This window comes from Sorex araneus, chromosome X (assembly GCF_027595985.1).
Source record: "Sorex araneus isolate mSorAra2 chromosome X, mSorAra2.pri, whole genome shotgun sequence".
NCBI lineage: Eukaryota > Metazoa > Chordata > Mammalia > Eulipotyphla > Soricidae > Sorex > Sorex araneus.
In genome coordinates, this window is record NC_073313.1 from 155210739 (window position 1) to 155282827 (window position 72089).

General features: G+C 44.8%; 2 gene segments (V, D, J or C); both read right to left on the bottom strand.

Moving 5' to 3' along the window:
• Window positions 1-5616: 5616 nt before the first annotated feature.
• LOC101551985 (immunoglobulin heavy variable 1-69-like) lies at window positions 5617-6057 on the bottom strand. The segment is given in 2 exon segments: window positions 5617-5933; window positions 6012-6057. Coding segments are annotated over 2 exon segments (363 nt in total).
• A 32584-nt stretch (window positions 6058-38641) lies between these two features.
• LOC101537353 (immunoglobulin heavy variable 1-69-like) lies at window positions 38642-39082 on the bottom strand. The segment is given in 2 exon segments: window positions 38642-38958; window positions 39037-39082. Coding segments are annotated over 2 exon segments (363 nt in total).
• Between the last annotated feature and the right edge of the window lie 33007 nt (window positions 39083-72089).

The window sequence follows — 72089 nt, forward strand, 5'->3', positions numbered from 1 at the left end:
TACCCTTTTGGGGGAGAAATGAAAATCTCACATATCAAAGGGAATCACATAGGTCACTTAATTTGCATATCTAAACATTTGTTGACAAATGAAAATCTCACATATCAAAGGGAATCACATCTATATATCGAAGGGGATCACACATATTGGGGGAAAATTACATGTATTGAATCAAAGGAGAATCATACATATCAAAGAAAATCACAGATATTGGATCAATAGGAAAACCATACAAAAGGGAAAACCACACCTATTTCACTTAATATGCTAATTTCAACATTTGTTGACCATTCCGAGCAAATGTTTGTTTACAGTTCCTCGGGGCAGTTTGTTGGCCCATTTGGCGACAGAGTCCTGCCCAGCGGAAGGTCCTGAAGACATCTTTCAAAGCAGTCAAGTAGTTACAAAGGGCAACTTCAGCGGTTAACCCTTAACCTGCCCTTCAGTTCTTGACTCTTAACTTGCCCTCCTCTTCAGTTTATGTAAAGAAGCAAATCAACGGGGCAGACAGAGGGTAGGTCACTTGTCTTGCTCGTGGCTGACCCGGGTTGAATCCGCAGCACCACAAATGGTTCCCTGAGTCTTCCTGGAGTGATCTCTGAGCCTAGAGAGCAGGAGGAAACCTTGAGCACTGTTGTCTGTGGCCCTGAAACCAAAACACATAAATATAAAATTAAATAATGAAAGAAACAAATGAAGATAATGAAAACTATCAATTGATTCTGTATCTTCATAAGGAGATACTGGCCTGAGAGTGCAAGTTTGGGGTGAGGGGAGCAAAGAGGCCGACTGGAAGTGACTCAGGGATGAGTACAGAGGATCTGGAGCACAGGGGCGGTGTTAAGGGAGGAGAGAGTGTGCATGTAAACTGTAGCTGCCAAGAATGAGGGGGTGGAGGGAGGGAAGAAAGTGCAGATCGCAGTGAAATAGGGTAGGGTTTGCAGGGTACAGGCTCTTGGAAACCATGGTGTGCAGTACCTGTACACTGGTCCCTTAAACTGACACTTCTTAAAGTTCTATCACCTATGTTATAACTAACTTAAAAATTTTTGTCAGAAATGCCACAAAGCCTACACATAGATCTTGTTTACAGCACTGGCACTGTGCAACCATTACCACAGAACAGTGTACTGATCACTCACCCCAGATGCTTTCTGTTGTCCCAGTAATTCCTCTTTCCCCCTACCCAGCCTCCCACACGCTGCCAGATCATGCATGCAGGTTAGGTGGGTCAGACAGACACTGATTCATTGCTGATGAGTGATCCGTTGTACCAACATGTTGAGTTTGTTTCTCCACACAGGATGTGTGTATTTGGAATTTTCTCATTGCCTGGCTGTTATAAAGATACCCAGTCTCACTCTGTAGATTTGGAGAGGAGAAGACAAGTTGATAGAATTAAGGGGGGGAAAACATTATAAAAGAAACTTTTGAAGCAGCTAAAGAACAAGTTTCTCTCCCTTCTCAGAGAATTGAAGTCATGATTCCAAACTCAAAGTAGATATGTGAAAACTCAGATGCTGTCTTAGTTTACCACTATAAAGCCAAAGACTATGAGGCCTTTGTCCTCTGTCCCTCGGGGTCAGTCTCAAAAGGTAAGACAGATGCTTTGGCATGTCCTGTTTGCAAGTTAGCCTCAACAGCCTTGATCAAGTTTATAGCCTGTAAAGTTTTACAATGGATTTTTTTTTAGATATGGGGGAGGGCGTGGACCACATCTGGTGGCTCTCAGGGCTTATTCCTCACTCTGTGCTCAGAGAATCACTGTTGTGAGGCTCTGGGTTTGTGTGTGTGCATATGCATATGGGAGGGCACAGGGATTGACATAAATCGTCTCATGGTTGATCAAACAAATGCAAAATACACGTGAACCATAGTTTCCTTTAACATGTGTAAGAGTTAGATAACTTATGAGCTGGACTGGGCTAACACACAGCTTTGTCCATAGGGTGATCACACAACCAGCAATCACATTAAAGCATGACACAGTGCTGGTGATATCCTCTTATATTCTTGCCTGGAGCGCAGCCCTGAGAGTTTTCTAATCTTGCCTGCTTTAGAATCCCTTTACATAATCCCAGGATACTCAGGGGACCACCCAAACATTGAACTCATTATTAAGGGGACAGTGTCCCACTGGATGGGAGGTGTTGAGAGTTGTAGAGGTGTTGGAGTTCTCCCTGGCACAGCCCCTTGACCACCAGAGGTCATTGGACCTGTAGAGAGTTCCCCAGTCTCCAACTTCTCTGACATTTCTAAGAATAATGTAGATTAATTGGCCTTCATTTGCTGCTGTCCAATGGCTTGAGACTTGGGAAAGAGACATCTTTGGTGTCAGCAATACTTCACCTTGCCTCTGCCTTAGAGTGTCAAGGCCAGTGCTCCACAGCTTCTCCCGGTCATAACAATCCCCTGCATCCTCTGCCACCTGCTCCTCAGTACACACAGGCATTCCCCTTCAGCCTCTATGGACCCATTGCTCTCCTAATAACTGTGTCATATGATAAAGGATTTATGGCTTTGAGGGCTGCTGTAGGACAACATTGGGTATGAGACATACCCAATGTTATCCTACAGACTGCTATGTCTCAGTATACTCCACTCATAAATCTTTGAGCATCTACTGCCCAAGACAGAGGGACCATCTCTTTGTTCCCAGAGTCCCCGTGGTTACAAGATTACTACATGCAGAGACACGGGGGTCCAAACATTTGATCAATGACCACTGCAAGGGGGACATTTCCCCAGTCCCATGGAGATGCTCCTCACTTCATGCTGAAACTTCATCAGGGAAGACAGGGCATGGATGAAACTATCTGGGATTTTTTTTTTAACTCAACACCTTTGAGAGGAAAAGATTTTTCTGAGAACTTAGAAAAGGCATAAAAGATGCCCCCAGTGTCAGTCAAAACATTTCCTATTGGTGTAAAACATCTCACAATCTCAGGCCTAGCTATTCCTTGATGTAAACATTGTTTTTCTGTTACTGTTACTTTAACTGACAATACTTCCAGTTATGTAACTGACTTTGATACTGTTTCCATTGACTAAGTTAATTTGCATATTTTGCCTATGTGGCTGAATATCTTGGTTAAAACAACGAGCTAGTTAATAAAAGGGGGCTTAACAGGCTGCTCTCCGCCACATAAAGCATTTCTTTCCCGTGCATATCTTAATTCCTCAGACTGTCTAACCAAACCTTACTGCAACAATTTCCTTTATTCCTGTTATTTCAAATGTGACCTAAGAGTCCCTTGTGGAAATGTTGAACACAGGAGCCTGTGTAGCCTGGACCTCCCCAGAACAGGAAATGAAAGTCTCCTCCAGGGACTGAGTGAGGGGAACTGAGGTTCCTGTCTGTCCCAGGACACAGGTGTGTGGTTAGACCTGGGTCAGGCTAGGAGACTCACCCACACTTCTGCTCACCAGGGAGCAATTCCTGCCCCAGTGCCCTGTCTGTGTGCAGCTGGGACAATCATTCTGTGTCCCTGGCACTTGTTGTGGGGCCTGGGAGATTGAAACAGGTTCAAGTCTTGAGGTTCATGGAATAGGATTCTGTGAGGATTCAGGGATTGAAGTCAGGGCAAAGCCCCTTCCCCGCAGACACTCAACTGTGTGGATCAGTTCTCCTATCGTGCTGCTCTTAGCCCTTGTTGCTACCTCGCTGTGTATCCTTTAAGCCCCCTATTATGAGACAGATCATCTGTATCTCTCCCTCTCTGCTGACTGATTCACTCAGCATGATATCCTCTGTTTTTTTTTTTCTATATTGCAGAATTTGGGTGATTTTCAACTCAGCAAGCACGGTAAAGCCCACAGAGGGTAGACAGGATTAGGACTCTTTACATGTGTTCCTCATATAAGTGAAATTTATGAGTAAAATATCTTCAGGCCAATGGCCTAGACTTTCTGGATTCAATTGCAAGTGTGTAGCACTAGGAGAGTGGTTGGTGATTTGAGAACGTGGCATTTCCAGTGTCACTTGGAGTTGTCACTATACACAGAGGACAGTAGGGAGATTGAGAACAGTCTGACACTCCAGAACTGTAGGTAGCAGTTCAGCCACCAAGGACCCCCGTCTAGGCGCCTGCTTTGTGCAAAGGCAGGAAGGGTACATTGAGAACAATTATCAAGGTTTGATTTCTGGACTGCCCTGTCCAAGAATCTGTCTGCTCCTTTCTGCTTTGCTCACACTGGCAGTCCAGGCTGGTCTCAGGTCGGGCCCCTGCTTCTGTGCTCTGCATTGACCTTACTTGGACGTTTCGCCCACAAGTGCCTATTGTGACTTCAAGAATTGAAGGGTTGTTCTGTTCTATATATGTTAAATTTTCATCTACGTTAGGGAATGAAAGCATTCTCACATCAGATATGAGCATTTTACCGGTCATAGGGAAGGGTTTTTTTTTCGTAAATTGATAATCTTGATAAATTTGGTAATGGTTTTCAAAGTGTTGGTATGAATCTTTGCTTCAGATTAAGAGGTAAAACTCATAGTCCAACTACGGAAGCACAAATAGTCCAGTAATACTGTGATCTGCATGACTGATAACCCATCATTTAGTCATTCTGTCTGAGGCTTCCCAGTGGACACTAATAGGAGACATATATATGTTTATATACATATATACATATATGTATATATCACTTTTTTCCACTCATCTAGTCTATACGTTTGTGCATGAATATATGTCCATGTATATATGTCTTCAAAATCAATTTAGATAAAGTGATAAATTATGATCCTTTATTCCCAGATTATAAGGCATGCACAAAATTTATGTCTCACTCAATACCATACATTTCCCCAGGAGTATTGGTCAATTGGTGAGATCAGACCCCAGGTAAACTCAGCTTGGCTGCATGACCCTGGGGTGGAGGGAGCAGCACCTGAGGCCTCGCTCTAGATCCTGTCTGCTGGTCCATTCTACTGCCAGCCCTCCTGGGCACATACCAGACAGTGTGTCTGTGCTTGGGTAATGACCTTCCCCATAGCTGGGCTGAGATGCCCCAACATCAGGACGTCACAACCCCTGACCCTGACCGTTTCTTACAATTTTGTGATAGGAGAAATGTGGTCATGGTCCCTTTCATAGAGGGTCATCTCCTCCACTGTCCCTTGTCTAGTGGCAGGATTTGACCTCAGCAATATAGAGATACAAAGATGTACAAAGTTGAAGGGCTCAACAGAAACTCCAGAAGGTGCTCTGGCCAACATCAGGATTTCATCTTAGAGAAAAGGATTTCTTGCAGAGACAGAATTTCTAACAAAATGTGTAACATTGGGAGTCTGAAATGGGTAGAACTTCTGTTCAGGTACCTGCAGTGACACCAGCCCTAACTTCCATGTTCTGGGGGGCTCCACACAAAATCCTAGAAGAGAATAATAATAACACCAGGTGTTCTCAACAGAAGCCATCTTCCTCTTGGCTGTTTTCTAAAGACAAAGAGAGATCCTGAGCCTTTCCCTCAAATCTTGAGCCTGGCCAAGTGAGCCCAATTCTGTGTCTCAGAACCTGACTCTCTGTGAGGGAAGTCAGAAGGATCAGCGTCCCTGTAATCTCCTCACCCAGTAAAGCTGCCTCCCCTTAGTTTCCTGACACATTCAGGATGTGGTTGTCACACTGTGCCTCTCGCACAGTAATACACGGCCGTGTCCTCAGTGCTCAGCCTGCTCAGTTCCATGTAGGCTGTGTCCTTGGACTTGTCTGCAGTGAGTGTGAGTCTGCCTTGGAACTTCTGTGCGTAGTTTGTACTACCATAGTTAGGGTATATGTTTCCCATCCACTCGGGCCCTTGTCCCGGGGCCTGCCGCACCCAGTTCATCCAGTTGTCAGTAAAGGTGTATCCGGACGCCTTGCAGGAGATCTTCACTGATGTACCAGGTTTTCCCACCTCAGCCCCTGACTGCACCAGCTGTACCTGGGAGTTCACACCTGTGGACAGCAGACAGGAGTGGGTGGACTCCACTTGACTGGTCACATTCCCTCAGCCCAAGGAATGGGGACACATACCTGCAGCCACTGCCACCAGGAAGAGAATTCTCCAGGTCCAGTCCATGGTGGGGACCGTGCACTCAGGGGCTTCTGAAGGTGTGGGTGTGCCTGCTGTGTGAGGTTGTCAGGACACAGACACATCTGTATTTAACTCAGTGTCCCTCGTGTGATTTGCATATTCATGAGGAGGTAGAATTCATAGCTGAAGACCTGGTCCAACCTGAGAAGGGGCTGGTGGAAGCCACAGGGTCCATCCTCAACGGGAGTGAAGAGGTCCACGTTCTGATCCTTGTTTGAGGAGATGAGACCTGCCCTGTCCCAGGACTCTGTGCACACAGTGTTCCCACTCTGGAGGGCCAAGCCCTTTCAGGACCTACCCCTTACGGCCCCCCACATTTGTATGGCCCGGAGACAAATGAACACACCTGGGCTCTGAGATTATTTCTGGGATCTTGGAACTCCCCAAGGGATATTACAGGGAGATGACAAAACCATCCTATGCTCCAGTGGTTTCCATTGGAGATATTAAGAAGTACAGAAACAACACCTGCATACAGGATTTGCTGCCTTATCAATATGATAAATGTTCCTCCGAAAAGGATAACTATGCTCATTTAACTTTCTGTTTCCTATACTTTTTTTAATTTTTATTTTCTCAGCAAAGCAAAATTTAGTTTTCTGAGTTTAAAAAATAGTATATTATTATCATCATTATTATTACTTTATTAAATCACTGTGAGATAGACCATTATATAGCTCTTCGTGATTAGAGTTCAGTCATACAGTATTCCTGTCTTTTTGTTTTTTTTAATTTATTTATTTTTAATTAGTGAATCACCGTGAGGGTACAGTTACAGATTTATACGTTTTTGTGCTCATGTTTCCCTCATACAAAGTTTGAGAACCCATCCCTTCACCAGTGCCCATTCTCCACCACCAGTAAACCCAGCATCCCTCCCACCTCCTCAGTCCCATCTCCTCCCACCCCACCCTGCCACTGTGTGTCTCACACTCACTGCAGACAAGCCCTTTTGTTCTCTCTCTCTAATTAGGTGTTGTGGTCTGCAGTAAAGGTGTTGAGCGGCCATTGTGTTTGGTCTCTAGTCTACATTCAGCACCCATCACCCTTCCCTGCATTCATCTCTGCACCCATGTCACAGCTTCCAGCTTCCTGTTCTTAGGATTTGGTGCCCCCTGCAGTCTGGTCCCCACCCTGCAGGGACAGCCTCTGGGCTTGCAGGGGCTTTAACCTCTTGTCATCTCTAACACAGGATTGAATCCTGACACTTTACCTCAGAAGCCTTGTTCATCAGTCATATTCTTTTATGGGTCTTTTGTTTGGTCCCGGTTCTGTGCTCGGGGATTTCCCTGGATGATGCGTCCTTGAAAAATATTGGCAAGTTAAATACTTATGTATATAAAAATTAATAGGTGACTCTGAGTGTTCTCTGCTGAGATTATGTAAAATTGAGACAATAAATGCTTAATTTATTCAATCGAAACAGTGAAAACTGTCAAACTAAAAGAGGATTTAAATATTTAAGTAAAGACTTCAATATAAACAAAGTAATATTAAATTTGCTAATGAGATGAATACATTTTTTAAAATGAGGCATGAGTCTAACATTACTGTCAACAAGTTTATTATACAGAAATCTTTGTCGAACAAATATAAGTAAATAAGAAATTAATTGTATAAAATGAATTAAACTTTATAACACATATAACTTAAGCTCTGACTTTTTCAATGATACACAATAGTATTATTTAAAGAAATTTACCTAGAGTAATGAATGCAAGGGGAGAGAAAGAGAGAGCGATGTTCAAGAGAGCACATGGGCTTCTCCAAATGGGAAAACGCTTGAGTTCTGATTTCCGGTCAGACATGTTAAAATCCGGAAGCATCTTCCCACCCAGCACACATGAGAACCTGAACAGTTGAAAGTCAGAGACACATTTTCTGCCTCTCTGTGAATACTAGGAAAGGGGAGATGGAGAGAAAAGTAAAATAGTCTTTTGTTGGGGACACTGTACAGCAGACAGGAATATTTTCCCCTTTTTGGCTGCCTTCTGGAAATAATTTCAGAGGCAGTTTTGACATGCAGATCTTAGAGGTGCTAGCCAGACCTGACTTGACATTGTAGATTCCAGTCTCTGGCCCTAGCCTAGTCTTTGGGATGTAAATTTCAGGTGCTGCCTAGCTTGTAATTGACATGTAGATTTCCTGTGGCAGCCCAGCCTGGTCTTTGGGATGTAATCCGAGTGCTTTCAGCCCAAGGAAGGTTTCTGTTTTGGTTTTGTATCTTCTTTCCCGAGGCCTAGATCACTGGCCTATAGATACAATAGAATAATGCCTCAATGTTCTCTCTGTAACATCTTTTGGTGCCATTTGATGACGTCAATGTATTGCGCCCTTTGGAGGTACCATGATCAATAAAAGGAGGTCCACGAGGCCCTCTGCCTTTGCTAAGAGCCAGAGCCAGCCTTAATCCTCCAATCAATGCATTTCTTCCGCGTTCCTATCTCAGAGCCTCCGATTGCACCAACGTTCATGCAACAGTCTTTATCTAAAGAAATTTACTTGCAGAAATGCAAGGAGAGAGAGAGGGGGAGAGAGAGGGGGAGAGAGAGATGGCACAGGATTGACAGACTAAGACAACCCATATACAGAATGTTATCCTCATCATATGAGCCATCCTCCTTTATTGATCCCTAGAATCCTATATGTGTTCTCTCTCTCTCTCTCTCTCTCTCTCTCTCTCTCTCTCTCTCTCTCTCTCTCCTCTCCTCTCCTCTTTCTCTCTCACCTGTGGGGGTCTATGGATTGCAATACAGACACTGAAAATTTATCATGTATATCCGTTTTCCTAGTTTCAACACTCAGTTCTTGTCCAGAGTGATCATATCTAACTACTCCTGTCATACTGGTCCTTCGCTGTCCTTTGCCCCACGCACTTGTATGAAGCTTCCAACCATTGACCAGTTCTACTGGCCCCTGTGTTTCCTGGTACAGACTATTAATCTCATACAAAAGTTTAAATCCTACAGAAGTGTGCTATTATTTTATTTCTCTCCCTCTCCTTCTGACTCATTTCACTCAGCCTGATACTCTCCATATTCTTCCATTTATAAGCAAATTTCAGGATTTCACTATTCCTGGTAGCGGCATAGTATTTAATGTGTAGATGTACTATATTTCATCGAATTAACTATTATCAGTCATCCGTATTGCTTCAGATTTGACTATTATTAATACAACATTGTGATGCAGTAAATATGGGCCTGCAAATATATTTCCAAATTAGTGTTTTGGGTTCTTTGGGGTAAATGCCAAGAAGAAATTTCTGGGTCATATGGAAGCTTAATTCATAGTATATTAAGCAGTATCCAAGTTATTTTCAAGGATCAATCCTGTTGCTATTCCCACCAGCAGTGAATGAGGATTGCATTTCCTGAACATCTATGCTAACACAGAATGTTTTGATTCTTTGAGATTTGTGCCGTTCTCCCTGGTATGAGGGGATAACTCATAATTGTTTTAATTTGCATTTTTCTGACAAATCGCTGTAATCACTGTCATCCCGTTTCTCATCAGTTTGTTCGAGCGGGCACCAGTAACGTCTCTCATTGTGAGACTTATTGTTACTGTTTTTGGCATATTCAATACACCCTGGTAGCTTGCCAGGCTCTGCCGGGCGGGCTCAATACTCTTGGTAGCTTGCTGGGCTCTCAGAGACGGGCGGAGGAATCGAACATGGGTCGCCCACGTGAAAGGCGAACGCCCTACCGCTGTGCTATCGCTCCAGCCCTTGCTGACAATAGACAAGGATAATTTATTTACACAGTTCTCTGCATCATCATCTAATGTAAGGATTATTTGTTTAAAATCCTCATCTTAAAATGGATTTTTTTGTTGTTAAGTTCTACAAGTTCCTTATATGAGTTTTAATCCTACATCAGATGAAGTGGGCAAATATTTTCCTCAGTTTTTCTGGTTGCGTTTTGATGCTGGTCATGGTTTCATTTACATTGACTGAGCCATTTAAAACAGATAGACTGAAAGCTAAAAGCATGAAATGGGTGAAAACTTTGGCTTCACATAGATCCCAAAATAATTAGTTTATGGGAGGAAAATTGAAATGAGAAGACAGAGAACCATGTGTTTGGACTCAGTCAAGTGAAAATGCCTGGTTGCAAGACATAACTTTTGTGACGGGCTGACCAAAATCACAAACAAAAAGTCACCTTCAATGTTGGGTGCACAAACAACTGAGAGAGTCGGTGAGTCCTCAGGTGGAATAGTGATCAATGTGGGTGGGCCATTGCAGATTCAGAGTCGGGACACACCTCACATGTCTTCACAGCACAGGGCCTCACTCAGCCTCTGTGCACACAGCAAGGTCCTAGGATGTGGTCCCTCCTTCCACAAGCACAAGGCAAAACAAACTTGACTCTAGCCTCACTCCCCACTGCCTTTTCAGAGAGTCACCAGGGATCAGCACTTCCCCTTCAGACTAAGAAGAGCCCAGGGTACTTTATGTGTCTCCTGGAAACCCAAAAACATTAACTAATGGAGATGATCATATGCTTGTTCATGGCAGCACCAAGTACAGTAGCCAAGATGCACACACAACACACAACCAAAGCGTTCAGTTCTGTCTGTGTTTCCTCATTCAATTGTGGAGTCTGTTCTTTCTCTCATTCAGTTCTGTTTAGGGACAATGATCATTGTTTCCTCCCTTCTCTCACTAAGATTCCTGAGTCTTCCTGTCAGTGTTTTCTTCAGGTCAAAGAGCACTAAGAGGATTGTTGCTCTCCACACACCCACAGATCATCGGATGTTATTTTGTCCTTCCCTGCATTCAGTCCACGTCCATTAAAACAATATAATTATGTTTTCATTATTGAAGGTTATCTGTGGGAGCTAAGGGTGTAAATGCCTGGTGGTCTGTGCATGGACTAGGTCAAGTTCCTCACTCTGTTCAGCTAGGGCTGTGATTCTAGTAACTTCTGGCAGCCACAAAGCCTATGGTGTTTTCTCAGTGGGCCTGGGAGTGCCAGAGGTAGATCAGCAGGAATAACTGTGGGTTCTGGTGCCACAGAGCCTAACTGAGACCTGTGAAATCCCCTGGGGAACAGGATTTAAATAATAAAGTTATTGAAATTAACACGTGATATTCAGAAATAAAAACTCTCAGTACAACTGTATACAATTGAGAGCCCAGAATAAATCCTTAGATGTTTTACGGTGAATCTTTCGGAAAGGATTTTATCCAGTGAAGTGAAGTAAGGGAAATCTCTTCAACAAATGGTGTTGGGAAAACACCAAATAAAAAAAGAACAACAGAATATAGAACTGAATCCATATCTCACACCAGACACAGAATTCATTGTAGATTTATAGTCCAGCTTTGACTGCAGAATCCTTAAAGCACACAGAGGAAAACCTCGTCCAGTCTCTCCATGACACTTGATAAAAAACATAAAATGGTGGGGGAAAGAAACAGATTATTTCCAAGAGCAACATTAATATGGGCTATAGGCATATGAGAAGTCTTTTATGGACACTTCCTATTCGAGAAATGTTAATATAAAGTACAATGAAGACCATCTCTCCCCAATGAGAATAGCTTTTTGGAAAATACTGGAAACAGCCAGTATTGGAAGGTTGCCAAAGAAACACTGTTTCTGTGTTTGTGGGAAACTATCTATGGAAAATACTATGAGATTTCTCTAAAGAGTGAAAATTGAATTTCCAAGTTGTAAGTGATTCTATTTTTGATAACTTCACCCAAGCATGAAAGCAATCATTAGAGAAAATACATGTAAACATATGTCAGTTCTAGCATTTAGAATAGTTTCCAGGTCATGGAAACAATTCTAATGCTTAATGACAATTTTATGGATAAGGAACTGTGGTATATGTACACAATGGGATACTATGCAGTTATAAGAAAAGACAAAATACTAGTCTTTTCTGCACCATAGATGGAACCAGAGAATATCAGATAAAGTGAAGTTTGTCAGAGGGAGAAGGACAAATTCAGACAATCTCATTCATCTGTGGTACACAGAGAACAAAGTGTCAGGATGGACAGGCTGCAATGATAACTGCCCCTGCATCCTAACCACACTCTGGGGTTCCCTAGAGGAGTCAGTGAGGGCTCAGATCACTGGGAAGAAGAGGCCGAGCACAGGGGCCACAGCAGAGTGTGGGGGTCTGTGGGGATTTGGTGCAGGGAGAAGTGCAGGGAGTTTGTGACTCACAAGCATCAACACTCAGACGTATTCCCCCAATGACAATAAAAAAGGTAATGGGGGAAATCTCTCCTTTATGTGAAAAGCAACGATCTTATTCGGAAGGAAAACTGATAACAATTTACCAAATGCGATATAATAGTCTTTAAAGGACTCTGAACAGAAAGTGGAATAATCAGTTTTGTACTAGAAGAGAAAGTAATAATTAAAATCTGTATATTTGGTTTATTAATTTTTTTTTTTAAAAAGTGATTCCAGAAAAAGCAAAAAAAGAGTTGTAAAAGAATGGAGAATATTCAGTATCTGTACTGCAAACCCTAACTCAGAGAGAGAGAGTGTGTGTGAGAGAGAGAGAGAGAGAGAGAGAAACTGAAAGAGAAAGAGAAAGAGAGAAGAAAAGTGCTTCAATAGAGGCAGATGGGCAAAGGGTGGGGGGTCGGGAAGTGATAGGGGGGAAACTGGAAATGTACTCTGGTGGAGGGGTGGGGATTAGAACACTGTATGACTGAAACTTAATTATGAACGTCTTTGGAAAGATTTATCTCACAGTGATCTAATAATAATATCATAAAAATAATTTTTTTAAATCACAACTTATGTTTATTTTATTATTTATTTTTTTATTTATTTTACAATTACAGATTTATACATTTTTGTGCTCATGTTTCCCCCATACAAAGTTCGATAACCCATCCCTTCACCAGTGCCCATTCTCCACCACCAGTAAACCCAACATCCCTCCCACCCTCCCCAGTCCTGTCTCCCCCCACCCCACACTGCCACTATGGCAGGGTCTTCCCTCTTATTCTCTCTCTCTGATTAGGTGTTGTGGTTTGCAATAAAGGTGTTGAGTGGCCATTATGTTCAGTCTCTAGTCTATATTCGGCCCGCATCACCCTTCCCCCACATGACCTCCGACCACATTTTACTTGATGGTCCCTTCCCTGAGTTACCCAGAATGAGAGACCAGCCTCCAAGCCATGAAGTCAACCTCCTAGTACTTATTTCTACTATTCTTGGGTGTTAGACTCCTAGTCTATTATTCTATATTCCACAGATGAGCGCAATCTTTCTATGTCTGTCTCTCTCTTTCTGACTCATTTCACTTAGCATGATACTTTCCATGCTGATCCACTTATATGCAAACGTCATGACCTCATTTTTTCTAACAGCTGCATAGTATTCCATTGTATAGATGTACCAGAGTTTCTTCAACCAGTCATCTGTTCTAGGGCACTCGGGTTTTTTCCAGATTCTGGCTATTATAAACAGTGCTGCGATGAACATATAAGTGCAGATGTCACTTCGACTATACTTTTTGGCTTTTCTGGGATATATTCCCAGCAGTGGTATTGCTGGGTCAAATGGGAGCTCAACCTCTAGTTTTTTGAGGATCGTCCATAAAAATAAAAATTGTTAAAAAGAACGAAGAAAGAAAAGAATGTAACCCTTACAGGCCCCTCCCCACCTGCTCCTGGAGCACAGCCCTGGAGTCCTGGGATCAGAGTGTCCCCTGCTGGTCACATGCAGCTTTGCAGCTCCCCGTCTCAGGAGGTTTGTGTCTGGGCTCACAGTGAGTTGTCCTCCCTGTGTATGTTGCTCTCTTGCACAATAATACACAGCTGTGTCCTCAGTTACTGAGCTACTGAGTTTTAAGTAAACTCGGTTTTTGGAAGTGTCTCTTGTGATGCTGAGTGGAGACTTAAGACTTGGATTATATTTTGTGACTCCATTATTCCACATCATACCACCCTAATCCAGCCCCTTTTCAGGGGCCTGGCGGACCCAGTGTACATGATAGTTGGTTATAGAGAATCCAGAGACTGAACAGGTGAGGGACAGAATCTGCGAGGGCATCACCAGGCTTGGTCCTGACTCCTTCAGATGTATCTAGGACAGGACACCTGGAGACAGAGACCCACAGTGATTGACAGGCTCAGAGATGTTCCTGCCCACGAGGTCCATGATCTCAGACACTGTGTCAAGAGGACAGGGAGCCCGAGTTGGGGTGAGTGTGAACATTGTTTTAATTTTGGGTCCTGAGTGTAGATTTGCATGGGGGGGCCTCTGTAAAGGAATGAGGGGGCTTAGAGTAGGCTGGTGTGTGCTCTCCTGGGGAGGAGGTGCTGACTATGGCTCAGATACTCAGGCCTGTCCTGGGGCCCTGTCAGAGCCAGACCTCTTCCTCCAGCACAGGAAACGTGCTGAGGAGCTCTCAGAAAACAGGAATTGCTTAGTGAGAAAGGGCAGTGGAAATAAGACGACATAATGGAGATCAGGGAGACAACTGCATGAACTCAGAGGCACTTTGTCCTTGTTTTGGAAACAAGAGACCTGGCCCATGAGGACAGACAGCAGTGGAGAGGTGTTTGCAGGGACATGTCTGGTGCCTTCTGGAAAGCCACAGCAGAACAGTGGCCTGTGTAGAAGGATAGGGTATTTGGAGAAAACAAAGTGGTGAGAAAAGGAGAAAACACAAAGGAGAGATGATGCCTCACCTGAGTCCTGGATTCTCTGGCCCCCTGTCTCTGCTCCTCAGAGACGTTCAAGTGCCCAAAGGAAACAGAAGCTAGGGAAGATCAGGAGGATTGTGGGGACAGAGGGAGAGTAAGAGAGAGAGTAAGAAAAGGAGACAGAGAGAGGGACAGAGAGAGAGAGAGATCAAACGGAGTAGCCAATACCAAGGTGCAGGAGACCTAGAATGGTCTGGAACCGTTTGTTCAATGCTCACATGCACTCAGGAGCTGTCTCACTGCCAGAGTGTAAAGGTCTGGCAGGACAGCATCCGAGGGACTTCTGCTCCCAGTGACCCAGCTGTGGTCTCAGTCAGACCCCGCATCCTATTCCCTCCCCCACTTGCTCTTTCTGCTTCTCCTTATATTTAGGTGTTTTTTTTTTTTGTACAGTAGGATTTTCTTAGTATCATGTCATCTGCAAATACTAAAAGCTTGGTTTTGTCCATTCTTATTTGATTACCCTTTATATCTTTTTCTTGTCTAAATGCTATGGCAAGTACTTCCAGTACTTTACTAAATAGGACTGGTGAGAGCAGGAACCTTTTTGTCTTGTGCCTGATCTTAGAGGAAAGGCTTTCAGTTTTTCCCCATTGGTCATAGATAGCGCTTGTTTCATGTTTGTGGTCGATGGCTTTGACTGTAGTAAGGAACATTCGTTCAACTCCCATTTTTGTAAGTTTCATCATGATTGGCTGTTAGATATTATCAAATGCTTCCTCTTCATTTATCGATATGACCATAAGGTTATAATATTTTCTTTTATTTACATGTGCATTATGTTAATTGACTTGGGGATGTTAAACCATCCTTGCTTTCTGAAATGAATCCTACTTGGTCATGATACAGGATGGTTTTGATTAATTATTGGATTCTATTTGCTAGAATTTTGTTGAGGATCTTTGCATCTGTGTTCATCAGGGATATCATCTGTAATTTTGTTTTTCTTTGGTGTCTCTGTTTTTCGGTGTTAGGGACATATTTTCCTGTTTGAAACTATTAGGGATTGTTTCTGATTCTTCAATTTTAAAACTTGAGATTGACTGTAGATCCTCTTTAAAGGTTTGAATCCATCTAGATCTGGGCTTTTGTTTCAGGGAAGACTTTTGATTACCATTTCAATTTCTTCAATAGTGATAGGTGTGTTCAGGTATTGCAAATCTCTTTTTAGTTCAGCCTAGGGAGGTTATAGGAATCCAGGGATTTATCCATTTCTTCATGGTTCACTTGTTTTGTGGAACATTCTCGAAGGAATCTCTGATGATCCTTTGAATCTCGTTGGCTTCTGTTGTGGTGTCCCCTCTTTCATTTCTGATTTGCTTTATTGGAGTTCCCTCTCTCTTCGTTTGTGAATCTTGCTAGTGATTTATTGATCTCATTTGTTATTTCAAAGTACTGCTCTTGGTTTCATTGATCTTTTGAATTTTTTTTTTTTGGATTCCAGCTCATTGATTACTGATCTAAGATTTATGATTCCATCATCTTTCCTTGTCTGTGCTCCTTTTTGGATCATTTTCCAAGATCTTAAGCTTTGAAGTCAATTAATTTATGTATGCTTCCAAAGCTATGAACTGTCCTTTAAATACTGCTTTTGCTGTGTCCCACAAGTTCTGGTAGCTCATGAATTCATTCATGTTTGTTTCCAGGAATCCTTTGATTTCCTCTCTGCCCAGTTTTCATTTTGTAGAGAGCTGTTCAATTTCTGGGTTTTTGTTTTGCCTGATTATCCATTTCTGTGTGTGATTCATTTCTATATTTAGTGCATCTCGATCTCAAAAGATTATTGATACAATTTCTATTCTCTAATTTTATGCAGGTGTTTTATGTCCCCACACATTGTCTATCTCAGAACATGTCCCATGTGCACTAGAGCAGATTATGTATTTGGCTTTTGGGGAATAAAAAGTCCTACATATATCTACTAGTCCCTTCTCTTTTATTTCCTCCTTCTGAATTTTAGTCTTTTTGATTTATGAAGGTGTGACAAAACAGTGTTTAAGTCCCCAATTAGTATTGTGCTGCTACCAATGTCCTCCAAGAAGTCTAATAGCAGTGGAATTAAATATTTTAATAGTCCTTAATTGCGTGCATATATTTAGCAGCGTAACTTCTTCCTGATGCATGTATCCCTTGATTATTAAGAAATGACCTTCACTGCCTCTTGTAAAATTTTTCAGTCTGGAATCAATGTTGGTGGATACTAATATGGCCAACTGAGTCTTTTTGAAGAAGTTTTCTTGAAGAATTATTTTCCAGCATTTGACTTTGAGTCTGTGTTTTTTCCCACTACTCAAATGTGTTTCTTGTAGTCAATAGAATGTTGTATTCAATTTTTCAATCCATTTGCCACCCTCTGCTTCTTAATTGGTGTATTTAGACCTTGTCATTGAGAAAGATTATTATCTTGGGGTTTGGACCCATCATTCCTCAGAGGATTATTGTGTTTGTGTTGCCTTACAGTAAACTTCTTGAGTTTTTCTTCAATATTGTTTTTGAGTCTAGGAAGTTCTGAGCTGTTGTTTATCCATCAATTATTGTATCTTTCTTTCAAATGTGAATGAGAGTCTACTAGGTAAAGTATTCTTGGTGAAGCTCCAGTTCCCTAAGTTTTTAAACTATATCTACCATTTTATTGTCATGTAATCTCATCAATGGCCAAGATCCAGAGACTATAAAACAAAGCTCCTGGAAGAGTGCGCCTCTAGCCAGCTACCGAGAGTATCCTGCCCACAAGGCAGAGCCTGGGATGCTACCCGTGGTGTATTCCATATGCCAAAAACAGTAACAAATTACGGTCCTCATTCCTCTGACCCTGAAAGAGCCTCCAATACAGCCTTATTGGGAAGACGAGTAAGGAGAGGCTGCTAAAATCACAGGGCTGGGACGAATGGAGATGTTACAGGCACCTGCTCAAGTAAATCTATAAACAGGACGACAGTGATATAGTGATACAGTGATAGTGTCTTGTGACACAACATCTATATTTTGATCGCCATTGAATTGCCATTTCAGGCTTCTTTTTATTCCTCTTTTGTCCTTCTGAATAGTATAACTTTTAGGACTCCAGTCTAAAATTTTAACAGAATCATCAATATAAATGTTTGCAACCGATCCACTACAATTTTGCCAAGAGGCCCAATAATATAAGTCTTGTACTGCCTCCAGTTCCCATGGAGGTATATTTTGAATGGATATATTAGTATCCAAACCAACAGTGCTGAAGCCTGTGGCTGAAAGCATTAAAAGTCTACATTACCCAAGCTTATTATTGAGGAAATATGATGTCAGCCAGATCTGATTAGTCAATTGCTGAAAATCATTTCCTGGTCCAATGCAAACAGGTATTCCCTCAATTTCTGTCTCATATTCAGAAAAAAAAAAAACTGTTCCTTCTTCCTCAGGTTTTAGTGGCCCACGATTATTATACAGGTTAGACACCCAAGTTTTATTATTATAAACAGGTATCACTTCCTTCTGCCAGGACATGCCCCTTAATAAAGGGGATTAGGAATACTAGCCCAGTATTTTATGTTAATTGTCACTGGACAATTAACATAACGACATTGATAACAACATTGATAGCAAAATTTTAGTGGACCGGTTGTAAACATTTATATTGATGATTCTGTTAAAATTTTAGACTGGAGTCCTAAAAGTTATGCTATTCAGAAGGACAAGAGAGGAATAAAAAGAAGCCTGAAATGGCAATTCAATGGCGATCAATATATGGATGTTGTGTCACAAGACACTATCACTGTATCACTATATTACTGTCGTCCTGTTATCAACTGCATTGTTGATAGGTTTGAGCCTTTTTTTGAATTGCACCAAAATTTTTCTTTATGGGAGGAAACAAAAACAAAGTCTCTTCCCATTAGTATGACATTCACAGAGGCCCATTCATGAGTTACGGGATCCTTATATTGTGCCATTCTGTAATTCTCAGAGGGACTTTCCCTCAAATCATGGGGAGTTCTATCCTTCTCTTGAATTTTGTGACTGGCCCGATGTAATTCAGCAGCTCAAGTTTCATAAAATTAAATTTAAATTTTTTTGCCATGCAATTAAATTTAAAAATTTTTACCAGTATTATATATTCCCCCATTTTGTTTAAGTTACATTTCTTTAAGTGAATGATTTGCCTTTTCAGTAATAGCTTGCCTGTCCTGTAATATTTTTAAACCTCAATACTCTAATTCATAAATTACAGCTTCATATACCTTCTGGAAATTGGTCTGAGGTGCAGCAGTGATTAGAATATCATCCATAGAGTGAATAATTTTGACTTTGGGGTATTGTGCCCTTATGACTTCCAATGGTTGATTAACAAAATATTGGCACATTGTGGAATTCTAGGAAAATGTGACCAATGCCCATTTGCTATGGGTCCAATTGAAACCAAAAGAATCATCAAGCTCTGCAGAGACAGAACACACAGTTTAACAACATCTTATCTAGCCTTTTTTAGTTCCATGTTGAAAACCTCGATTTCCAGTTGTCTAAGAGCACTGTAATAGAAGTCTGGATACTAGAACAATTCTGCAGATACAATTTAAAGAGTTTTTGTAATAATATAGTTTTTTTTTTTTTTTTTTTTTTTTGCTTTTTGGGTCACACCCAGCGATGCACAGGGGTTACTCCTGGCTCTGCACTCAGGAATCACCCCTGGCGGTGCTCAGGGGACCATATGGGATGCTGGGATTCGAACCTGGGTCGCTCGCGTGGAAGGCAAACGCCTACCCGCTGTGCTATCACTCCAGCCCCCTTCTTTTTTTTTTTTTTTTTTTGTAATAATATAGTTTTTAATCACAATTTCTTTCTGAAAATACCACCTCAAACTTACGCATTTCTTTAAAGTCACTCTGTCCTATTCTACAAAACCAGTTTCAATCTAACAGGATTCCTTTCCCTTTTTTCGCCAATGATATCTCCACCCATCATTCTTCTTACTTAAAATACACACTTATATTCTTTCCTTATAGTCATATCTCACAGTGTTGTGCCCGAGTCTTAGATCCCCAATTGCGGAAAGACCCAGTTTCACACATGATAATGCAAAAGCAAAGGGATTTTATTACTAGCCTGAGCCAGCACTAGCTTGAGCTAGGGTCCAAGTCTCATCCAAAACAGGGGAGTCTTGACAAGGACCCCAACTCCAAATTACAAGCACTTTATATAGGGGTTAATTGTTAAGAAACAATTTATACTGATCTATTTTTATCATTGGCCTATTACAATGGTGGTCAACATTTAGGCAATGGTTAGCAACAGTTTCTAAGGAGGGTACAGTGACCCTTCATGACCGGCCAGACCCAACTGCCCAATTCCTTATCTTGGCAAATGACTCAACTGGGAGTTTACCAGAAGCTGCAAGTCCTGCTCTGGGGAAACAGAAGCTGAGGCCTACTTGAGACCTAATGTTAGCTGCAGGTTGTCATGGCCGCTGGAGAGCCTGCTTTTGGGCCCCACAACAGGTTTTAACTTCCTTGTTTACTGAACTTAATATAGCTTGATCTTCCAAGAAATTTGGAAAGAAGTTGGCTAATCATTTTCTCAATTATTATACCTTAAGCTGAACTCTGCAGTACCCTTTCAAAAGCATTACATTAGTAATGGAGAGTAGCTAATGGAGAGTCCTCAACCCACAAACTATTGGGCCTGGAAACCTGGCCTTAGGTTCAGACTCACACATTTTACAAGGGCACAAGTGTGCTGGCACCAAGTAGCACCAGGCATGGCCCTCCACACCCTCTCAAATGCATGGGATCTACACACAGACTCTGTCACATAGGTGTAACCCCTAATTCCATGGAAAACCAGAGGGTTGAGTTCAAGCTAAGTGTACAGAAAATATGTTATAAAATTTAATGTTTAAAAAAGTGAAGATTAAGGATCATAAGTAATCTACACACATAAAAGGGTCTACAAAATTCTGCTAAGATAGACACAAAGACACATAAACACCAACTCAGTCAACGTGAGGATTGAAACAGATGATGTTCCACCTCAGGTACCAGATGGCTATAGGATTCATAAACACTCTTGTATACAAGCACGTCACTCTCTGTGTCTGTCCCCAGGTGTCCTGTCCCAGAGCTCCTGCAGGGCCGGGACAGTGAATCCTCACACACCTGACCCACCTGTGCTGGCTGTATTCTCCACAGTCAGCAGTTTCCAGGGGAGCCGGGACCCCCATGCCTCAGGAAGGATGCTAGAGTGCCTGGGGAATGTTGGGAATATTTCCTAAAATGCTTCCCCAAGACCAACAGGGCATTTTATTAAATTTATGAAATCTTGTTTTCAACCGCCAATGTTTACTGCAGTTATTAATAATTGAGTTATATCTAACATATATTAATAAATGAGATATATTTTTCCCTAACCTTCTTAACTCATTTTGTGGCTGTTTCTCTCTTTCAGATGTAGAGTAAATAAAATGTTCTGGCTCATAATTACTTACATTAGAATCAGTAAGAGAAGCAAATTGTTAATGAAAGATAATTTACAACATTCATTTCATATTTGTCATTGTTAGACACTCCTGGAATGACAGATCACGATCACTATCACGAAATCCCATTGTTCATCGATTTCTCGAGGGGGCTCAGTAACTTCTCTATTTGTCCTATCCCTGAGATTTTAGAAGCTCTCTCCACTAGGCCTTCCTAACGGTGCCACATTGAAGGCTCTTTCAGGGTCAGGGGAATGACAGAAATACTCTTAAAATTTTGTTTGTTACAGCAAGGTGGGAAGGATTAATGGAATGGGAGCATCTTCGCACAACTTCATTTTCCAGCACCACTAGCCTGATACCTGAGCACTACAGGGGAGACCAGGACGCAGGCAGGAAGTAAACACAGAGTACCCCCAGGGGTGGCCCCCAAACTAAAGGAAACACAGATTGCTCATATTAGAATAGTACTGTTTTTCATAATGATTATGTATCCATTGGCTTTATTCAAAATTAGCTATTTGCCATCATGACCAATAGTGTACTTTCTAATAAGAAATATACCTTCAGCATTAGTCTTTATTATTGATATTCGAGTTCCCAAAATGAAGAACTAATGGTGACTTTAATTTTAAAGAGGTGATGTGGAAGGTCACCAGAACAGGCGAGCTGCCCAGTGGTGTCACCATGTGAGGGGAGAGAATAATGTAGATTCTAATCCACAAGTTTCTCTGTCTTGGGAGGGCAGACAGGACATTGAGTGAAATCACAGTGAGAAATTCATTAAGAGTCAGATCTGCAATGGTCGCTGTATGGAGCCTCAGTATAAGGAAGGTCCCTGGGCTCTGGGCTGCGGTGTATCTGGGGGTGCCGGGAGAGTGGGGGCTCAGAAAGACCATCGATGCTCTGGGTCCTTCCTCACTCTTTGTCCTGTGTATCTCTTCCATCTGGCTCCTTTTTAGCCCTTTTTGGTGACCCAAGTATTCCTCAGGAGTCAGAATCCCTTTCTCATGGCGGTCCTGTAGATGAGGGCCATGTGTGAGGGGGAGGACAGCGATGGCCACAAACAATTCCATGTCCTTCCACACGGCACGACTCCACTCCTACTTCCACCTATCAGGTGTGAGGCTGAGTGGAGAAGACTCAGCCTCAGAGAAGGACTTTATAGGCTCTGACACCTGAGCAGGTGATACAGGGCCCAGAACAAGGACAAGGGGACAAAGGACCCCAGGTGGGATTTGAGGTTCCCACAGTGTCTGTGACACCCAGTGACCCTGAGAGGCACCATGAAGTCTCCTCTGGGCACAGTCTACAGAGCACTGAGAAGTCTGAGGTCTGAGCTCACAGCCATGCATGACTGTGGGAGATAGTGTGAGGAACCCAGGGAGAGTCAGGCTCCCTGAAGAGAGGCAGCTGGTTCCAAGGCTCAGGGCGTCTCCCTGTGGGAGCTGGAAGTCCGTGTCAGGACTCATCCAGGGCTGCTGTGGTGGCCCTAAGACTCCCTGAGGATGCATGAGGGTTCCTGTGGGATCTGCCTCTTGTCTCACTGAGGAGGGATTTCTCCACTACAATGGCTGAAGGGTGTAGAGGGAATGGGACACCATGAATGTTCCATCAGATGAGTTGACTTTTGTCCCTCATACTATAGAACAGGACTCCCAGGTGTAGATAGACCAGGTATGAGTTACCTGGGTAAGGGTCAGAGGGTAGAGGTCAGTGGGAGAGAGTGTGTCTGAGAGCAGAAGGAAGGAGCCCAGCACACAGCTGAGTGGATGCCATTGATTCACTTTGGTGAAGTGACTCTCCACAGGGTGATGCTGAAAAGGTTTTCAAGGTGAATTTAATTTTTATAAGAGGATCATGTGCAGCCCAGGCCCCAGGGAAGTCATGGCCCCACTACTGGAAATTTCCATCAGGAGGGAAAGAATGTAGAAAACTCCTTCCTGCCCACTGTGGGGATGGAGGACTCAGAGGCACAACCAAGAGGACATGGATCTAGTGGAGTTATCTTAGAGCTGAGGGGCTGGTCAGTCCTGATCTCCACAGGAAGATGATTCATCTGGTCATGAGCCACGTTTCCTCAGGGGTGAGTCCTCAGAGCCTCCTGGGGGCATGGGCCCCTGAAGCTAACCCTGCTTCCTCCTGCAGGTGGTTTTTTCTGGGCCCACAGTGCCTTTCCCTCACTGTGTCTTGCACAGTAGTACAGAGCCCTGTCCTCCTCCCTCAGGCTGCTCATTTGCAGATAGAGCGTGTTCTTGCTATTGTCTCTGGAGATGGTGAATCGGCCCTTCACAGAGTCAGCATAGTTTTTATTACCAGTACTACCATGGATCTCTGAAATCCACTCTAGGCCCTTCCCTGTAGCCTGGCGGACCCAGTTCATCCAGTAGTCACTGACTGTGAATCCAGTGGCTACACAGGAGAGTTTCAGGGAACCCCCAGGCTGCACCAAGTCTCATGGTGCAGAGTGAGAAGGAATTGATGACCTAATTTCCTGGTTCCCAGCATGCACAGGGCACAGCAAGTGAATGATTAATCATCATTGATGTATGTTTCTCAGATGATATTATTGTTGGCAGTCAATGAGCATTCTAGCTACTAGGATCAGTGTTTTGATTTTATTCAGTGCAGTGTGACCCCCACAGCATCTTCCTGACCAGTAGACACCAGTGAGTAACAGGGACCCTTCCTGAAGGCTCTGCAGGGCGAGTGTCCAGGAGTGAGCTGAGGGGTGTGGGCTGGAGCCTCCCCTGAGTCCTCCTGCAGCTCCTCCCTTAGCCCTGCACAGAGGGACACAGCAGAGTGAGGAAGGAGACTCAGAGGTCACAGGTGGTTCTTCAGGTCACCAGGCACCCCCTCTGGGCGTCCCTGAGCACAGGAGTAAGAGTCTCCGGGGAGAAGACATAAAGGGAGTGTGTGGGGTCACTGCAGGGAGGGTCAGAGACCTTCACCTCCATGTGGCTGGGTGGAAACAGGGGCTGCAGGAAGTGTGAGATCCTGGAGGAAGTCGGTACAGAGATCCTTGCGGGAGATTTGAAAATGGACCTGTCCTGAGAGTGAGTGATGGCAGGATAGGGACCCATGTGTGACCCCGCGATCACTCTGAGTACAGTGTGGGTTAGTTACTATGTGTTAGGATTCCCTTTGTGGGCCTGACCCCCTCTTGGTCCTTGTGCCCCTTTCAGTCCTGAGCGACCCCTGGTGGCCCTGGAGGCCCCTGCAAGCCCAGACTGTCTCAGCAGGTTTGTGTCTGGGGTCACCCTGACTTCCCCTCACTGTGTCACGCACAATAATACACAGGTGTGTCCTCGGGGGTCACTGAACTCAGCTGCAGGGAGAACTGGTTCTTGTTAGTGTCTCTGGTGATGGAGACACGGCTCTTGAGGGACGGGCTGCACCTGGGACAGGACACCTGGGGACAAGGAGAATCAGTCACTGTCAGTCTCTGCAGTCACTCCCTCCCCTAGACCTTGTCACATCTGGGACACTCACCCAGGGGCGTTGTCACCAGGCAGAGGAGAAGACCCCACAGAATCATCTTCTTCTCGAGCACAGCTTTGTCTTCCCCAGAGACTCAGCCCTGAGTGAGGAGACAACTGTGAGCTCCACAGCCCAGAGAGCATTTGACCCAGAGCCTGAAGGGATTTGCATGAGGTGAACTCCTCTGTTATTAGAGGAGACTTCTGACCTCAGGTCCCCTTTGTCCCATTGGGCGCTGAGCTCCCACGACCTGTCTGGTGGATTGAGCACTGCGCAATAGGGCGCATTGAAACAGGCCATAGAAGTGTCCTGATTAACTCATCTTCATTATCAGAGAAGATGAAAGGATCAAAATTCCCTCAGTATGATAGACCTTTCATATATACATAAAATAGTTCACATTTTCCCCTTTTTGTCTCTCATCAACTCTAAAATTAACTGTTTTTTCCATTTCTTTTTACATGGTGGTTTGCAAAGTTGTTCCTAATGCAGATATAATGGATTTTTGCTATTCCCACACCAATCCCACCTCTTAGTGATCTTCCTTCCTCACTGTCCCCATTTCCCCAACCATCCCCGCAAGCCTGCCCTTTTAGCAGTTACACAGTGATTTGTTCTATGTTACTTGTTACAATCAAGTGGCTAAAGGAATTATCAAAATTAATTCAGTAAAAAAAACAGCTGTGAAAATCGCTCCATCTCACCAAGGAGTTGTGGAGTCTTTGAGAATGTATAAGCTGTTCATCCCTGGTAGAACCTTCTATGTCAGTGTTTGTGTTGTTGAGTTTAGTTGGCGTCTACATTGCTTTCTCATCTAGTTTAGTGGCTCCAACTGAAATTTCAGTTCTGTGGAATGTGGAGGTGTCATTCAGGCCAGAAAGTTTAGGATCTTTAGAACTGGACAGGAGTGATAGCACAGTGAGTATGGCGTTTGCCTTGCACGTGGCCCACCTGGGTTCGATTACTCCATCCCTCTCGGAGAGCCGGCAAATACCAAGAATATCCCGAACACATGGCAGAGCCTGGGAAGCTACCCGTGGCAAATTCAATATGGCAAAAACAGTTGCAACAGCTCTCATAATGGAGACGTCACTTGTGCCCGCTCAAGCAAATCGGTGAACAACGGGACGACAGGACTGGGATCAGTCTGAGGAGACTCTCAGTGCAGCCTTGGAGTTAGGTCATGGGCAGTAGGTGTGGTGGGTCAGAGGGGTGTGGGTGCGGCTATTGGGCCTTCAGCAGGGTAAGGACAGGGCCCATGCCCCTCTAGAGCGCCCTCTAGTGCTCAACCTGGGTCGGTGTGTCTGAATTCCAGCTGCTGGCCTGTCCCTCCTTGGAGATTCAGGTGGAATCTGAGGAGCAAGGTCGGTGGGTGAGTGGGCAGGGGGCGGCTGCCCTAATATTCATATCTAAGATTTGATTAAAACTCTCATCCTGTCTAGGAAAGACCCAAAGGACAGACGTGTTTCTCTCAGACCCGACTTCTTTCTAGGACAGAACTCCGTCGGCTTCTCACAAGCTTCGAGACAAAGTGTATGGAGGGTTCAATCGCTGACTCTGAAATTGGTGATTTAGAGTTGGGGCCTGTTGGGCTTTTACCTGGAGCAGACAACCGTTATAGATTATATTTAAATTACCTCCAGCACATATCTTCAAGTTGTTCTTCAGTCTCTACTTTTCTTTAATCTTAATCACACAAAAAATATCAGACATTTTAAATTTGACTGGAAATCTGTGTTTCTGTTTATTCTGTCTGTCATGTTACTCCGAATTATCTGAGACTGAGTGTCCTGATGTGCTCACCCTTGTTACCCTCCATAATGTCACAGTCTGTGGCTGTTTCTGCATCAAGCGCCTCGGACAAGGTGTCAACGTCCTTGTGGTACCTAAGAGGTATTGAAGAAGTACCAAGCAGTAATTCTCTGGCCTATAGATGGCCCCTGAGCCCACCCCCTCCCAGAGTCAGAGCAAATCCTCCATGAGTGCGTCCATTTTCCTCAGGAAGGTACTGCATTCGTCTGAATGGCTGATTCTCAGGCAGGACACAGGAACCATGAACTAGCAAACAGGATGTGAGACTCAGTGTGCCACCCCTCCTGTGGGGACCCCAGTGGGAAGGGTGAAGTACCCAGAGCCATGAGCATTCCCCTGAGGGTTAGAGGTCAGTCACACTCAGGAAACTCCAACCCTTGTCTTCTTACCAGGTCATGAGCCCCTAAAGATTCTGCCTTTGTCAAACAAACAGGAAACACGCTCATATTCCAGGGGACCAGGGAGCATGGTCAGAGAATCATGAATCTAGACGGTCCGTGAGGAACTCTAGACAAGGAGCCCCTTAACCTCCTTCTGCACCTGCTGCTGTGCTGGCCCAGAATTCAGGGTGGGGTTCAGACCCGGGGCCCTGCAGACCAGCCCCTCCCCCCCTGTAGGAAGGCATGTGTCTGGGGTTCCACCCACTCCCCTTCCTGAGTCTCACACACACAGCCCTGTGTCCTTGTGACTACTTGGCTCAGGGTACAGAGGACGATTCTTTTGGCTGCATCTCTAGGAAGGGTCACTGTGGAGGTTGTGAGTAGTCTGAGCTTGAGCAGGACCAAAGGGACTGTCCACTCCAGCCCTTCCCTGGAGGTGGGTGATCTGGCCATGCCACAAGCAGAGGGTTTGCTGGGAACCCAGAGGAAGGACAGGTGAGGGTGAGGGTCTGCGTGGGCTTCTTTCCTCCTGATCCATCTCTTCCACAGCCCTGGGTCAGATTCTGAAGATATGCCTCATCAGAAGATGCCCATCCAGACACTCCCCCCATGTTCAAGCTTCCTGAAGCCCAGAGACGCTCACAGCTGTCGCTGTCATCAAGAGGAACTACAGGAGAAATTCAGCTTCTGTTGGACTGAGCTTTGACTTTTAGAGACTGTTCCTGAGGTGGCCCTGCTCTGAGAGCAGAGGGGCTGCGTTTCCTAGGGGCCCAGGAGTGAGGAGCAGTGGACACACTGTGTGCAGGGAGGGGCAGGAGTCCACAGCTGGTCCCTCCCCTCTGGGATCTGCTGTTGGAGGCACTGGATGAGTCCTGGTGGACGTGGATTCTGGGTTTCCTCCCCATGGGTTTCTCCTCCAGAGCAGGAGAGGGGATAAAAGGGCATCCAAGGACACGGAGCTGTGGCCATCAACACAACAGGGCTCATGCTCTCCAGGGTGCTCTGTGAGCACTCTGCAGACACGGGTGTGAGTTCACCCTGCAGTGGGGCAGCCTCTCCTCTCCCCTCTCGGGCCCGAGTCCCAGCCCCTCCTTTGCTCCTGCTCAGCTTCTCTCTGTCCCTGTCAGCCCTGGACACTCTGGGCTGAGCCTGTCTCTGCTGTTTCTCTTAGTCCCAGGATGAGAGTCCACATCACTCAGCAGGACTGACCAGAGGGCAGGAGCCCAGTTCACCAGCAGGAGCTCTCCTACCCCTGAGTCAGGACTATGCTCAGTGTTCGAGCTTTCATGCATGGAGAATTACCTGCTAGCTGTAGATGGTTTCACTCTTCATGTATCAGCTGTAAAATTCCAACAGGATTGGCCATAAATATGTCCCTCAGTGTGCTAGAGCGATGGCACAGTGGGTAGGGTTTTTGCCTTCAATGAGGCTGACCTGTGTTTGATTCCTCCATCCCTCTCGAAGAGTCTGGCAAGCTAACAAGAGTATCCCGCCTGCACAGCAGAGCCTGGCAAGCTCCTCGTGGCATATCCGATATGCCAAAAACAGTAACAACAAGTCTCACCTTGGAGACGTCACTGGAGCCCGCTCAATCAAATGGGTGAGCAAGGGCATGACAGTGACAGTGAGTGTTCCTTAGACTCTCGGTTCTTCCCAACGAATTTCCTCCTGTCCTGTAATGGTAAGTGTGTAAAAACACAAAAAGAAAAGAAAGGGCGTGAGGGCGCACCTCACCGCACCGCGCCGGGCACTGGGCACAGGGCAGTGGCGTTGACTCTCCCGCCACCCGCGTTCCGTAGTCTCCAGCCGCTTCCCCCACCCTGGGGAGGTTGATGGCGATGACGAGGCAGGCGAAGGAAGGAATGGAGGGAGCCAAGCTGGTTGGTTTCAATCGCAGTTTATTCCCATCTACTCTCTATCCACTCCCGTCTCTCTCTCTCTGCTTCTTCCCAACCCCCTCATAGAGCCACCTTAAATCCCCCCCCCCCGCATCTGGCTCTGGATGCTGTGCCGCTGGGGCTTATGGATAGATGTGGTTACAATCAATAGGGGGTAAAGTTCTATCCCTTAGGGAATGCTTTCACTAGGACAGAATCTCTTTCAGCAGGACATCCGCCCAAGAGCGGAATCCCATGGGTTTGTTTCCCCTTTCTTTGTCCAACTAACATATAAGTATTCATATTATAAATCATTTTGTATGGACATAGCAAGAGATGCATTAAGCTTATAGAATTGCTCTCCAGGGGTGACCTCTATCTCAGACTACAGTGCTCAGGCCAGATTAGTCTTTCCTAGCCCTAGGAGGGTCCTAGTCTAGTCGTTGCTTTTGGATCATGACATGACATGCCCATGACCAAGCTCTTAACATATAGTTAAGCATTAGGCGCTTTGGCCAGGCCCATCTCGATGCCAGGGTAGCACATAATTCACCGCTTGCCCTGGGTCCGTCCCGTCCCTCGTCGGGACCCTGCTTTTGGGGGTGCTAGTGATGTAGGCAGGTAGATAGGGAAAGGCCCTTGACAATGAAACTTAGATTCTCCAGGAAGGAGAATCCTGACACTGATCCCTGTGGATACAGAAAACAGACCTAATAAGACCTTCAGCAGACCCTGAGGAGGTTGGACCCCTCCCCATGAAGTTCCTCGAATTCTATCAACCTCTCCCTTAATCTGATTAAAATGTGATCCAGCCTAAAGAAGACCCAGCCTCCCTTTTAGCCTCCTTAGCAACGGACTTTTACCTGGGAAGAGGCCCCACGTGGGGGCAGGTTGAAGAGACCCTATAAAAGATACCTTGAACGAAGGAAGTGCGCGCATATGCCGCCTGAGACCGTGTGCTGCTTGTGCCCACGTGGCCGAGCACATGTGGTGCCCGAGCACATGTGTCGCCCGCATCCCCACCCTTGCGATGTGTACTTTCATGCTTTCGTGTCCAGTGCTAGGATGTGTGTAGAGCTTCCTCCACCCTTGGAGAAGCCCGAGTTCTCTCTTGAGTGCATTATTCTTACTATTCTCTCTCCCACTTGTCCCTTCCTCCTTCCCTCAGAAACCTCTAAATAAAATCTGTTACTTCACTGCTTGTCTACTCCTGAAATTCTTTTCTGCGAGCGAAGACAAGAACCCAGTAACTCTGGGTCCCGGGTGGTAGGGGCGGTTGGGGAGAAAGTGACCGTCTTTCTCCTCCCTGCTTCATGGAAGTCACCCGTGGGACCCACCGACATCACTAGGAAGTAAGGGCAGCTGAGGCTTAAGTCGAGAGAACAGATGCCCAGGAGTGAATAATATTTGAAGCCAATTAAATCCATGTTACTAAAGCATATTAATAAATGTCTTTCTTTGTCCATACAAAAAGGATATTGTTTTAAAGTAAACTATTCAAAAGACATAAGAGAGGAGAAAGACAATATTAATTTACAATACAAGTTCACTGTCCTAGCAAGGTCTGACCTTACAAATTAACAGAGTTTGATTAGAGGAAAAGCAGATAAACTGGTAGAAGTGGTTACAGATAAACAAAGGAATGGGAATGACTCCGGAGCACTTTGATGGGCGTGACTGATTTACCTAAGCTCCTACTGGCAAGGGGAGCAGGACATACCAATGTAGTCTAGAATTGTTTAGAGATTATTACCAGATAAACCCAAACTCTGTGGCAAGGGAGAAAGGACAAACCAATGATATCCAACAGTATGAATGTGTGGATGAGGTTCCTCTTCCAACTATGCTGCCTTCATCAATTGTAATGAACTGCATATTAGTCTATGTCTCAAGTACCATGCTACTAGCATACTAACAAGCAAACTGTATTTTCTGTGTTTTCTTTTGATAGCGCAGCGGGTAGGGCGTTTGTCTTACACTGTGCCGACCCAGGTTCGATTCCTTCATCCTCAGAGAGCCTGGCAAGCTACTGAGAGTATCCTGCCCACACGGCAGAGCCTGGCAAGCTACCTGTGGCGTATTCGATATGCCAAAAACAGTAAAAAGTCTCACAATGGAGATGTTACTGGTGTCTGCTCGAGCAAATCGATGAACAAGAGGACTAAGTGGTACTCAACCAATAGGAAACTACTATTCATATTATAAACCACAGCTCTATTAAAAAGTATATATATGTGTATATATATATTATATATATATATATATATATATATATTTGCTTTTTGGGTCACACCCGGCTGTGCACAGGGGTTACTCCTGGCTCATGCACTCAGGAATCACTCCTGGTGGCTCTCAGGGGACCATATGGGATGCTGGGAATCGAACCCGGGTCAGCCGCGTGCAAGGCAAACACCCTACCCGCTGCTCTATCGCTACAGCCCTTAAAAATATATATATTTATTGAAAACTACACTTTGTGTTTACCAGGAGGAAGAACAGGCCGACTACACATGACACAGCAAATATGGATGGTCTTTTGCAATGAGTTTCTAGAAGACAGCACCGAAACTCTGTAAGTCATAGATGGACAGAAGACAAATTTAACCATATATACGTCAATTACAAAAACTGAGAATGAAAAACAAAACTTATTCCTATAAAAAGAATATTTGTTCAGGAACAGAGCATACAACATACTTTGCAAAAGGTGAATTAAAAGAGTATTTGGTATTCTTACAAAAAGTGAGATTAAAATTTATACTAGATGAAGAAAGAACATACTGATGTATACCTACTTACGTTTATTAAATTTGCTCCTTAAATTTTCATTTTAAAATTAAAAAAAAAAAAAAAGACCTTTACAACTTTCCCCTGAGGCCAGATCTGTAGTCCCTGGGGCAGAGCGCCCCCTGGTGATCACACGCACCCCTGCAGCTCCCCTGTCTCCCTCAGCAGATTTTTCTTTGGGCTCACAGTGACTTGCCCTCACTGTGTCTCTTGCACAATAATACACGCCTGTGTCCTCAGTTACTGAGTTGCTCAGTTTTAGATAAATTTGGTTCTTTCAGGTGTCCCTGGAGTTGCTGACTCGGGACTTAAGTCTCGGATTACAGTATGTGCTTCCAACGCTATACCACCAATCCAGTCCAGGTGGTTTCCAGGGGCCTGGCGTACCCAGTAGACAGCATGACTAGATAGAGAGATTCCAGAGACCGAGCAGGTGAGGGACAGCGTCTGCGAGGGTGTCACCAGGCTTGGTCCCGACTCCTGCAGCTGTACCTGGGACAGGACACCTGGGGACAGAGACCCATAGTGAGTCACGGGCCCAGAGGCCCCATGCCCACCTTGGAGCCTCTGTCCGGGGGATACTCACATCCGGGAGCTGCCACCAGAAAGAGGAGGAATCAGCGCTGATGCACGTTCCTGCCCACGAGGTCCATAATCTCAGACACCGTGTCAGGGGGAGAGGGAGCCCAAGTTGGGGTGAGTGTGAACGTGGTTTTAATCCTGGGTCCTGAGTGCAGATTTGCATGGGGGAGCCTCTGTAGAGAAAGGAGGGGACCCGGGGAGGCTGGTGTGTGGGCTCCCTGGGAAGAGGTGCTGACTGTCACTAAAAGCACTCAGGCCTGTCCCTGGGGCCCTGTCAGAGCCGGGCCTCTTCCTCCAGCACAGGAAATGTGCTGAGGATCTCTCAGGAAACAGGGATTGCTGAGGGGGAAACGGCAGCTGAGGAGGAGAGTCCCCGTGTCTCAGGTCCCTGATGACCAAACCCAGCCCCCATCCCCCAGGTCTCTACCCTGTCGATAGGCCCCTGCCCCTCTGTGTCCCTGTGTGGTGGCTCCAGTTCTCCCACTGTGAATGCAAATCCTGGGCTCTAACACACAGTGTCATTGTCCCAGTGCAATTCACACAAGGATGGACCAATCCAAGGTCAATCAAATTTCTCAGTATTTGTTCAGTTACTTACCTCGTGAGTAAAACTCTGAAATTTAGAGATAGTTACACGGGAACATCAGTTCATTATCACCGATGGTGTTGAATCAGAAATGCAGGTAAATATTGAAAGAACCCCCTGGCAACAAGTTTTTGGGACATAATCCAAAGCGCTGAGGCCTAATAATACGTTGAGCAGCGCCAGCACAAACCCTCCTGAGAGAGCCCCAGTGTGAACACAAGCATGGCAGAGTATCAAAGGAGGACCGTAAAAGTCTCAGACTCACCTTCTTAATAATGACAAGCAATGGTCTCTCCTGGGTGAATGGCTCACATGGCGCAGGTTGGGAGATATGGTTATAGGCTACATTGGACAGGGAAGAGAGTGGTCTTGGAGTCAGCCCATGCTGCTCGAATACAAGCTGCCAGGTTCTTCCCTCCTGAGATGTGACCCTCAGCCTCTCTGCCTCTCCAGAAGCCTGATTCTCTCATGCTTGTGACACTCTCTCTCTTTATGTCTCTCTGACACGTTTTGTCTCTCTCTCTCTTTTATCTGTCTCTGTCTTTGTCTCTCTCTGTGTCTCTATCTCTGTCTCTTTCCTGCCTCTCCCACACCTTTCTCAGATCCGATAAATAAAAGCCAGTTTGCTTCACAGCTTTTCTCCTACTGAAATTCTTCATTGTGAGAAAGACACGTACCCATGAAGCTCAAGGAAGGTCTAGGACTGGTTTTCCTTCCTGCAAAGAGCAATTCTCTCCCAGATCACAGAGGTAGACAGAGACAGTGGTGGATCTTCCCCCAGTCTGCAATGCTGCTGTCTCGCTCCTTCTCTGATTCACAGTTGTGACCTGGGGACCCCTTTCAGCAACTCATTATTATTGATACAAGAAAGATTCTTCTAACTCTGTCCCACGGTTCCTGCTGTGGCTGGCCTGGTCAAAGACACATAATTCTGCTCAATTCCACTGAAAACTTGAGGTCCAGCAAGTCACTTTGAACTTCAGGACCCTCTTCATGGGGTGATTACTGAGGGATCCTGACCCAGCAGGAATTCAGGGCAGAGCTACTGGAAGGTCCTCAGCTTGAAATCTATTCACTCGGGATCTGGACTCAACGCACAGACTCACACTGTGCAAGGGTCCTTTACCTGTATTCTGGGTCACCGACACTGGATTGTCATTCAGTGAACACAGTTTCCACACACACAGAGATATGCACAGTTCTTATCAGCCCCTCAGAGAGACCGGATGCAGTTAGGGGGAGTCAGCAGGAAGAGAGGTTGTATGTGAATGACCAGTTCTGCCATCCCTGAGAATTTCTCTCATGGACACTATGGGATGACCCCCACGATTCTCCCTGTACCAAGAGGTGTGGTTGTTGAGGGCTACTGGGCTCATCAGCTGTAGGTAGTCTCCCTGACCTCGAGTCCCTGTGTCTAGGACATATGGGTGAGCAGGTTGAGGCTTCTCCAGCATAAGTGAGAGTCACATGTCTGAAGGTCTATGGGGGACACAAGAGATGGACGTTAGAGATGAATTAAGACTCAGCAGGGAGAGTGAACAGGAGTCCAGCCCCTGGGCCTCAGAGTCAACACAGAGTGGGGGAGAATTTAGAGGCGGGAAGAGATCGTGTGGGGTAGGTTCCACCTCACCTGAGGACAGGTCACAAGAGGGGACAGTGTGGTGGGAGACAGCCCTGGGCAGCAGGAGTTGGGGGACTGATCGGCCCTCTGTGTCCTCGTGTCCTGTCTGCAGGGCCGGCGTGTGGACAGAAGGGTCCACTCACAGGCACATGCAGCTGTCCACTGTCCAGCGGGTGAGGGTCCAGACACCCCAAAACTGTCATTAATAGTGTCTTGGCTGCCCTGTAGTAGGTCAGTTCTCACAGTGACTCAGGCATTAGACAGAAACCCGCACTAGGACACACAATCCTGCTGACCTGTCATCAGAGCGTTTCTGCTGCTTATGTTCTAACAGGAAACTGGGACCCTGGATGAGAAACCCTCCCCGCCCTGTGCTCCTGTTCCTGGGCTGCAGCTCTGTTGAGTGGGTGTGAGCGCCCCCTGCAGGGAAGCCCTGGAGCAGACACAGTCCCAGTCTGTCACAGTTTCCCCATTTTTATCCTCATGTAATAACTTTGTCCTTGGATGAGAGTGAGATTCACAGTAAGAAACACAGTTTCAGTCTTTGTCATTGACATTGAAGCATTATATCTCTATTGATTAAGAAAGACTTACCGGTGCATTTTGAATGTCTAACAGGCGTTTTGGAAGGTCACTAGAACAGGAGAACTGCTCAGTGGGTTCACCATGTGAGAGGAGGTAGGAATTTAGATTCTAATCCTCAAATTTCATGTTCTTGATAAAGTTGAGTGGAGAGAGTGGTTAGTCGACAATGACAAACGCATTAAGAATCGTATCTGCAAAGGTCTACATTAAATTAGTATAAGGAGTTTAAGCAGATCATGGGTTGGTGAAGTTCAGGAGAGCGGGGTGCCAGAGAGAGACTGACTCTGCGGCCTTCCTCTCAGCTGCCCTGTGCAACTCTTCCTTCTGCTCACCTTCAGTTCAACATTAGGGAAATAAATTAGAATTTCTCAAACAAAAATCATTTTCTAAATTCTGTGACCAAGTTGATCCCAGTAATCTCACTCAAGATGAAGTCGTTAGACCCCCTCCAGTAGGTGTTGGTCAGAAGCCCAGGAGAAGCCTGTGGGATCTTCCCACACTGAGAAGGAACCTGTTAGTGCAATGCTGTGTCCAGGGAATGTCTCAGAAACAAGGAGAATTTGTACAGCACCAGGTTAGTCTGAGGATTGCTTCATGCCTTGTGGAAAATTCGGCAGAGGAATAGGTGCCCATGATGGCTATAAACTGGTACATGGCTTGCACAGTCTAAAGTGTGATGGGGAAGAACTAAAAAGTTAGAGAGTCTCTTAGTTCCAAGGGGCATGATCCCTGATGTGTATCTTTGCTGTCAAGGTCTGCTAGGTCTTCAATTATGAAAGTCCGTGCCTCACGACTATTGAAATTAATTGTGTTAAAGCTCTGATCCCGTGACTCTACCCTCTCCTACAAAAGTGCTGGGAGCACAGTCCCAGTATTTTATAGATGAGGTCCACGTGAGAGAGTGAGGTCAGGCCAAGACCATGGACAATCCCCACCCAATCCTGTCCTTGGATGAGAGCACAAGGACAAGACCCTTTTCTAGAGCTACACCAACAGTCCAATGAGAAGATACTTAACTCTGTGAAAACGTGGTTCCAAGCACCAATTTAACTTAAGATTTTATTAACCTCTTTGCTTTATTTACATGTACTACATTACATAGATATTTTTTCTCATTCTTGATTCATTTCATCGGTGTTCCATACCTTCAGATGTAAACTAAATAAAATATATTGTTTATAATTTTTTATTGTAAGTAAAGTATTCTAGATTTTAATTAGTAATATCTTACAGATAGTGAAAGAAACATTAGAAATAAAAGTCCAGATCATTCCTTCTGTTTTTTCTCATTATTAGACACTGTCACAAAACAGAAAGACTTTAAAATTATTTTAGGGAATAAAGAAATTATGCAGTTTGCTGCAACATAGGTGGAACCTTAAGATATCATGTTAAATGAAATAAGCCAGGAGAGCGATGAACACATGGGGACATTTTGATATGTGGAGTTTCTGTCAACTGGATGAGGAAATGCAATGATTTAAAGGGTGGATTTAAAGGACTGGTTCCAGAGTTTGAAGAGGAGGGGAGAGGAGATATATGAGGAGCAATGGGGACAGGGCGCTAGTGGGCTCAGGGACACGGGTGGTGTCAAGGAACGATGTGCTGATATCCCAGCCACAGAGTCTCAACACGGACCCCAGACCTGGGCGTGCCGTCCCTCCCCTGCTCTGCCTCTGAGCAAAGAATCTTGTTCCTGCCTATCAGCACACACGGAACTATGTGGAGGGACAGTGGGGTCAGATCTCAGGTCAGTAAGGGTCCCGTGAAGATCTGGAGCAGGACAGGCAACTGCAGTGAGGAACTGAGCTGCATCTCAATAGCTCTCGGAGAATGGGACGTGGTCAGCAGGCCCCACAGAGGGTCAGCACACACCTGCCGGGGGCCGGCCCCAGGGGAACGGAGCTGAAGCAGGGTCAACGCCAGGACTAAGGAAACAAGACAGACACACGAGAGAAGCACGGGGCGAGGGCCTCACAGGCTCGTGGACTTAGAGTCCCGACTCGCCCCTTCTCACTGCTCTACACCAACGGTCATCAGAAGCGCAGGGGCGGCTACTACAGACATTCACCTGCTAACCTGCCCAGGGAAGCTGGTCCCTGTCAAAGGGTCTCTGCACTGCAGGACTGAGGGGCAACGTCTCTAAAGTGGGTTTACCTCAGGGGTATTTCTTCTGGGAGAAGGAGCTTAAAGAGTTTATGGGACCCTGCCCACAGACCTCACCCCCTCCTCAGCCACATTCTATGTTTACCATCTTACCTCCTAGAAAGCGCCCATAGGACTTAACTCTTTGTTTCCCAGTGCTGTCAGAAATCTCCCTGGTGTGACCAACAACACTGGGAAACCGTGTCTCCAAGACTGTGACAGGTGGGTACAGCTGTGCTGGGCCATGTGACTCCATGAGTTGGGGCTCTGCACCCCTGGAGAGGTGGTGGGGGCTGTTTGCAGCCCAGTCTAGGGGCTCTGAACCCCAGGTCTGATGGAAGCTGGTACCAGATGCCTCTTTTCAAGGTGGCCTCTGGGTGGACACGGCTTCTCTCAAGCCCTAGATTGAGGAAGTTTGGGGTGGCAAGGAGGGAAGTGTTGGGGTGCCATGGTGCTGAGGTGTTTCCTCTGGCTTTCCTATGTGATGGGACAGTGGGAACAAGGGGAGCAAGGGCTGGAAAAGGCTCCAATAGGGGCCTGAGGTCAATTCTACCCCGGTACTGTGGGTGGGCAGGGAGTGTGGGGACAGATGTTGCTGGTGGACTGTGTGAGACTTATGCATTTGTGTGTGGATATATGTCCTCGGTATCAATTGAGAGCAAGTGATAAATTGTGATTATTTATTCCCATATTACAAGGCATGGACAAAATTAATGCCTCAGTCAATACCATAATTTCCCAGGAATATTGGTCATTTGGTTCAATCAGGCCCCAGGTAAACTCAGCTTGGATGCATGACCCTGGGGTGGAGGGAGCAGCACCTGAGGCCTCGCTCTAGATCCTGCCTGCTGGTCCTTGCTACTGCCAGCCCTCTTGGGCACACCCCAGACCATGTGTCTGTGCTTGGGTAACGACCTTCCCCTGAGCTGGGCTGAGTTGACCCCAACATCAGGACTTCATAGACCCTGACCCTGACCCTAACCCTGACCTTTTCCTTACATGATAGGAGAAATGTGACCATCGTCCCTTTCATAGAGGGTCATCTATTCCACTGTCCCTTGTTCAGTGGCAGGATTCCAGCTCAGCAATATAGAGATATGAAGATGTACAAAGTTTCAGGGCTCCAAAGAAACTCCAGAAGATACTCTGGTCAACACCAGGATTTCATCTCAGAGAAAAGAATTTCTGGCAGAGACCAAAATTCTAACAAAATGTGTAACACTGGGAGTCTGCCATGGGAAGAACTACAGTTCAGGAACCTGCAATGACCCCAGCCCAAACTTCCATGTGGTTCTTCCTGTGTCATCTGTGGTGCTCAACACAAAATCCTAGAAGAAAATATAAAAACACAAGGTTTCTCGAGAGAAGCCATCTGCCTTTTGGCCATTGCAGAGGGACAGAGAAAGATCCTGAGCCTTGCCCTCAAATTAAGCCTGACCCTGTGAGCCCCATTCTGTGTGTCAGACCCTGACTCTCTGAGGAGGATTTCAGGAGGATCAGCGTCTCTGTCATCTCCTCATCTGGCACAGCTGCCTCCCCCTCAGTTTTCTGACACACTCAGGATGTGGTTGTCACACTGTGTCTCTCGCACCGTAATACACAGCCGTGTCCTCAGTGCTCAGCCTGCTCAGTTCCATGTAGGCTGTGTCCTTGGACTTGTCTGCAGCGAGTGTGAGTGTGCCCTGGAACTTCTGTGCATAGCTTGTACTACCAGTGATAGGGTCTATCCTTCCCATCCACTCGAGCCCTTGTCCCGGGGCCTGCTGCACCCAGCTGATAAAGTAGTCAGTGAAGGTGAATCCGGACGCCTTGCAGAAGATCTTCACTGATGTCCCAGGTTTTCCCAACTCAGCCCCTGACTGCACCAGCTGTACCTGGGAGTTCACACCTGTGGACAGCAGACAGTAGTGGGTGGACTCCACTTGACTAGCCCCGTTCCCTCAGACCAAGGAATGGGGACACTTACCTGCAGCCACTGCCACCAGAAAGAGAATTCTCCAGGTCCAGCCCATGGTGGGGACCTTCACTTAGGGCTTCTGGAGGTGTGGGTGTGCTTGCTGTGTGAGGTTGTCAGGACACAGACACATTTGTATTTAACTCAGTGTCCCTGGTGTCATTTGCATATTCATGAGGAGGTAGAATTCATAGCTGAAGGCCTGGTCCAACCTGAAAAGAGGGCTGGTGGAAGCACCGGGTCCATCCTCAAGGGGAGTGAAGAGGTCCACGTTCTCATCCTTGTTTGAGGTGATGAGATCCTGCCTTGTCCCAGGATTCTGTGCACACAGAGCTCCCCCTCCAGAGGGCCAAACCCTTTCAGAACCTCCCTGTCAGGTCCTCCCACATCTGTATGTCCTGGACACATCTGGACACAAATGGGCTCTGAGGTTATTTCTGGGATCCTCTAACTCTCAGATACTACAATGAGACTACAAAACCATCCTAATGCCCCAGTGGTTTCCATTGGAGATATTAAGAAGTCCTGAAACACCACCTGCATACAGGTTTTACGGCTTATCAATTAATAATAATAAGTATTCCTCTCTAAATGATAAGTGTACTCAATTTAACCTCTGTGTCCTATATTTATTTTAATGTTGGTTTTCTTGAGAAATCAAAATTAAGTTTTATTGAAGAAGGAAACCCATTCTGAGATTTCTGCCTCTCTGCACCTTTTTCTCCCATCTCTGCACCCCTTCTAACTGACTTCTCTATTCTCTTGGGACTTGGCGCCCCCTGCAGCCCAGTCCCCACCCTGCAGGGAGAGCCTCTGGGTTCTCAGGTGCTTGAACCTCTTAGTGTCTCTAATACAGGATTGATTCCTGGCACTTCACTACAGAAGCCTGTTCATGAGTCATATTCTTTTATGAGACTTTTGATTTTGTTTTGAGCCACACCCAGCATTTCTGAGGGCTTTTTCCTGACTCTGTGTTCGAGAATCGCTCAGGTAGATGCATTCTAGGAAAATATTGGAAATATTGGCAGATCAAGTAGTTATGTATATATAACAATAGAACAGTGACACTTAGTATTCTTTGCTGAGATTATGTAAAAGTAATACAATATATAATTAAGTCTCTCAAACAATAGTAAAAACCATCAAATTAAAAAAGGATTTAAGGAGGAGATGAATCAAGCGCTGGAACGGTCTACCAAGAAAATACAGGAAGAAATGAGAGCAGAAATGAGAGCAGAAATTTCAAACCTTCGAACGGAAGTCTCACTAATAAAGCAATCGGTAGATGAAATAAAAATCTCACTAGAAGCCCTCAACAGTAGAATGACTACAGCCGAAGACAGAATCAGTGATCTAGAAGATGAGCTGCAGAAAGCTTATAGACAACAACAAATCATGGCCAAAGACCTCAAAATGGCTATAGAGCGAATCAGAGCCCTGGGGGATGACTTCAAGAGGAACAACATAAGAATCATTGGAGTACCAGAACCGCAGGGAAGCAACCCCAATGAAAAAAACACAGTCAAAGATATCATTGCTAAGAAATTCCCAGAGCTGGACAAGGCAGGCATCCAGATACAAGGAGTCCGAAGAGTACCAGCAAAAAGAGACCCGAATAAAAAGACCCCAAGGCATATCATAGTCACAATGACGGATACCATGGATAGAGACACAATTCTGCAAGCAGCAAGGTCAAGGAAGGAAATCACATACAAAGGAGCACCCCTCAGATTTACGGCCGATCTGTCAGAAGAAACCCTCCGAGCCCGAAGACAATGGTGGGACATAGTGAAAAAACTCAACGAAATGAATGCCTCACCAAGAATACTTTATCCGGCTAAACTCTCACTCAAACTCGAAGGAACCATACACTACTTCTCGGATAAACAACAGCTCAGGTCCTTCATAGACTCAAAACCAATCTTGAAAGAAGGTCTAAAGGGGCTACTGTAAGACAAGGAGGAGCCCCATAAGAACAACAAATCCCACAGAAAGATGACACAAAACCACATCACAATAATCTCTCTCAATGTCAATGGCCTAAATGCACCTATCAAGAGACACAGAGTGGCTAAATGGATCCGGAAATTAAACCCAACATTCTGTTGCCTGCAAGAAACACACCTGAACAAACAGAGTAAACATAGACTCAAAGTCAAAGGATGGAAAACAATCCTCCAAGCAAACAACCCCCTTAAAAAAGCTGGAGTGGCCATCCTGGTATCCGACAACATAGATTTTAGGATGAAAAAGATCAAAAGGGACAGCAAAGGTCATTTTCTTTTTATCAAGGGATATGTACAACAGGAAGAAATCACACTCTTAAACGTATATGCTCCTAACGAACGACCGGCTAAATATTTAAAACAACTCCTAACAGGCTTCAAAGAGGACATCACTAACAGCACAATTGTAGTCGGAGACTTCAATACGGCCTTATCGCCTCTAGATAGATCCACAAGAACAAAACTCAACAAGGAAACACTGACTCTGAAAGAAGAAATAGAAGAGAGAGGCCTAATAGACCTATACAGGGCCTTACACCCCAAAAAGAAAGAATACACATTCTTTTCCAGTGCACATGGAACATTTTCTAAAATAGACCATGTACTGGGCCCCAGAACATACCTCAATAGAATCGGAAAAATAGAAATTGTATCAACCATTTTTTCAGACCACGATGCGCTGAAGATAGAAGCTAACCACTCACAAACACGGAAAATCAAATCAAACACCTGGAAACTAAACAATTCAATGTTGAACAATGAGTGGGTCAGGAAGGAAATCAAGGAAGAAATCAAAAGATACTTAGAAACTAATGAGAATGAAGACACGAGCTACCAAAACCTATGGGACGCAGCTAAAGCCGTGTTAAGGGGAAAATTTATAGCTCTCCAAGCATTCCTCAGGAAGGAAGAAAGGACCCACATAGATAGCTTGACTTCACGACTCAAGACCTTAGAAAAGGACCAGAAAAAGGACTCCAAACCAGACCGAAGGAAAGAAATAATAAAAATTAGAGCAGAAATTAATGACATCAAAACCAAAAAAACAATCCGAAAGATCAATGAAACAAAGAGTTGGTTCTTTGAGAAAATAAATAAGATTGATAAACCGCTAGCAAGACTCACAAAGAAAGAAAGAGAGAAAACTCTAATAAATCGAATCAGAAATGAAAAGGGGGACATCATAACAGAAACCAGTGAGATTCAAAAGATCATTAGAGACTACTTTGAAGGTCTTTACGCCACAAAAAAGGAGAACCTAAAAGAAATGGATGGATTCCTTGATTCCTACAATCTCCCAACACTGAAGAAAGAAGACCTGGAATACCTGAATAGACCCATCAATGTTAAGGAAATTGAAACTGTAATCAAAAACCTCCCCAAAAACAAAAGCCCAGGGCCAGATGGTTTCACTGGTGAATTCTTCCAAACATTTAAAGAAGACCTATTGCCTGTTTTCCTCAAACTTTTCCAGGAAATTGAAAAAACAGGAACTCTCCCAAACAGTTTCTATGAAGCACATATCTCCCTAATACCAAAAGCAAACAAAGACACCACTAAGAAAGAAAATTACAGACCAATTTCCCTGATGAACACCGATGCGAAGATCCACAACAAAATACTAGCAAATAGGATCCAACAACTCATCAAAAAGATCATACATCACGACCAAGTGGGATTCATCCCAGGGATGCAAGGATGGTTTAACATTCGGAAATCAATCAACATAATCCAGCATATCAACAAAAGTAAAGACAAAAACCATATGATCATATCAATAGATGCAGAGAAAGCATTTGACAAGATCCAACATCCTTTCATGATGAAAACCCTCGCCAAAATGGGGTTTGGAGGAACTTTCCTCAAGATAGTCGAAGCCATCTATCACAAGCCTACGGCAAGCATTATCCTCAACGGGGAAAAACTAAGGGCCTTTCCTCTGAGATCGGGCACAAGACAAGGATGCCCACTCTCACCACTCCTCTTCAATATAGTACTGGAAGTACTTGCGATAGCTATTAGACAAGAAAAAGAGATTAAGGGCATCCAGATAGGAAGGGAAGAAATCAAACTCTCACTATTTGCAGACGACATGATACTATATCTAGAGAAGCCTAAAACCTCTACTAAGAAACTCTTAGAAACAATAGACTTATACAGTAACGTTGCAGGCTACAAAATCAATACCCAAAAATCCATGGCCTTCATATATGCAAACAATGAGGCAGAGGAAAGGGACATGAAAAAAGCAATCCCATTCACAATCTTGCCCCAGAAAATCAAGTACCTCGGAATCAGCTTAACCAAGGAAGTAAAAGACCTTTACAAAGAAAACTACAAAACGCTACTCCATGAAATCAAAGAGGACATGAGGAAATGGAAACATATCCCCTGCTCGTGGATAGGGAGAATCAATGTTGTCAAAATGGCAATACTCCCTAAAGCATTATACAGATTCAATGCGATCCCTATAAGTATACCCATGACATTCTTCAAAGAAATGGATCAAGCAATCCTAAAATTCATATGGAATAACAAACGTCCAAGGATAGCTAAAACAATTCTTGGGAAAAAGATGATGGGAGGCATCACCCTCCCCAACCTCAATCTTTACTACAAAGCAGTAACAATTAAAACAGCATGGTACTGGAACAAAGGCAGAGCCGTAGACCAATGGAACAGGGTGGAATATCCCTACACACAACCCCAAATGTATGATCATCTAATCTTTGATAAGGGAGCAAGAGATGTGAAGTGGAGCAAGGAAAGCCTCTTTAACAAATGGTGCTGGCACAACTGGACAACCACATGCAAAAAAATGGGCTTAGACCTTGACCTGACACCATGCACAAAAGTCAGATCAAAATGGATTAAAGACCTCAACATTAGACCACAAACCATAAGGTACATTGAAGACAAGGTCGGTGAAACCCTCCACGATATTGAAGATAAAGATATCTTCAAAGGTGACACGGAACTAAGCAATCTAGTAAAAACAGAGATCAACAAATGGGACTACATTAAACTAAAAAGCTTCTGCACCGCAAGAGATACAGTGACTAGAATACAAAGACTATCCACAGAATGGGAAAGGATATTTACACAATACCCATCAGATAAGGGGTTGATATCAATGGTATATAAAGCACTGGTTGAACTCTACAAAAAGAAAACATCCAACCCCATCAAAAAATGGGGCGACGAAATGAACAGAAACTTTACCAAGGAAGAAATACGAATGGCCAAAAGGCACATGAAAAAGTGCTCTGCATCACTAATCATCAGAGAGATGCAGATCAAAACAACCATGAGATACCACCTCACACCACAGAGACTGGCACACATCCAAAAGAACAAAAGCAACCGCTGTTGGAGAGGATGTGGGGAGAAAGGGACCCTTCTACACTGCTGGTGGGAATGCCGGCTAGTTCAGCCCTTTTGGAAAACAGTATGGACGATTCTCAGAAAACTAGAGGTTGAGCTCCCATTTGACCCAGCAATACCACTGCTGGGAATATATCCCAGAGAGGCAAAAAAGTACAATCGAAACAACATCTGCACATGTATGTTCATCGCAGCACTGTTTACAATAGCCAGAATCTGGAAAAAACCCGAATGCCCCAAAACGGATGACTGGTTGAGGAAACTTTGGTACATCTATACAATGGAATACTATGCAGCTGTTAGAAAAAAGGAAGTCAAGAATTTTGTAGTTAAGTGGATGGGCATGAAAAGTTTCATGCTGAGTGAAATGAGTCAGAAAGAGAGAGACAGACATAGAAAGACTGCACTCATCTATGGTATATAGAATATCAGAGTGGGAGACTAATACCAAAGAACCGTAGAAATAAGTACCAGGAGGTTGACCCCATGGCTTCGCGGCTGGCCTCACGTTCCGGGGAAAGGGCAACTCAGAGAAGCGATCACCAACTACATTGTAGTTGAAGGCCATGTGGGGGAAGGGAGTTGCGGGCTGAATGAGGGCTAGAGACTGAGCACAGCGGCCACTCAACACCTTTATTGCAAACCACAACAGCTAATTAGAGAGAGAGAACAGAAGGGAATGCCCTGCCACAGTGGCAGGGTGGGGTGGGGCGGAGATGGGATTGGGGAGGGTGGGAGGGACGCTGGGTTTACGGGTGGTGGAGAATGGGCACTGGTGAAGGGATGGGTTCCCGAACTTTGTATGAGGGAAGTATAAGCACAAAAGTGTATAAATCTGTAACTGTACCCTCACGGTGATTCTCTAATTAAAAATAAATAAATTATAAAAAAAAAGGATTTAAGTATTTAAAACTATAATATAAACATATATTAAATTTGTTAAATTAATAAACTGATTTCTTTTAAAATTATTTTTAATTTTTTAAATAAAATTTTTCACAATACTAAGCTTTTGCTCCATGCTGCCCCAGGAAGGGAAATGATGCAATTTCCAACTTAAATCTACCTGGACTTAATTACTAAAATACAGAAGTCCTAAACCGCGCGGCCGCAGTACTTTATATCTCTTCATTCTCATCAGTGGAAAACTAATTATCAAATGTTTCCTTGTCAAAAGGGTCGTATTTTGGGACGTTAAACTCCAACAAGAATAGTGAGTTCTGTGTTGAAACTCCAACAACAATAGTGAGTTTTGTGTTGAAATATGGAATGTAATCAAGGTAAAGAGAAAATGAAGTGAAATTTATCAGTTATGCAGGTGGGGTGGGAGGCTGGGGGTGGGTGTGGGAGGTATACTGGAGTTATTATTATTTTTTTTTTTGGTGGTGGAATATGGGCACTGTTGAAAGGACGGGTGTTTTAACATTGTATAACTGAGACATAAGCCTGAGAACTTTGTAACTTTCCACATGGTGATTCAATAAAATAAATTTTAAAAATTTTTAAAAATTGTTCACAATAAAAATATATCAGTGCTTATTATTATTAGTGGAATTAAAAAACATTGTTGCAAACCATGATTAATTCACTCATTGTGCAAACATTAATTAAACTTACCTACTGTGTGTTAGGAAAGTTCTACATACAGGAAATAAAGGATAAATAAAATAATTTCTATCCCACAAAAATTACAAACTACTGATTTAAGCATTTGTGCATCTATCTATTCATGTAACCTGTCCATGAATAATAATTGAGGGCAGTAGATAGAAGACAAAATGGTGTGGATTGATTTATTAAAAGTCAATTCAAAAACCTAGAGTGGCTATCTCATAAAATTTTGAGACAACGACTTTGTTGCAGAGAGTAATTTGGAAGGTACGTCTGAAAGAAGAGTGAAGGTGTGATGTGAGTGAGCTGGACAGTAAGACTACGCAACAACAGCAATGTCAAAGAGGCCATCAGTGTAGCAAACAGGATCTCTGAAATTTGCATGTTCCAGAGATACTTATTTAAAAGAAATGGAGGCTGGGTCATCTTTTTTCTTAAGTTCAGTTTGATTTTGATTGAAAGGTGCCTCTGAGCTTTATTCTGGACTCCCTTCTCCCGCAAACCAATGTAGATTTATTAAGCTGTTCTAGCACTGAAATAGACCTGGGCAGACACAGTACAGGAGCTAAGGCACTTGCTTAGGTTTTCATGATAATTAGATACTCATCAATTTTATCTCAATTGAGCTATGTGATATCTTGGCTCATTGTGTGGTTTCTATGAAAAATCATACTTTCAAACTTTATTATTTTTTATATATAATTGCCTTTATTTTTGAAATTGTACCTATAAAATTGTTTCAGTTCTCTAAGTGAATAGGATTTGAACAATGCACTTGTGATGTTGAACAGGTGTCTTTGGAAGGTCACCAAAACAGTACTGCAGCTTCAGTGGGGTCGCCATGTGATAGGAGGGGGAATTTAGATTCTAATCCCCAACTTTCAGTGTCTCAGGAGGGGTGACCAAAAATTGAGTTTGAGCCACGATGAGAAATTCATTAAGAGTCATATCTGCAATGGTCTCCATATAGAGCCTCAGTGTAAGGAGTCTCCCTGGGTGTGGTGTATCTGGGGGTGCCGGGAGAGTGGGGGCTCAGGGAGGTCATCAATGCTGTGTGTCCTTCCTCACTCTTTCTCCTGTGCATCTCTTCCATCTGGCTCTTCTTTAGTTCTATGTTTTGAAAATATATTAGGAATTATCAAAGGAAAACATTTTCAAAGATGTGAGAGCAAGTCTCTCACAGTAATGACAGAGGATGAAGCCGCAAGCCTCTGCCCAGTGGGTGTTGGTCAGAAGCCCGGGTCAAGCCTGGGGGACCTTCCCACACTGAGATGGAACCTCTGGGTGTGATGCTGTCTCCAGGGTGAGGTTCAGAATCGAGGGGACTGTAGAGCACCAGGCCTGTGTCTGAGGATCGCGTGAGGGTGTGGAGGTAAACTCAGCGCTGGAGTTGGTGCCTATAATGATTGTAACTTTGTATATGGTGTGCGGCTGAAGTGGAGCCATGACTGGTTCCACTTTAAAACCAAAACTAGGCAGGCCTAAGTTTGGATTTCACCTATCAGAAAGTCCTGATTACTCAGAAAACAATATCATCCTGGGCAGACAGAATGACCAATGGCAACAGCCTATCAGAATAGAGGCCATGGGCAGTGGCACCCAGCCAGGGGGAGGCAGACAATGGAGAGGAGTCATGGAACAGGACTGGGACCAAAAATAGGAAACATACTGTTAGTCCCTGGAGTCACGGGAAAGACTGGAACCAAAATTGGAAACATATTGTCAGTTCCTGGAAAAATACTGTTATGTAACCCAACTCTACTCAGAATTCAGATTGGGGTCCTTGTCAAGACTACACTGCATTGGATGAGACTCTGACTCTAGCTCGAGCTAGCAATAAAGGGTGCCTTGCATTTGCATCCTTGTGCTTGGTCTGGTCAGTGTGTGAGTGAAACTCTCTTCCTGGGACATAACAATGGTTTACACAGAAGACCTGTTGGCACAGAGTTCCGAGTGTGATGGGTAAGAAATATCAAGTCAGAGGAGCTGGAGTGATAAAACAGGGGGAACAGTGCTTGCCTTATACACGCTGACCTGGGTTTGATCCCCAGCATCCCCTATAGTCCCCCATGCCCCATTGGGAGTAATTGCCAAGAGTAGAGCCAGACTAACCCCTGCTAGAGCTGGGTGTGGCCACAACAGAAAGCAGAATATGAAGTCAGAGTAATACTCAGACCCAGAAAATAAAATCCTTGAGAAATATATCTGCCTTCATGATGTGAAGATGAGCTACGAAACATCTGCCTTGTGAGTGTGGAAATCTAGAGGTGTCCTGGGTCAAATACCAACCTGTCTGTGCACAGAAGACTTTGTTGGTGACCCAAGTACTCCGCAGGAGTCGGAATCCCTTTCTCATGGCAGTCATGTAGAGGAGGGCCGTGTGTGATGGGGAGGACAGCAATGGCCACAAACAATTCCATGTCCCTCCACTCTGCACGGCTCCACTCCTAGTTCCACCTATAAGGTGTGGGGCTGACGGGAGACTAGGCCTCAGAGGAGGACTTTTAAGGCTCTGTCACCTGAGCAGGTGTTACAGAGCCCATAACAAAGACAAGGGAACAAAGACTCCAGATGGGATATGAGATTCCCATATTGTCTGTGATTCCCTGTGACTCTGAGAGGCACCATGAAAACCCCTCTGAGCACAGTCTACAGAGGACGGAGCAGTCTGAGGTCTGAGGTCACAGCCTACTGGGGAATGGATAAACGAGACAGACTGGATGGGTAGATCACGGGACATTTCAATGCAGAGCACTGGCCCCAGAGACAGAACACACCCTGTGGATTTTCTGTATTTGCCCTATCATGCTCCTTCTCATGGGACAATTTCCTTTGGAGAAAGCCCCTGACAAAGTGTTGATCCAGTAAATAATACCCTGGGATACTGCTAAAATCTGACCCAGATCGACCAATAATTTTAGGCATCTGGCCCAAAGATGTTCTTCCCGTTTTGGTAGTTACTGCTTCCAGGCAATAAATACTGAATGTGGAGGAAAATTGGGGCTCTTAGTCCTGGAGGCTGTTAATACCCTGACTCCATTATTTTTCTCTCTTATTTCTCTTCTCTTAACCCTCACAGCATCCTTCAGGCCTGTAGACCCAGAGTTGGTTCCTGCAAAGGCTGTGCGTAACTGTTGGAGACACAGTGTGAGGAACCCAGACCTGAGAGAGTCAGACTCCCTGAAGAGAGGCAGCTAATACAATGGCTCAGGGTGTCTTTCTCTGGGAGCTGGAAGCCTGTGTCAGGACTCAGTCCAGAGCTGCTGTGGTGGCCACAAGATTCCCTAAGGGTGGGTTGGTGATTCACATGGGATTTGCTTCTTGTCTTACTGAGGAGGCATCAGAGCTGCACATTTCACAGGACCTGGTTTCTCCACTACAATAGCCGAGGGGTGCAAAGGGAATGGGAAACCTTGAAAGTCCATCTGGAGAGTGGTTGAGGGACAAAGATCCACCCATCCAGAAGAGCAGGACTCCAAGGTGTAGGATGAGCAGGTAGAGGTTGCCTGAGTGCAGGTCTGAGGGGAAAAGTCAGAAGGGAAGAGTGTGTGTCAGAGAGCAGAGGGACAGATCACAGCTGAGTACAGGCCATTGTTTCACTTTGTGGAGTCTGTCTTCCCAACTGGTTGATTAAAATCCTTACAGGGTGATTTTACTATATACAAGAGAATAATGGGCTTTTAAGCAGAGTCATGGTTCCGCCACTGGACACTTCCATCAGGAGACAGAGAGCGTGACAAACTTTCCTGCTTAAAATCAGGATGGAGGAGTCAGAGCCACAGGACAAGGTGATCATGAGGCATCTGAGAGCTGAGAGGCAGGTCAGTCCTGATCTCCACAGATACATGATTCATCTGGTCGTGAGCAACTTTTCCTCCCTCAGGGGTGAGTCCTCAGAGCCTCCTGGGGGCCTGCAACCCTGAAGCTCACCCTGCTTCCTCCTGTGGCTGGTTTGTATCTGGGCCCACAGGGCCTTCCCCTCACTGTGTGTCTCGCACAGTAGTACAGGGCCGTGTCCTCCTCCCTCAGGCAGCTCATTTGCAGAGAGAGTGTGTTCTTGCTGTTGTCTCTGGAGATAGTGAATTGGCCCTTCACAGAATTAGCATATCTTACAGTACCACCAGCAGTACTAATGTATGAAATCCACTCTAGGCCCTTCCCTGAAGCTGGTGATCCAGTTCATCCCATAGTTGCTAAAGGTGAATCCAGAGGCCAAACAGGAGAGTCTCTGTGAACCCTCGGGCTGCACTAAGTCTCCCCCAGACTCCACCAGCTGCACCTCACACTGGACCCTTGCAAACACAAAGACATCCTGGTCAGGAAACTCTCCTCATACAGAGGATCTGTCTCTCCCATCTCTCCCATGCTCCGTGTCTCTGTTGCCCATGAGTTACCTCCTAACACAGCCACCAGGAGAAGCCAGCTCAGCCCACATGCCATGTTGGTTCTGTGTGAGTCAGGATGGAGCCCCTGGGGACCCCTGGACTGACTCCTCTCCTGGAGCTGAGGCTGGACTGGGCTGTTTCATCACTATGAAGAGAGTCTTATTTGCATGTCCTCCTCTATAAAAAGTTCTCTTTGAACTTGTAGAGAGAAGGGAGGACTCCAGAGCAGGTGAGGAGTGCTGGGAGTGCCTGTGACCAGATACAGATCCAGAAATCCTGATATTCTGTATTAAATTATTATTACATGAAAACCGATTTAATTAATGTCCTTTAATTTTTATTTTTATACAAATTTTCTAATGTGTACAATATTATTTCCATTATGTGATATAGTGTGACACATAAAAGGTTAAATGGTTTCTACAATGTACTCAAAATACATTTTAACAGTTGGTCCAACTTCCTAGACAAAAGGAATCCACGGAGTCCCTCACAGTTGTCAATAAACCAGGAAGCAAGGGTTAAGATAGAATTGCAGAAGGGAAGGCAGAATGGCCAGATAACAGGGCCCTGGTATCTATAACACCAGTGAGGCAGGCTCCTGTGTCTGCTCATCTCTGCTCTTTCTCCCAGAGGAAACATGTTTGGGGTAAAAGGTATTTGTCCTGTGTATAATCTCCGGGTGGCTAGGGAGGGCCCTGGTGGCTCTTCCCCATGTCTCCTGGGTTCAGTGACCTCAGGTTGCTCCCTCATCCAGGGTGGCCCATGTCATGGGCGGACCGAGGAGGAAACAAGGGCTAAGCCGGTTGACAGGTCAGTTGCCATATGTTCCATTCTCCCCACATTCTGTTCCAGTCTCACTAAGCTCCCCATTCTAGTCTCACACTGGCCCTCATTCCTGTCTCTCCCGCTCATCTCTCTGCACTCCATCTCGCGGCCTGGTCTCTCTCTCCACGTGCCTGCTCCTGTATTCTTCTTCTACATTCTTCTCCCTCTGTCCCTCTTACTAGACTCTCCGTGCTCCATCTTGCTGCCCTGCTCTCTCTCTCATCTCTCTCCAACTGTCTAGTCTCCCCAACTCCCAGCACTGGGGTAGATGCTACACCTAGTCCAGTAGCAAAATCAACATCTCAAAAGCCCTTCTTCAGCTCAAGAGCAAACTACCACTTAAGGTGTTTTTCTCCTTTCCTCAGTCCAATAAATTAATTGACATCTTAATTAGCGTCTTAATTCTACTTCTTAATATTAGTTATTTTGTTTGAGCTTATAGGGTAGCTCTCCTGGGAAAATCTCACCACAGACTCAGACTACAGTACTCAGGCTGGATTAATCTTTCACAACCCTAGTGGGGTCCAAATCTAGTTATTACTTTTTGAATCAGGACAGAATTTGTCCATCTCCGCCAAGCGCTTGCTCCAGTCTCTCTGAGCCTCCCATTTTAGTCTCACACTGCTGCTTATTCCTGTCTTCTCCTGCCTCTCCTGCTCATCTTACAGCCTGGGCTCTCTCTCTCTCTCTCCCTCTCTCTCTCTCTCTCTCTCTCTCTCTCTCTCTCTCTTATTCCCTCATCTCTCTCCCCCTCACACTGGAGGTAGATGCTACACCCAGTCAGGTAGCAAAATTAACATAAGAAAGCCCTTCCTGACTACATATTATTGGGGTCAAAGGAGAAACACCACCTAGGGGCCATTCCTCTTCTCCTTAGTCCAATAACTTAATTAACATCTTGATTAACATTTTAATTCTACTTCTCAATATTAGTTATTCTTTGTATGGACACAGTAAGAGCTGCATTGAGGCTTGTAGGGCGGCTCTCCTAAGAACATCTTGCCACAGACTCAGACTACAGTGCTCAGGCCAGATTAATCTTTCCTAACCCTAGCAGGGTCCAAATCTAGCAATTACTTTTTGGATCATGGCAGAATTTAACTATAAGCTCTTAACTTATAGTTAAGCATTATGGCACTTTGGCCAGGCCGATTTTGATTCCAGGGTAGCACATAGCTCACCACTTGCTCTGGGACCATCCTGCTTTTGGGGTGCTAGGAAGTAAGGGCAACTGAGGCTTAAGTTGAAAGAACAAATGTCCAGGAGGTAAATATAGTAACATAGGGTCAATTAACTCCAATGTTACAAAAGCATAGCATTAGCTGTCTTCTTGTGTCCATACAAAAAGGATATTTCTCTGAATTAACTATGCAAAGGACTTAAGGAGAAAAGAAAAACAATATTTACAAGTTAACAAAGCACAAAGAAAGAGGTTACAAATAAACACAGAGGAATGGGAGCACTGTGATTGGAGTAACCCAATAAACCTAAGCTCTCTGCGGCAAGGCAGAAAGGACAAACCAATGTTATCCTACACATGACCATGCTCTTAACTTATAGTTAAGTGTTGTGGAAATTTGGCCAGGCCCATTTTGATGCCAGGGTAGCACATAGCTCACAGCTTACCCTGGGTCCATCCAGTCCCTCATTGGGACCCTGCTTTTGGGGTGCTAGGAAGTAAGGGCAACTGAGGCTTAAGTTGACAGAACAAATGTCCAGGAGGTAAATTTTGTTCAGAGTCAATTAACTCTCAAGTTACGAAAGCATAGCATTAACTGTCCTTAGCTTTGTAAGGATCTACCTCACAGTGATTAATTTCTTTTTAATTTGGGTTTGAACATGCAGAGATAGGTAGGACTTCAGATCAGGGGTGGGGATACTGGGATGCTTTGTGACCTTGAATAACTTCAGAAAATTATTGTTTTATAACATGCAATTATCACATAACAATGAATTATTTGAAATTGCTTCTTTTTGTGACCTCAATTATGGACTGTTTGCAGTATTATATTTAGTGATGTAAATGGTTCAAAAATTTAAATCATTTATACAATGTGTTCATATCTGATAAGGGACTTTCCTACAACCTATACAAGAGTCGCCTCCTAACCCACCCCTGGATATCAGTGAGCTGGGAATCAAGGGGGAAGATAGATAGAATCAGGTTTAATGCAGAATGTTCAGAAAACAGGTCCCTAACCACTGAGGCAGGCTCCTGTGTCTGCTCTGTCTCTGCTCTTTCTCCCAGAGGAAACATCCCCTGAGTTAAAGATGTTTTTTTTTTTTTTCTCATTCACTAAGGCCCTCAGATGGGTAAAAGCTTAGCCCAGACAAAGTTAAATACTTGACCCCAAACTGTTGTTCTTACTATTTCTGATTTCAAGCCATCAATATGATTGTGTGGGGTATTTCGGGCTCTCAGACCATGAGGATATTCTCCCCCTCTCGCCCACAGTTTTCTATTATATCTATTCAGCAAAACAAAACAAACAAAATATGGGAGGGAATTGTTGGGGTTCCATGTGCTGAAGTAGTTTCCCTGCCTGTCCCAGGTGTCTGGGGCAGGCGCTCTGACAGGGGAACAGGGCAAAGATTAACTCTCCCCTGGTACTGCAGGTGGGCAGGAAGTGTGGGGACAGACGCTGCTGGAGGAATGTGTGAGCCTTTGCCACTCTGGGGATGCTGTGTGCCCTGGTGTGAGTGGATGCGGCAGCCGGGATTTCGGCTCTGCAGGGAGCAGCTGTGGAAGGAAAGTGTGTGCTACACGGGACTGACAGGGCCTTGTTGCTGGGAATCTCTGTGGGGACACATCTGTTTTAGTCCAGTACTGTATTTACTCATCTACCAATTGTGTCGGTAGCCCTGTTCTCCTCCCACTTAGGTAGCAGGCTGGGTTTTGTCCTTCTCTTCTCCGGTCAGGTTTATGATTTATGACCTGTTCATCTCTGCCCAGATCCCAGTCGGGCCACTCAGGGCTCCACCTCTGGCTGGCTCCCTCATCACATATGCTTAGCTAAGGACTGAGTTTGATGTACTAGAAGAGAAAGTAATAATTAAATTTTATATAGTTGGTTTATAAATGATTTACATATTTAATAAAATGAAATAAAATGATCCTACAAAAACCTGGGGAGAAAGTACAAATAAAAGAAAATTAAGAAGAAAGAAAAGAAAAAAGATCCCATTAGATCCCTCCCGACCTGCTCCTGGGCACAGCCCTGGAGTCCTGGGAGCAGAGCGACCCCTGGTGGTCACAAGATGCAGTTTCCAGTCTCCTTACCAGGTTTGTGTCTGGGCTCACAGGGACTTGCCTTCACTGTGTGTCTCTTGCACAATAATAAACGGCTGTGTCCTCAGTTACTGAGTTGCTCGGTTTTAGGTAAACTTGGTTCTTGGAGGTGTCCCTGGAGATGCTGAGTCGGGACTGAAGACTTGGGTTATAGCGTGTTTCTCAATTACCCCACATACTGCCAATCCGATCCAGCCTCTTTCCAGGGGCCTGGCGAACCCAGTCCACAGCATAGCCAGTTAGAGAAAATCCAGAGACTGAGCAGGTGAGGGACAGCGTCTGCGAAGGCTTCACCAGTCTTGGTCCCGACTCCTGCAACTGTCTGAGACAGAACACCTGGGGAGAGAGACACACACTGAGTCATATGCTCAGAGACCCCAAGCCCACTTTGAGCCTCTATTCAGGGGATACTTACATCCAGGATCTGCCACCAGAAAGAGGAGGAACCAGTGCTGATGCATGTTCCTGCCCACGAGGTCCATGATCTCAGACACCATGTTGGGGGGAGAGGGAGCCCGAGTTGGGGTGAATGTGAACATGGTTTTAATCCTGGGTCCCGAGTGCAGATTTGCATGGGGGAGCTCTGTCAAAATAGGAGGGTCCCCAAGGAGACTGGTGTGTGGGCTCCCTGGGAGGAGCACTCAGGCCTGTCCCTGGGGCCCTGTCAGAGCTGGGCCTCTTCCTCCAGTACAGGAAACGTGCTGAGGAACTCTCATGAAACAGGAATTGCTCAGGGCGAAACAGCAACTGGGGAGGAGAGTCCCGGTGTCTCAGGTCTCTCATGAACAAATGCAGCCCCCCCAGGACCTCTGCCCTGTAGACAGGCCGTTGCCCCTCCATGTCCTTTGTTTTTGCTTCTGTTCTCCCAAAATGAATGCAAAATTTGGGACAGTCAATGTACTTTTTGCCTTTAATCCTCACAGAGCTGAGTCCAATCCAAAATCAATAAAATTAGGTATAATTTATTCTCTCCTTTCCCATGGGTGAAAATTCATTCACCTATAGAGTATCAGCCTGAAGTACACAGGTAGTTATGTGGTGGATTTGTTCATTCTCTCTGATGATGGATTTATACTGGAACAATGATGATGCCTCTGCCCCAGTCACATTCCTCTCCTCTACTGGCCAGGAACACCTAAACCTCCTATGTCCTATATACAACTCAGCACCCAACCACAGGTCCATGAGACCTCAGGATCCTTTCCTAGGGGATGATCCCTGAGGAATCCCAACCCTTTTGGGGGTTGAACATAGCCCCCGCAGGGTCGTCAGTTCTCAATCTACTGGACCCAGAACTGGCCTTATTTCAAGGATTCACAACACTGCAAATGTACTCTTCTTGCTCTCCGTGTCACTGACACTGAATTATTGCTTCAATGAACATTGTTTCCACAGCACCAAGAGAGACCTACACGACTCCTGTATGATCCCTCAAAGAGAACAGATGCAGATGGGGGAGTCAGCATGCTGAGGGCATGTGTGAATGACCAGCTCTGCCATCCCTGACAATTTCTCTCATGGACACCATGGGGTGGCCCCCACAATTTCCCCTCCATTATGAGGTGTGGGTTGTTGAGGGCTCCTGAGATCAACAGCCATGGGTGGCCTCCCTGACGCTGAGTCTTTGTGTGCAGAACATATGGGTGAGCAGGAATAAGGCCTTAGTAGCCCATGTGAGACTCGCATGTCTGCAGATTCATGGGAGCAGACACCAGAGATGAACATTAGAGATGAATTGAGACTCACCAGGGAGTGAGTGTAGGATAACATTGGGTTTGTCCTTTCAGCCTTGCCGCAGGGAACTTAGTTTACCTTAGAGCAATGTCCAATCTGTATGGACACAGAAAGGCAGTTAATATTATGCTTTGTAACTTGGGAGATGATTGACTCCAATAATATTTACTCCAGGGCATCTGCTTTCTCAACTCAGTTGCCCTTAGTTCCTAGCACCCCAAAAGCAGGGTCCCAACAAGGGACAGAATGGACCCAGGGCAAGCTGTGAGCTACCCTGGAATTGAAATGGGCCAGGTCAAAGCACCAAAATACTCAACTATAAGTTGAGAACATGGTCATAGAAAATACTGTTATGATCCAAAAATAATGATGAGACTAGGATCCTGATGGTGTTAGGAAGACTAACCATGTCTGAGGACTGTGGTCTGGAATATATAGTGAGATACCATCAGAAAGAACCAAACTTTAAGTCTGATATATCTCTTGCTGTGCTCATACAGAATGACATTGCTAGAAATATTGGAAGTAAATTTACTCTAACTATTTAAGTGGAAGGAAGAAAGTGACACACCCTTGTTTGGATCCCACCCTTGAGCAGATCTCCAAGTAATCTGGAGTAATATCCTTAAATGAGATTTTGTTAATCTCCTGGAGAAATGGTCTTACCCTTTGTTGAGTTGTTAATGTTCAACTCACCGTTGTGTCACCACCATATGTGATTGCTATAGAAACTAAGACTGTAGAGGTGGAGGTAAGACAAAAGCAAGGAGAAGAGACAGAAACAGCAGAGAAGACAGGGGTCAGAGGTAAGACAGAAGGAAGGAGAAGAGACAGAAGCAAAGAGAAGAGACAGAGGCAAGACAGAAGACACAGGGGAAGACACAGAAGCGGAGAGAGAAGACACAGAAGCAGAGACAGAGAGAGGTTGGAAGAGACCAGAGGAGAGACTACAGAGACAGAGACAGAGATAGAGAGACAGATAGAAGCAGAGTACAACAAGGACCTGTCCCAATTCGGTCTATACACAGCGGCATGAGAGCACTGAACATGAGAGGAGAGAGAGAGAGAGAGAGAGAGAGAGAGAGAGAGAGAGAGTGAGAGAGAGAGAGAGAGAGAGAGAGAGAGAGAGAGAGGGCGCTACCCCAAGAGCCCGCGAACAACACAACACACATCATCACACATCATCGCATCCTCCACACGCACATTTGTATTTTTTACAAGTGAGCAGGAAGGAGTCCAGCTTCTGGGCCTCAGGGTCAGCACAGAGTAGGGGAGAATTTAGAGGAGGGCAGAGGTCATGGAGGGTGGGTTCCAACTCACCTGAGGGACAGGTCACAGGATGAGTCAGTAGGATGGGAGACATCCCTGGGCAGCAGAAATCGGTGAGCTGATCCGCTCTGTGTGTCCTCGTGTCCTGTCTGCAGCAGACCGGTGTGTGGACAGCAGGGACCAATTTTGATCCACTCACACACACATGCAGCTGACAGCAATGACCAATGTGGGTCCACTCACACACACATGAAGCTGTCCACTGTCCAGCAAGTGTGGGGTCCTGATGCCCAGAAACTATCATTAATATTGTTCTGACTGCCCTGAGTAGGTCAGTTCTCAGTGACTCTGGCGTTAGACAGAAACCCACACTGGGGCACACAATCTGGCTGTTGCTGTTCCAACAGGAAACCGGGACCCTGGGTGACAAACCCTCCCAGCCCTGTGCTCCTGCTCCTGGGCTGCAGCTCTTCTGAGTGGGTGTGAGCGCCCCCTGCAGGGCAGCTCTGTAGCCGCCACAGTCACAATCTGTCAGTTTCCCCAGTTTTATCTTCCTTTCGTCCTTTGATCCTTGTGTGAGAGTGTGGTTCACAGTAAGAAACAGTTTCATTCTTTGGCTTTGTCATTGATATTGAGTAATCATATCTCTTTCTTCTAAAAAAGACTCAATGGCGCATTTTTTGCTAAATAGGCAGCTTTGGAAGGTAAACAAAATAGAAGAGCAGCTCAGTGGGGTCACCATGTGAGAGGAGGGGAGGAATTTAGATTCTAAGTCCCAAATTTATGTTCTTGGTAACATTGGCTGGAAAGAGAGTTTAGTCAACGATGACAAATACAATAATAGTCATACCCACAGTGGTCTCCAATTAACTCAGTATAATGAGGTGAAGTGGGTCGCAGTTGGTGCAGATCAGTAAATCTGGGGGAGCATGATGCTCAGAGAGAGCACTGACCCTGGGTCCTTCAGCTCACCTACCCTGTGCATCTCTTCCTTATGCTTATCTTCAGTTTTGCGTTAGGAAAATAAATTAGCATTTCTCAAACAAAACTATTTTATAAATTCTGTGAGCAAGTTAACTCAAAGAACTATCACTAAGGATGACGTCATGAGACACTGTCCAGTAGGGTGATGGTCAGAAGCACAGGAGAATAAAATAGACAGGGGTAAGTATCCTCATTTCTTGGGAAAACGTATAATGTTAGAAAGATAAATACCACATACCTTACCAAAAGATCTCTAGTAGATCTTGGAAAGAGAGAGGAAAGAGTATGTACTAATAGAGGAAGTAACATATTACAATATATGGAACTTGGTTTATTATTTTCATTCATATAGCTAAATAAAGAAATAATTAAAAATTTAAAAAACAAAACAACAACAACAACAAAATGAAAGAAGAGCTCCTTACAGGCGTCTCCCAACCAGATTTAGGGGCACAGCCCTGGAATCCCAGGAGCAGGGCTCCCCCTGGTGGTTACATACACTCTTGCAGCTCCCCTGTCTCCCTCAGAAGGTTTGTGTCTGGGCTCACAGGACTTGCCCTCACTGTGACTCTTGAACAATAAATAATACACGGCTGTGTCCTCAGTTACTGAGTTGCTCAGTTTTAGGTAAACTTGGTTCTTAGAGGTGTCCCTGGTGATGCTGAGTCAGGACTGAAGACTTGGGTTATAGTATGTGCTTCCATCACTCCATATAGCACCAATCCAATCCAGCATTTTTTCAGGGACCTGGTGGGCCCAGTGCATATGATTGCTGTTTAGAAAGAATCCAGAGACCGAGCAGGTGAGGGACACCGTCTGCGAGGGCGTCACCAGGCCTGGTCCCGACTACTGCAGCTGTACCTGGGACAGGACACCTGGGGACAGAGACCCACAGTGAGTCAAGTGCTCAGAGGCCCCATGCCCACTTTGGAACCTCAGTCCAGGGGATACTCACATCCAGGATCTGCCACCAGAAAGAGGAGGGACCAGTGCTGATGCACGTTCCTGCCCACAAGGTCCATGATCTCAGACACCGTGTCAGGGGGAGAGGGAGCCCGAGTTGGGGTGAGTGTGAACATGGTTTTAATCCCGGATCCCGAGTGCAGATTTGCATGGGGGAGCCTCTGTAGAGAAAGGAGGGTCCCGGGGAGGCTGGTGTGTGGGTTCCCTGGGAGGAGGTGCTGACTGTGGCTCAGAGCACTCAGGCTTGTCACTGGGGCCATGTCAGAGTTGGGCCTCTTCCTCCAGGACAGGAAACGTGTTGAGGAGCTCTCAGGAAACAGGAATTGCCAAGGATGAAACTGTAGCTAAGGAGGAGAGTCCCCGTGTATCAGATCCCTGATGACCAAACCCAGCCCCCTGAGGGGCTCTACCCTGTAGACAGGCCCCTGCCGCTCTGAGTCCCAGTGAGTTCTCTTCTGTTCTCCTTCTGTATGCTCACAGCATGGGGCAAACAGTCATTGCAATTTGATCAGAAAATTCCGACAGATAGGTTCAATCCATGGTCAATAAAATTTCACATTAGTTTATTTGCACACTTAACTTGGATGAAAATTCTTTCACTTGTAGCTGCTTCCCTCTGAATTACACAAGGCACCTATGAGGCGGATTTGTTCATTCTCACGGGTTTGCGTTGAAACAAGAAAGAGCTTCCTCCAAGATGACCTTCCTGTGTGGGTGGCCTGTCTGGGAGCACCGAGGCCTGCTGACCTGCATTTAACTCTGGATTCAGAAGCTCAGGACCCTGTTCTTGGGGCTCATCACTGAGGAATCTTAACCATGTCAAGTGTCTTGAAAATCCCATGGTTTAGGGATGTCCTCAGCACACAAACTTTGGAACAGTGTCCTGTTTCTGGTTCTCAGACTCGCACATTTGACAAGGGTGCACGTGTCTTGAGAAGAGCAGGGTTGGCCCTACCCACTCCGAACAAATGAATGGAATCTAGGCACAGTCTGGCTCCAATAAGTGTACCCCTAATGCCATGGAGCACTAGAGGGTTGAGCTAATTATTGGGTACCAGAAAGTCTCTCTAAACTTTGATGTTTGGGGACTTATTTTTAGTTTTTTATTAGAGTACTGTGAGCACAACACTGATCGTGATTAATTTTCTTGCATATATGTTCCAAAAACAATCTCTTCACTAGTATCCACTTCCACACACCAATGTCTTCAGACACCCTGAACCCCTCCTGTATTGCAGTAAATTATTTTTTCTAGGCATTTTGGTTTAAAAACTATAACTAATATGACATCATGCATGACTCCCTTTCATTTAATTGATTCCCAGTGAGAAAAACAGTTTCAACGTTGTTCATGATTGAGTTTCAGTAATAATTCTACAACCATACTTTCAGAGTAGGTTTCCCACCATCAATGTCCCCAGTGTTCCACCTGCCCGCACTCTCTGCCTGCTTCTATGGCAGGCACTTTTCCTCTTTCTCTGTGTCTCTTCTCTGGGTTATAATATAGATACTGAAAGGTTATTATGATTATCCCTTTATCAACTTTCAGCACTCAGATTTGCCAGAATGATCATTTCTAACTATTATTTTCATACTGGTTCCTTCTCTACCCTAAGTGCCCTTTGCCCCCTCACACCTGTGTCGATTTTCCAACCATTGATTAATCCTTATGACCCTGTATTTTCTGACCTTGGATGTTAGTCAAATATTAATTTTTTATATCCCACAAACGAATGAATGTAGTCATTCTGTGTCTGCCCCTCCATATCTGAAGCATTTTTTTTCAATATGATACTCTTCATGCCATCCGTTTTAAGCAAATTTATGACTCGATAAGCAAATTTTATGACTCGATTTTCCTAACAGCTGCTCAGTATTCCTTTGTGTAGACGTACCATAGTTTCTTTATATAGTTCTGTATTCTCAGGAATTCAGGTTGTTCCAGATTTGGTCATTGTGAATAGTGCTGCAATGAACATAGGAGTGCAGATGGTATTTTTACTGCGTGTTGTTTGACCCCCAGAGTTTACTCCCACAAGTGGTAATTCTGGGTCAATTGAGAGTTATATTTTAAACTTTAGAAGAATGTCCACATTGTTTTCAAAAAAAATCTGACCAATAGGCATTTCCACAAACATGAAGAAAATTCCCTTTCTTTCATCAACTCGGCACTGTTTCCTCATGTTCTTTGTCATCTGTGCCAGGCTCTGTGGTGTGAGATGGTATCTCATGTTTTTTATCATTTGCATATCCCTGAAGATTAGTGAGGTTGAGTAGTTTTCATGTGCTTTGGCAATCTGAATTTCTTTTTTTAGGAAGTTTCTGTTCATTTCTTCTCCACATTTTTGATGGGTTTGGAATTTTTTTTCTTGTAAATTTCTACCGTGCCTTATATATCTTGGATATTAACCCCTTATCAGATGGATTTTGGGTAAATAATTTTTCCCATTCTGTGGGATGTCTTTGTATCTTGTTCAATGTTGTTGTTTTTTTTTTTTTTGTGGTGCAGAAGCTTTTCACTGTAATGTAGTCCTATTTGATTGTCTTTGCTTCCATGTGCTTGGTCAGGATGGTTTCATTTTTGAAGATGCCTTTAGCTTCAATGTCATGCATGGATTTGCCTATCTTTTCCTTGGTGGATCCTATGGATTTACGTTTAATGTAGAGGTCTTTTATCCATTTCTATCTGACTTTGATTCATGTTTGATAGAATTCTGAGCGCATTATTTTACATGTATCTGTATATATATTAGGGACATAACATGATGTCTTCTTTATTTTTATGCATATATTGATATCATATGGTTTCTAATTTTTCTTTTATTGATAGGGCATATTATGTTATTGACTTGCGAATGTGAAACCGTTCTTGCTTTCCAGGATGAATGCTACTTGATCATGGTGAATGATCCTTTTGATGAGTTGTTGGGTTTTGTTTGTAAGAATATTTGCACTATGTGTTCATCGGGGATATCAGCCTGTAAATTCTCTTTTTTTGTTGTCTCTGTCTGCTCTCATTATCAGGGTGATATTTGCCTCATACTATCTGTCTCTGTTTCTTTAATTTCTTGGAAAAGCTTAAAAAGGATTTGATAAATTTCACAGTGAATCCATCCTTTGCTTTGGGGAAGACATTTGATTACCATTTCAATGTCCTCAATAGTGATTGATCTATTCATGTGTTTCAAATCTTGATTCAGCTTTGGTAGGTTATTTAAGAATTTATCCATTTCTTCTAGGTTCATTTGTTTCATGGCATTAAGGTTCTCAAAGTAATGTCTGATGATCCTTTGAATTCCTGTGGTTTCTGTTATAACATCCCTCTTTCATTTCTGGCTCAGTTTTTGTGAGTCTTTCTAGATTTATTAAACATGTTTAATTTTTCAAAGAACCAGCTCTTGGTTTCGTGGATCCTTTGGAGTGTTTTGGGATTCCAGCTCATTGCTTTCTGCTCTATTTGTTTTTGTTTCCTTCTTCCTGCCTGGCTTAGGTTCCTTTTGTTGGTCATTTTCCTTGATCTTAAGCAGTGAGGCTAAGTTATCTATCTGGGCCCTTTCTTACTTCCTTCCTGATGTATGCTTTCAGAGCTACAAAATTTCCTCTTTATACCGCTTTTGCTGTGTTCCACAAGTGATGGTAGCAATGTCCTCATTTTTGTTTCCAGGACTCTTCTGATTTCCTCTTTGGTTTCTTCTCTAACCCTGTATTTGTTATATAGCAAGCTGTTCAATTGACAGGTGTCTGATTTGCTTCTTCTTTTCTGTGTGTGATTAACTTCTATTTTCAGTACATCATGATCCGAAAGATTGCTGATACAATTGTTGATACAATTTCTATCCTCTTAATTTTATGGACGCATGTTTTGTGTCCCAGCATGTGGTTTATTTGGAAAAATGTTTCATGTGCACTGGAAAAGAATGTGTATTTGGCTTTTGGACAATGAATAGCCCTGTGCATGTCTATTAGCCTCTTCTGTTCCATTTTTTCTTTCAAAGCCAGTATTTCTTTGCTAAGTTTGAGTTCAGTTGATCTATCAAGGGATGACAAAGTGTCTTAGAGTTTCCAACTACTATTGTATTGCTACCAATGTCTTTCTTTAAGTGTATTATCAGTTCTTTTATGGATTTTTCTGATCGGTTATTTTGTGCATATATGTTTCTAGTGTGGCTTTTACCTTACGTACATATCCCTTGATTATTATTTTTTATTTTATGCTTTTTAATTGAGACACCGTGAGAACAGTTACAGGGCTTTCAGGATCAAGTTTCAGTCATACAATGATCAAACACCCATCCCTTCACCAGTGCACATGATCCACCACCAAGAACCCCAAACACCCTCCCTCCCTCCCTCTCCTCCTCTGCCTATGTGGCAGATGATTTTCAATTAACTCTCTCATTGCTACAACATTTAATTTTTGACCGAAAACTCACTATCATTATTTGGAGTTCCCCCCCCAACAGTCAGACCTGTCAGAATGGCATCATTAGATCTTATGGTTTCTATTGTTGATAACAATGAGCATATGATGTTGCACGGTCATGAAATTGGCCGCCAAGTTTTGGGATGCTGGTATTAAGACCAGAGGTATTTCTGCCAGCAGCAGCTGCATTCTGAGATTGGTTTGTGTGCCTCTGGGATCATGGCTGTTCAGGAGTGGGAGAGCTATTTGTGGGAGGCCCCTGGGGTCTCATTAGGGCAGGAAGCAGGACCGGTTCTGCCCCCTCCATTGCGAGATTCCCCATGTGTTCCATCATTGCCAGCTCCTACCTCTCCATCCAATTGGCACTAAACGGTGGTGGTCGCCATGCTGCTGAGAGGGGAAAAGGATGAGGACAAAAACCCTTTCCCTCCCATGGCTGCAGAGGACCATTGTTTAGTTCAAAGTCCACGAGTGGAGCTGCCAGCAGCCTCTGGGTTTCTGTGCCTCTGGTATAATGGCTGCTCAGAGGTGGCGGAGCTGTTCCTGAGCATTTTCTTTGGATATCAGGAAAGGTCGCACAGCTGCGTAAGTGGCCACGCAGTTTGGAGAGATATCCCAGTCCCACAAACCAGAGCTTCTACACTAGTAGAAGCTCAGTGTCACCTGGACTCCATTTGGAGAAGGTGGGACTCTGCACCTTCTCTGTCCCGTGCCCTGGTTTTATTGGCCTGTTCTAGGGTCTGGAACATTCCCCGGCTTGCGGTGCTGCCGGCCCAGCTTCTTACTGCTGACTGTTGCGGCAAAATGGCACCGAGGGCAGGGTGAGGGCATGTCTTCCGGGAGCAGGGGCAGGCCGGAGACTGGACTGGCACCTCCCTGTTCATATCTCTTGATTATTAACACATGACCTTCACTGTTTCTGGTAACCTTGTTCGGCCTGAAATCTATGCCATTGGATACTAGTATGAATACCCAGACCATTTAAAACATTTTATTTGCTAAAAGAGTAGTTTTCCAGTCTTTGCCTTCAAGTCTGTGTTTGCTTCAACTAGTTAAATTGTGTTTCTTTTAGACAACAGGAATGTTGCAGTCAATGTTTCGATCCATTTTGCCACCCTGTGTCTCTAAATTAGTACATTTAGACCATTAACAATGAGAATAATTCGTGTCTTGGGTTCTGTGTCATCTTTCTTTAGAGGACTATTATGTTTGTCTTGCCTTCTAGTTGCTCCTTGAGTTTTTCTTTCAATATTAATTGAGTCCTTGAAGTTGCTGAGCTATTGTTTATCCATAAATTAGGGTATCTTTCTTTTGAATATAAATGAGTCTACTGCGTAAAGTATTCTTGGTAAAGCTCCATTTTGCTAAGTTTTTTTTAAACTATATCTGTCCATAATCTTAGGACCCAGAGGATTCATTTCATAGGTCTGCTATAAATCTGAGGACACTCCCTTGTATGTACTTTCCATCTTTGCTCTTCAGTTCTCAGTACTGATCTCTATTTATGTTCCTTCTGATTTGGATATGTCTCGGAATCTTTTAATTAGTGTCTCTTAGCTGGTACATGCTGGGTTTCTTAGATCTGGGTGCCCATGGTCTTCGGCTCTGAGAAGTTTTCAGCAATAATGTCCTTAGCTGTTACTACTTAGTTGCGGTTACCAACTTGTCTCTCTGTGGTTCTGAGGATTCTTATGTTGCTCCTCTTAAAAATAATTCTCTCTCTACTTTGCCTTTGAGTTATTTTGAGGTCTTTTACCAAGTTTTTTTGTTGCCTGTAGGATTTCTGCACCTCATTCTTAAGGTCATTGAGACTTTCCAGCTCTTGTTAATCTATGTTTAGAGCACCAATTGAGTTTTTAACTTCATCTACCGAACTTTTTATTAATGCCATTTCTGTTTGTCGTGTCAGCTTGGGTACCCAGAAAGTAGATGAATTTGTTTATTCTAATCTGTCCACATTGTGGATGTAAGTAGTTCATCTGAGAGCATCAAGTGAGGTCACCACACAATGCATGTTTTTCTTATATATTGGTGTTCCATATTTATTTCTTATATCAAAAGCAGACATGCTAGGTAGAGGAAGAGGAAGAGTTCTGGACATTGGTGAGACCTCGTGACAGAGAATGCAGGAAGGAAGCTGAGGGGCTGGCTGGAAAGGGGCTCATGCACCCTGCTCATGCACCAGACCCTACCCACCTCATGTTTCCCAAGGGCTCAGCTCTCTCCTAGGGCCCAGACCCTCCTCATAATTAAACAGGCCTGGGATACCAAAGAATGTTGACCTTGTTCACACCCATATGCCAAGTCAGAAGCAGCAGCCAAGTCTCCTGTCCCTTTGCAGGGTAGACAAAGCCATGGAGAAGATCCATCCACTTATTCCCTCAATATGGGCCCTACCTGAGATCCACAATGGGACCTCAGTGCGGGCCAGCCTGGTGGTGGACAGAGCCTGTGTTCACACGGCCAGACAGAAGATGCATGATGAGATCCTGTGTCTGCCCCTCACTCAGCTGACTTCCCCCTCCCCAGCGGGGAGATGGTTGGGGAGTAGTGGGATGAGTCTCCAAACAATGCCCAGGGCACTCTGTGTCCACACAGAAGCCAGGGGGTTTGAATGCTGTGCCACATCCCCTGAACTTCACACCCCACTGCCCATCTGAACTTGGAGTACCCATTACTGGGTGCATGCAACTGGGCAGAGGGCAGTGCATCGAGGACAACAAAAAGGCAGGGAGACATTTGCAGAGATCCACAGACACTCATCCTTGTTTCGCAAACAAGAAGCCTGGCCCAGGAGGGCGGTCAGTAGCGAGAGATGCTGGCCAAGGCGCCTCTCTGGTGCTTCCAGAGCCAGAGGAAAGCAGAACTCCTGATGCAGGCAGAGGGGGGCTGAGAAAATGTGGGGTGACTGGGGTCACGAGTGGGGCAGAGGAAAGAAGGAAATCACGGGGCAGACGGCGCCTCAGCTGAGCCTCAGTGCCCAGCGTCTACACCTCGGTCCCTCGGGGAAGCTCCAGAGGGAGAGGAGAGAGGGAAGAACACAGGAAGAGGGGGTGAGAGAAGGAGAGAGTAAGGGAGAGAGAGAGGGAGGGAGAGGAGGGAGGGTAGAAGGGGGGTAGCAGCCAGTACCTGGCGCAGGAGCCCTGGATGGTTCTGGAACCGCCCACTCCCCCGCTGTGTCCCTCAGGAACTATTTCCGGGTCGGGGGCAAAGGTCGGGGGCAGCCCGCCCCCACACGCCCCTTCCGCTCCTTTCAACTGACAATCTCTGGACCCGGCGCCCCCCGGACAGCCCGACTCGGGCGCAGCCACTGGACGGGTCAGCAGGAGCCGGTGTCCGCTTGGGCCTGTCCCGGGACTCCCTGTGTCCACGCAGGGGCCGAGGGGCCGCATTGGCAGAGCCACCCGTGGCTTCCTCCCGCCCGAGCCCAGCGCCCCTTCCCGTGTCTATGCGGAGGGCGGTCAGCACCCGAGGGACTCAGGGCCGACCCCGGGGGTCCGAGAGGAAGGGCCCCAGCTGCCCTGTCCGTCAGGGTCCCGCAGATGAACAGACAGTGAGTCCCGCACACACACGCGGTCCCGGGTCCGGGGGCCTTCGGGGACTAGGACCCCCCGACCCCCAGGGAGAAGGTCTCCCCGACACGCACAGGTTCTCACGGGGACCGGGACAGGAGCAGAGGGAAGGTCCGCACTGTCGCCAGCTTCTGTCATCAATATTCATCAATTTGGAAGTTACAGTGTTTCCTAAAATGATTCAAAGTCTCGGAAACTGCGTTTATGCCAAACCATAGTCACAGGCTGTCGGAGCCTGGGTCAGGGCCCTGGGGACAGGGCAGGGCTGGTGCAGAGGGTCGTGGAGAAAGGATGAGAGAGGGTCCTGTGAGGGGCATCTGTGTGAGAGGAGAGGAGGCAGCTGTAGTCTGACCCCCACCCAAATACCCATGTGCGGATTTTCATGATTTTAGTCAGTGAATTTTCTAAACAATACTGAGATGCACTCGATCCTCACGATGTCACCCTATTGACACACATTTTCACTTTGTTACAGAAATATGTTAAAGACCAAAAATTATTTGGAATTAGCAAAAATACTGGAGGATTTATGATGGTGCGTACTTTAAATTTTATTTTATTTTTATAAAGTTCTTCACAATATTTGATGACATTTAATATTCGAACACCAATCCCACCACCATTACTTTCCCAGTAGTGCATATTTTTTTGCGCATTAATAAAATATACCAAGAATGGTTCTTACTGAATTTAAAAGAAAAAGAAACTGTGACTTAAATGAATATGGGCAAAGTTGAGTAAGGTTTTCTTTCCTTCAGGACCCTCACTCTTGTTACCCTCTGGGAGGGGAGGAAGGGTAAAATGCATCCACACATACTTGAGTGTAAAGCTCTTCCCTCACAGAATGTCTCATAAGCTGGGGGAGATTTTGTGGGTGTCCCTTCTCAAACACAAAAGCTTTGGTCCATTCTGTGACCTGCTGTGTAATGTCTGTGGGGCCCCCAAAGCTCATATTCACAGAATAGTCACTCCTGCAGCATTTTTCCCTCTTGGTGACAAAATGGTAACATGGGCAGTAGTGCCAAGATCCTGTTAAGGTTTTGAGGAAACCATGGGAGAGAAAACACACACACAAAATAATAACAACCTGCATTCTTTATGGTACCATCTGCTCAAGAACAGCAAAGTGACTCTCATCTGAATGTATCTTTAACAATCCATGAGAACCTAATTCACACGAAGCATTTCCAAATATCTATTTTTGCATTATCTTTAACCAGGAAGTGTCCTTTCAGCATGCCCGTAGGAGTTCAGAGGCTGTCCTATTCGCAGGAAAGCTTGGCAATGTAACATTGCAAGATTAGCTATGAGCGCATAAGCGCACTCATAACAAATTAGGATTTCTTGTAATTGTAATTTAATTTACTTTTCAAATACTTTTGATGGCTCTAATTTTGAAAACGTCATTTGAAATGTAATTTTAGAAAGATAAACGTGAATATTGTATTTTGAATTAATCCCGACCACAAAATTATGATTTTATTAATTTTCCTTCCACTTTCTCCTAATTTTATCTTACATTGTTTTTATACTAGTTGTGATTTGAATAAAATATTTCACATAAGTTCATATCTATGTTTAATTATTTTCTAGTTCATAGTGCTTTTCTACCTTTTGCAAGGTACTTATATACCGCAACTAAGTCTACTTTAAGTATCAACATGTGACAATATGAGTACTGTGAGTATAATATCTCACTCTAATTTCTTTCTCTCATTCCCTGAGTAATATTTGATTTACTAAGAATATATACATATACGCACACGCAAATATATATATATATACACATATATATATGTATACATAGCATAGCGGGTAAGGCATTTGCCTTGCTGACCCAGGTTTGATTCTTCCGCCCCTCTTGGAGAGCCCGGCAAGGTACCGAGAGTATCTCACCCGCATGCCAGAGCCTAGCAAGCTCCCCATGGCATATTCAATATGCCAAAAATAGTAACAACGAATCTCACAATGGAGACGTTACTGGTGTCCGCTCGAGCAAATTGATGAACAAGGGGAAGACAGTGCAGACAGTTCTACATACATTATGCATATATATGTATACGTGTATATATAATGTCTTCATTTTTGATAGGGAGCTACAAAAACTAATTTGGATTTCCTTGGTAATCTGGAATTTTATAGAGGTTCACCTTCTTATGTTTATAAATTAATTTGAAAGTATCAAGGCCACCTAACTGTGAGAAATGACTAATTGTAAAGTTATCTATGTGAGAAGAAGTTTGGGAACTTCAATTCCAATAACTAAGCTTCAATCATCCAGAATAGAAGATTGGAAATTGCAATTAATCTCCAGGCCCAATAAATAATGAACCTCACTTATGGAATAAAATCTTCATGAAAACTCAAGTGGATGGTGTTCAGAGATTTTGGGAAGTACCATACTCAGCTAGAGCATGGAGACTCAGTGTCCCTCCTACAAAACTTGCCCCATGCATCTCCTTCACCTTCAAATTTTCAGAGTTATATACATTTTTCTTCCAAAACCATACATTTCTATTAAAGCACTGTGATTTACATATGTGCTATAACTAGAGTTTCAGACATATAATGTTCTACCACCGATCCCACCACCAGTGTAAACCTCATATACTAATGTCCCCAGATTTTTTCCCATCCTCCTGTTTGCCTCCTTAACTGTCGTATGTTGTGTTTTGGGTCCCAAGCCTGTAGGCTTGATGACCCAATGGGTTAGCTATCTACTTAAATTATCCTGCTACATAACTGATGTATCCAGGGACCCTACCCTGCCCTGTCACCTCACATCCATCTTTTCTTAGCACTCCTCTTTTCCTTTCCTTTCTTGATCTTTTACTTTCCACAATAGTTCATTTTGAAATGAATTATTTCAAAATGACTCCACAGCTCCACGACTCCACCTCACACTGGACACCTACAAAGAGAAAGACATCCTGATCAGGAAACCCATCACCCTTCTGTTTCTCTCACTCACCTTCACTCAGATGCTCTTGTCGGGACACGTGTCTAAGGGTCTATTGCCCTTCAGGGTGGCTATGTCTCAGCCATGGTGAACTCATAAACCTTTGAGCAGCTACTGCCAAAGACAGACGGACAATCTCCTTGTTCTCAGAGTCCCTGTAGTTACGAGATAACTATTCAGGGTGGCTATGTCTCAGCCATGCTGAACTCATAAACCTTGGCATACAAGACAGCGTCCCTGATTCTTGACCATTGACGGAGGTCGGAATTCTGGATTCCTTCTTTCACTTGAGTGAAACGTGATACTCCAAGCATAGCTCTTTCGGTTCTTCCTTGGAATACCCGAATAGCGTTCTCATCCTGTTTTCATAGAGCCCAAGTTTCTGAGGCGTATGTACAGGAAGAACGGTGGAGTAAAAAAGATGTGCCCAGAACTGGAGGTACTTCGTCCTCTTAACCACTTCTTCGACACTCTTGAAGGCATTCCATGCTGCTCTCTTCCTCCTGCGCAGTTCTGGTGCCAAGTCATTCCCCGTGTTGAGTTCTTGACCCAGGTACACATAGCTGTTGCATTCAGAGATGTTCATTCCATAGAGAGCAAATGGAACGTCAGGGACTAGTTCATTTTTCATAAACATTGTCTTCATCGGATTCAGCTGCAGTCTGACCTTTCAACACTCATGTTTGAAGTCGGCCAGCATTTGTGCCCCTTGGCTAATGTTTGGTGTTATGAAAATGATGTCATAAGTGAAGTGGAGGTGTGAAGTTGCCGACCGTAGATCTTCACTCCCATTCCTTCCCATTCAAAAGGGACAGAGTGTGTGTGTGTCTGAGAGTAGAGGGACAGGACAAGAATACAGTTGAGTACAGAGTCGGCAGAGCTTATATAACCACGATCATACCTAATGTATGAAATCCACTCTAGGGCATTACCTGGTTCCTGGCTGACCCAATTCATGTCATTGTTGCCAAAATTGAATCCAGAGACTATATAGGGGAGTCTCAGGGAACCCCTGGCTGCACCAAGTCTTCCCAGACTCCACCAGCTGCAACTCATACTGGACCCCTGCAAACACAAAGGCATCCTGACCAGGAAACTCTACTCACACAGAGGACCTGTCTCTCCCCTCACTGCCATGCTCCGTGTCTCTGTCATGCATGAGTTATCTCCTCACATAGCCACCAGGAGAAACAAGCTTAGTCCACATGTCATGTTGGTTCTGCGTGAGTCAGGATGGAGGCCCTGGGAATGCCTGAACTGACTCCTCTCCCAAACCTGAGGCTGGTTTGAGCTGTTTTCATTACTGTGGAGAGGGTCATATTTGCATGTCCTCCTTCTCAATAAAAAGTTCTCTTTGAACTTTTAGAGAGAAGGGAGGACTTCAAGGCAGGTGTGGGGTTCTGGGGGTGCCTGAAAGCATGAAAAGTTTCAGAAACTCTGGTATTCCGGCATGTAATTATTACATGAAAACCAATTTAATTTATATTCTTTAATGTTTATTTTATGTAAATCTAGTTATGTGTATAGTATTACTTCTATTTAATGATATAATATGAAACGCAAAAGTTTAAACGGGTTTTACAATGTTAAAAATACACTTTAAGTGTTGGTCGCACTACCCAGACATAAGGAATGCATTTTGTCACTCACAATTGTCA